The sequence below is a fragment of the Haliotis asinina genome, chromosome 11 (genome assembly GCF_037392515.1).
Source record: "Haliotis asinina isolate JCU_RB_2024 chromosome 11, JCU_Hal_asi_v2, whole genome shotgun sequence".
Lineage (NCBI taxonomy): Eukaryota > Metazoa > Mollusca > Gastropoda > Lepetellida > Haliotidae > Haliotis > Haliotis asinina.
The window spans coordinates 41435868-41498910 of NC_090290.1; the positions used below are offsets into that span (position 1 = coordinate 41435868).

At 39.9% G+C, this 63043-nt stretch overlaps 2 protein-coding genes and 1 long non-coding RNA gene across 3 annotated transcripts; 1 reads left to right on the top strand and 2 right to left on the bottom strand.

The window, feature by feature from the left end:
• Positions 1-2990: 2990 nt before the first annotated feature.
• On the top strand, positions 2991-5884 carry LOC137255937 (uncharacterized). Its single transcript, XR_010954539.1, has 3 exons — positions 2991-3015; positions 4352-4369; positions 5811-5884. It is a non-coding gene; the product is annotated as an uncharacterized lncRNA (long non-coding RNA).
• Positions 5885-36209: 30325 nt separating this feature from the next.
• LOC137255436 (uncharacterized) lies at positions 36210-38382 on the bottom strand. The gene is made up of 3 exons (XM_067792878.1): positions 38106-38382; positions 37085-37270; positions 36210-36409 (listed from the first exon to the last, which is right to left on the bottom strand). The coding sequence occupies exons 1-3, from the start codon at positions 38380-38382 to the stop codon at positions 36210-36212; spliced, it is 663 nt and encodes a 220-aa protein (XP_067648979.1).
• Positions 38383-42164: 3782 nt separating this feature from the next.
• LOC137256584 (coadhesin-like) lies at positions 42165-58336 on the bottom strand. The gene is made up of 10 exons (XM_067794460.1): positions 58087-58336; positions 52228-52416; positions 50420-50608; positions 49626-49814; positions 48886-49074; positions 48091-48279; positions 47351-47539; positions 45674-45862; positions 44203-44379; positions 42165-42373 (listed from the first exon to the last, which is right to left on the bottom strand). Exons 1-10 carry the CDS (start codon positions 58334-58336, stop codon positions 42165-42167), a joined length of 1959 nt encoding a protein of 652 aa, XP_067650561.1.
• Between the last annotated feature and the right edge of the window lie 4707 nt (positions 58337-63043).

A 63043-nucleotide genomic window follows, 5' to 3' on the forward strand; every position in this document is an offset into this window, starting at 1 on the left:
GTACGTTCAGGTTATTTAAAATTTGAATAATGTAATGAGAATATTGATTGCTGTATCCTCACAGGGGGTTCTAGTGTTGTAAAAGTACGTAATACTTACCAGATTTTGACTATGTATTCTTTTAATGAATGGCTAGATGTGTCTACATTGCTAACAGAAGGAATGGTGTCAGTTCTACTTAGATCCAAACAGGTAGTAACTTTCCATGGTCACAAGTATGGTGATCTACCGTTACTTATTGGCAGTCTATAGCCTTTTTCATATTGTATTGTTGTCTGTAGATAAATGTTTTAGATCTAAATACTAGATTTATGTATGCATCTGTGATAAACAGATTTTTATAATGTAGATTTAATTTACGGTAAGAAATTATATCCCGTGTTAGAATTGCTCATCAGCAGCCCATTCTTGTTAAAGGCGACTATTAATATCACGTGCTCAGGCTCGCTGACTTGGTTGACACATTTCATCGTATCCCAGACCGATGCTCATGGTCTCGCTGTTGATCAATGAATTGTTTATTTACAGACCACTGCCATATAGATGGAGTTCTGCTGATTGTGTGTAAACCTTAAGTCACTCACTGATAAGTGTGACTTATCCTGAATTATATACACCTGGAAATTAATCAAGCAACACCCCAATGTTTTCTATTGGAGCAACTTTGAAGTGTTCTGACAATCAAAATATGCCGGGTTGATATAGTTTGACACTTTTTTATTCAACAGACGATCTCTGACAAACAACTTAAAGGGAAAAAGTATCAAGACTTTGCTTTATTGCAACGAAATCCAAATTCTTAAAACTGTCTTAAATTCATGAAAAAATGGACACAATTTACTATTCATCCACAGACGTTGTTGTCAGGTGTATTAACACAAATGTCACATGGAAAGAAAGAACAGTCATCTGAGAGTCTGCACACCGACTTTCATCAATATCTAGTGTGTCCTCCCTGCGCACGCACCACCGATTCCAGACGCCTCCTCATTCCTTGGATGAGTCTCCGGATCTGATTCTGGGGGATCCTGTTCCACTCCTCATGCAGGGCAGCCGTCAATTCGTTGAGATTATGGACTGGTGGGTCTCTCTGCCTCACACGACGGCCAATAAAGTCCCACAAATGTTCAATGGGGTTGAGGTCAGGGCTCATGGCAGGCCATGGAATTCTGTCAATTGCATTTTGCCGCAAAAAATCATTTACAGCATGCGCCCTGTGAGGTCTAGCATTGTCGTCCATAAATATGGGTCTCGTTGCCAGAGGATGGTTCTCAAAATGAGGTACCACAGCCCTGTCAAGAACCTCCTGTTGGTAACGAACACCGTTAAGGTTGCCACGGATGGTAATGATATCCAACTTGCAGTTCATGGAAATGCACCCCCATACCATAACGGAACCTCCCCCAAAGGCCACAGTCTCCTGGATGTTCCGTGGAGCCATTGATGTGTTCCTCTGCCTCCAGACCCGAGTACGACCGTCCACCATGTGCAGCAAGAACCGGCTCTCATCTGAGAAATGGACCTTCCTCCAAGAGGCAATGTTCCAGTGCAAACGGTCATTACACCAGGCCAGTCGGGCTGCCTTATGGGCTGGAGACAGTCTGGGTCGCTTGATTGGCCTCCTTGCCCGGTATCCTGCAGCTTTCAGACGATTCCGAACAGTCCTGTTCGAGATGGGTCTCCCTGGAAGCCACTCCTGTCTCAACCGAGAGCTCGAGTCGAAGGACCTGCGCCGTACAAGTCTCAGTAAAGCTCTGTCCTCCCGGACTGTGGTCTTCCTGGGTCTTCCTGGTCTAGGCAGGTCTTTAACTTCATTAGTGGCCCGGTATTTTTTCAAAAGTTTTGAAATTATGGAATGATGTCGTCCGATTTGAGTCCCGATTTGTCTTAGAGACATACCAGCATTCCTCATGCCGATTATTTGCCAACGAGTGGCCTCTGATAATTTCCTACGTGCCATGACATTGAAATGAATGAAAAACCGAATGCAATCGACAACCTGCGCTTGTAAACACCCCAGGGAAAAAGTGCATTTTTCGAAAGTTGAGGTTAAAGCAATGCACGTGCGCTGTGCAAGCTTCACGCGCGTCATATCAACCCATGAAAAGCTCATGCTGTATGTCAATACATCAAAATTGAATAATCAATCATCAAAATTACTTCGTTAAACTTTGTTAAGTTTTTATGTGTCTTTGAATTTGGTGTTGCTTAATTAATTTCCATATGTATACATTCAGGTGAATTTTATATACAAGTGTTGAAGTAAAACATCGCCTCCATATTTCAGGTTGACGTCTACAAGGACAGGTTCTGCTTTCATAACTTTCGAGGAACAATCGAGCTTGTATTTTCTATGAACTCTTCAGACAACACTCCTTGACACGATGACATGAATCGACCAATACAGTAATCCTGATCACCGATCGCTTCTTACGGCAAGCGGTTGTGAAAGACCAATTCATTAACGGGAAGAAATAATGATTTCTTCTTCAACAAGTCTGGCATACAAAAATATATTGTGTTGCACTGTGGAGCGGCTGCAGTGTGTTACGAACAAACGCCAGGTGTTCTAAGTGACAGTAGGTTGTTTGTACACTCCATGGCGACCTGTATGGTGATATAACGAGCAAATAGACTCGACTTTTGACCAGATCAGAGGAACTTGTATGTGAGCGGTTTATGTGGTGACTTCCTACATCTGGACAAGTAAAATGAAGCAGCTGTCTCTTTTCTATCTGATTTATTTCTTTAACTGTAGCAAGTGTGGGAGCATTTGCAACACATTTGTGCTGACTAACAGATTGACCATGAAAATCCCAGAGAGCTTCATGTATCTACTGGTTAAATCCATAACAGCCATGAATGTAACTGATTGTGCATCTACATCCGCCCTCACCTGGAACTGTGCGTCCTTCTTTTACCAGGAGACAAGCAAGACATGTCGCATGTACAAAAGTAAAATGTCAGCTTTAGATTTGAAAACGGAATCAGGTTGGGTTGGATTTGAATTTCAAGGTAAGTTCCTGACATAATTTGCATGTGTCTACAAACCCCTGGTGTCGTCTCTATCTGATGGTAATTTAGATGCTATGTTTAACATATGTTCGAAATCACAACTATGGGCAACCGCTGGCCTAGTAGTGTAAACGTTCGGTTGCCAAGCCATAGGAGGTTATAGTGAGAACGGACCCCAGCAAAAACGGCCGAAACAGAAATCGTGAAAACGGCCACCGCTCACGAGAAAACGGCCACCGGTGTTAGAGAAAACTGCCCATAAGCTTAGAGAAAACGGACATTATAACAGAAAACCACACGTAGTTAATTTTATTCATCTCTCCTTCAATATTATAATAACAGTAATAACACATTTTCTTCTTTCTTCATTCCTCCTTCAATATTATAACAATATAACGATATAACACCCACACATTTTCTTCCTTCATTCAGTATTATAATCACTTTCTCACATTCTCTCTGCGTGAGAGCCAGTGTCGTTTAATCTTCAGCTAATCCGCTGATCAGTATAGACACTTCCTTAATAACGTCTTCTCCATCTCCAGTTATTCTTAACTGTAAAATCTACAGGCAATCACATCGGCTTGTTCATCGTAACTATAAAAACAACTAATCAATCTTCAAAGGTTACACCGACAAAAGGTTATCATTTAGGATCTCCTTTGATATTGTCCGTTTTCTCTAGACACAGAGGCCGTTTTCTCGTGAGCGGTGGCCGTATTATCTATTTTTCTGGGGTCCGTTTTTGCTGGGGTCCGTTTTCTCCGTATCCCATAGGACCGAGTTCGATACTTCAAATGTAACAGACCCGTGAAGGTCCCGGGGTAGAATAGGCCTTCAGCAACCCATGCTTGCCATAAAAGGCGACTATGCTGGTCGTAAGAGGCGACTAACGGGATCGGGTAGTCAGGCTCGCTGACTTGTTTGACACATGTCATCGGTTCCTAATTGCGCAGATCGATGCTCATGTTGTTGATCACTGGATTGTCTGGTCCAGACGCTATTATTTACAGACCGCCGCCATATAGCTTGAACATTGCTGAGTGTTGTGTAAAACTAAACTGACTCACTCACTCAAATGTAAAACGCTATGACAGAGCTGGAATAATGCTGAAAGCGTGGTACAACCACTGAATCTATGGGGTATGATGAACGCGTATGTATCTAATTTGAGGACAATGTATATAGTACCAAAGTTTTAACATGGTGTACCAAAAAATCAACTCATTTAATTCTTGCAAAATTAACAGACACCACTCCTAAACAATTTATTATCATTAACAGCAGATATTTTAAATAGCATGGTGCTGTAACTGATGCATATATTTTGTTTCAGGGCGGCCTGTGCCAGAAGGTACTGTATTCAAAAATCACATGTTGCTTTTGTTGAGTATTAATGGAAATAACCTTTCCGTCTGGTTGTGAAGTCATAGTTTTTGTCAATGGATAGCATGATGTCTGTCATAAAGTACAGTGAATGTTGACATGACAATGCATGAAATTGCCAAACACCTGTGGTTAAAACAAAGGGTAGGTTGAATGATTACATGACGATGCATAACACTGCCAAACATCTGTGATTATGAACAAAGGGTAGCTTGACTGTTTACATGATGATGCATAGCATTGCCAAACATCTGTGGTTATAAACAAAGGGTAGCTTGAATGTTGACATGACGATGCGTGGCACTGCCAAACATCTGTGGTTATGAACAAAGGACAGATGCGCCTCCCTGGAATCACGCTCTTACGATTTTAATAATGATTTACTTATATACAACCCATCAGAAAGGTACTGTGGTACTGCTTAAACGATAAGGGAACTGAAGTCTAGGGTTAGTCGGTAAAGGACCATTCATGAAACGAATTTTTCCATTCGGGGATACGAACTGCAAACCTTATGCACATTAATTGTAAATATCGTGCATGTGAACAGTTGCTTTTTGGTGAAAAGCATTGGTAAGATTTTGCCACTTCACTTTTTGTTTTCACCGAAATCATGATAATAATCTTTTCAACATTATGATCCTTATACAATCCATTTGTTCATGTGCAAACAGTACCTTTAAACAGAATGGAACATCGTGCAAAATCTTGTTTATAAAAGAGTTGGCTGAAGTAAGGGCTACCTTTACTCTAGTGCGTGTATATTGGTATTTTTGAGTTAAAGGCTCGTTGCGTGAGAGTGTTTAGGGTGGGTAAATCGACTGATGGTCAGTTTCATATACCCATATTTTAGTCGCACGTATTTTGTGCTGACATGTATTGGCGATTATAGGTAATTATTATTATTGGAAACCGAGGGTGATACATTTCTTGACAAGCAGTACTTCAGTCACCGAAATTTTAGTTGCAGTTAAAATGTTCTTTCCACTGTTACATTGTTGCAGTTACAATTTACTTCCCACAATTTCATACCTGACGAAATTAACACGTGTGTACAAGAATTAAATAGTCGGTTATTTCAGATTTCACTCATTATTTGCTGTTAAGTAATGTTCATGGGATTATAATAATTAGGAACCGATACTGCCAGAGTTGTATGATCCCCAAGGGCTTTGAAATTGCATTGTATTGCATTGTATACGTGCTCTATAGTAATATCGGTTTATGATTACATGAACGTTCATCCTATCTGTGATTTTCTAGTATTTGTAGTCTTTGTAGTCAACAGGTTTATATCTTCTAAATTTACTGATGTTGGGTTTGTTAATTGCATATTCTCGTTACGATGTGGCTGAAATATAGCTGACGCGACAATAAATATAAACTCACTCTCTCACCTTTTCTTACAGTGACTTCAGCTTGCGAATCCATGAATGGTTATACCTTCAACTCCGACGCCCACATGTGCTACAGAGTTCAGAAGACCCCAGTTGTCATATGGCAGGATGCTGTTGATACATGTAAATTGGAAGGTGGTATCATGGTCAAGCTGAACACAACAGGGAAGAAACTAATCCTTGAAAGCTACCTTTCACCAGGTAGAGTAACATCGAATGTCCCATTTAGATCCGGGTTACAACAGATCTTCAGCATAGTGAATCACAAATGCAAAGTTTGATTTTGAATCAAATGTGTTATACGTAATGTAACCTGGCTATGACATCAGCATTTATTTTACCTCATACATAGAAATCGTTTTCTGATTGGCTAACCAACCGAGGTATATTTCAATGTACCCCGCTGCCAATGGCAACTCATTCGGTACTTCGTTGTTGTACGTTTTTACCTCGACTAGCATTGATTCACTCATGATGCACGGAAATTACCTATATTTTGCGAATACAGGTCGATGGACGGGGGATGACTCTACATCTGTTTTTTTTTGTGTGTGTGTGTCGTTTTGCAAGATCAAGCGATAGTTACGAAAAGATTTGCAACGCATACCAATAAATTAATATGACAAAAGGGTCAACTATAGGACCTGTGAAAACTAAGATGGGAAATTACACCACGGGGACGTTACCCTGACAATACCTGCGCGAAAAACAACAAGATGCAACATTCGAATCGTCTGATTCACACGTTGACTTAACTGTACGATCCGATACCCATGCTTCAAACGGTTCAAAATTAACATTGCGGTGTTCGGTAAGTTATATTACTTTGTTCGCTGGTCCCTCGATGTTTGATTATGTTCAACACGCTCTTCGGTAACATACATATCCAGGGTAGACCAACCTATGCCCCCCCTCGTGACTAGTGGACACCTTATATTATAACACACACACACACACACACACACACACACACACACACACACACACACACACACACACACACAGAGCACACACACACACACAGAGCACACACACACACACACACACAAAGAAACAAACAAGAAAAACAAACACATATTTTATCTATCACATAAAATATGTGTGTGTGTGAATGTGAGCATGTTATGTGATTTATATATATTAGGACTAGCCATGGTAAACTGTACAGAAAAAGAAACTCAACTCCGGCCTTCTGTCAAGTTTTAATATGGTAAATATGAACATGAAAACCTACTTCTGTAAGATTTCAGGTTTTTTTTCGAAAATTGTGTTTCTTGTCCTGGTCAGTATATATGAGCAAATCGGTGCCTATAGGATTACTTCATGTAACTCGTATATGTACATGACCTTGTAACAGAGTGAGACGTAAGGAAAGTGAAACAAATAATTGTTGGTGTTCCTGCGCCATTACAATCACGTATAACTTTATTGCTGTCTTCCAGAGCATAACCAGTATTTTCTTGGAGCAACTGATACCATCGTTGACGGGGAATGGATATGGGAGTCGGATAATACACGTGTTACCTGGCTGGATAAAACGGGTTCTGACGACTGTATGAGAATGAAACTGGAATCTGACAATTCAGTCGTATACGATGACGACGAATGCGACGATATGAATGGTTTCTTTTGTGAAATTTTTGTGTAATGGGCCTGAACTGACAAGGAATGACAGTGTATCCATGGAGAATAATTAACTTCTCTTTGCATGTGTTTGTAATGGGTGCCATTGATAGGCATGAATCCCTTACCGATTTTGCGAACACTTGATATCATCAAATGCCTGAGTTTGGTTGGTGTGAATGTTTTTTTTTCATGCCGCACTGAGGAATTGTCCAACTGTATAGCGGCAATCTGTTTGAACGTGTCGTCATACATACGCCCATGTGGTTAATCTGTTCTGAACTTGAGCCGAGTTTTCTTTTGAACAAATTCTTCAGGAAATGAAATACGATGGAAGCTGTCAAAAAACCGGCAGCTGTCAAATCCGGCAAGTTGTCCGCACTGGCTTAGAATCTCAGTCCCGTCCCACTGGTACATTTGTCAACATTAAAGGAATCTGCAATTCAGCAGCTGTTATTTTCGGTTCTCGACATGAAATGAGCCGTCCGGGTATGTATTTAAACAGTAATCAGCGCTGTCTAATCCGGCGTGTGGCGAGGAGTCTGCTGGATGTGTATTGTCAGCAATGAATCCTCCGTTGAAACTATATAGTTCACTACAAACCGAAGATAATTTACCAATGGTTCAACATAAGTATAGTTGGGCATGCACTTTGTAAAAAAAAACTGTCACTCATGTTAAGTAAGCGTTTTCTATTGTCAGTGTGTGCAGTAATTGAGTGGAACTAGTGATACAACAATATGTGTGAGAGTGTCAAAACTGGTTCACGTCTAGTCACTACTAGTCGCAGCTACCAGTGTCAGCTCTATAATCTGGCTCGTTGTCTAAACCGGCTTCTTTATTCAGTTCTGCTGAGTGACTGTCTAAGCTTCCGCTGTATGTGATTAGTGAATCGACGGTGGTACATGAATAGATGACTAGTGAAAAAACAAAACAATTAACAGCTGGTGGAATGTAAAATAATCCATTCAGTCCATAGTAATATTGCCGATGTGACATTAAATATTAAATGACTCTCTCACCAATGGCAGGCAGAGACTTATGTCTTGTGTTTATGAAGCATTTCAAGACACAATCCAGAAGACTGTGTTTGCAGTATGGCTGTGAACAGTAAAGGTGATAACAACGTGGTTGTTGACAGTGATTTGTTAACAGTGAAGATGTTAAGACTGTGGCTGTTAACAGTGAATGTGTTAACACTGTGGTTGGTAACAGTGAATTTGTTAACAGGGTGGCTGTTAACAGTGAATTTGTTAACAGTGTGGTCATTAAGAGTGAAATTTAAGAACGTGGTTGTTAACAATGTGTCTGTTAACAATGTGTCTGTTAACAATTTGTCTGTTAACAATGTGTCTGTTACCGTTTAGCCGTACGATTTTATGACACCATTATTTATGTTCACCTTTGTAGTTTTCATTTCAGGAATATGTTTAGTCTATCTTGCTGACAAAGTCAGAATGTGCTCTACATCAAACGTGTATTACGTCAGCGTCAATCATTGTTGTTTTACAATAATTCATGTGCGTTCCGTCAGATTTCTTCATACGTTCTACACAACACGTTTATGCACACATGGTTTATCTATTTCCAAACGAAATCAATAAATCAGAGGCGCTTTTGTGAAATGAAATACGTTTGAAGTCTGTGTAAATTGGAGGATTCACGAAGCATTTGCTTGATTATGTCACAAACGAAGGATCACCAAGACATTTTCATGGAACCTTTTTTCATTTACCATTTGACAAACCTAACAAAGAGGTTGCTCAGCTACTGAATGGAACGTGAAAAGAAATATAACATTAGAGAGCGGCGCGGCACATCATGTTATATTCAGTGTCAGTTTCAAGGGTAACGTGTTTTCTTTACAAAGATGAATCTGTGAATACCATTTGTTCTTGGTATTGATTAGAATCAGTTAGTTCGGAACTGACGACGTACCGGAAAATAAGAATTTACTACGAACCATTCTGGAATCGAAAACGATTGTCATTGTGAGGAATAGCTCAATGATTGTTAATAGGCTTTGTCTTCTATAATGCCATTCTAGAAGTTCAGGGGATGAAAAATGAGGACAATTGTCAAAGATATACAACTTGTATTTTTTATTTCTGTATAGGCAATGTTTCGCGATAGATTCTAGTGTCGTTGTCAAGCATGTGGCAACACATCTGCACAACAACATTAATATTTATGTCGAATAGAGAAGTTGTGTATGTATAACAGTTGTCATTCGTCAAGATTCTCTGTTTACTCGGCAAACATTACAGTTTGGGAGTTGGGGTCATTGTTGCGAGATGTCTCATATCCCTGAAATAATGGGGACTAAAAATGGCGATATTTTGTATGAATGACTTGTAATTTATTCACGTAACAAGGTAGTCTCTCATTACACAGGTGAGTGAGTTTAATTTGACGCCGCTTAGCAATATTCCAGTAACAGCATGGCGATGGAAGCCAGAAATAATCTTCACACGTTTTAACCATGTGGGGAATCGAACCCGGGTCCTGGCGTGAGTAGCGAACACTTTAACCACTAGGCCACCCCACTGCCCCTTCACAGATGATGATGGATACTGAAAACACCATGTCGTATGTTATCCTACTTGATTTTCACCATTATATACTTAAATTTCAAAGCGAATACCCATGTGCATGGATTTCATTTCCGTGTAATTAATTTATCCGCTTCAGTTCATACTGCATAAGGAACAGTGAGTGAGTGGGTTAATATTTAACGTCACATTAGCAATCTTCCATCCCTCTCGTGACGAGAACAATTTGAATATGAACATACTATCATGACTATGAGTGTTGTATATCAAAAGAAAAATCTGGGAACATAAATATATATCCACGAGGGAAAGTAAAATATCTAGATTATCTCAGATATAAACTTAAAACGACCATGAAATCATAAAACAATATTTCTACAGAACAAAACAATAACAAAATTGCTTTCAGTCACCACAAGTGAAGACATACCACCATACAAGGGACCATGGGTACTAACTGTACCTTCGCTACCTGCAAGGACCCTAGCTGGGTTTACATCATCTCTTCAGTCACTGACAATAGTGAGGAATTATAGTCAACAATGAATGACAAATAGTCTGCGCTTAAACCAGTGGTAAATAGAATATACCTTGAATGATATGGATGTACAGCATGAATGACCGCATTAATTATACATACATTATTGTATGACCTAAGCCGATTTCTTACGTACCTGTGGGTGAGAAAACCACGTGAGGAAACAGGTATCAAAACATTCGTAACTACTCGTGTCATTCCGGCTAGCCGGATGGCGTCGCGTACCCTTCTCTTGGCCATGTTTACGAGTGGGTCTTGTCTAGGCGCAAACGGGCATGGAGATGAAAACATCTAGTGCCATTATCAAGGAAACTCTGAATTTCCAAACAGGGCTCTAGGACTTTCCTACATACCGTGCGCAAAACATTAATACGGTCAAATGCAAATATTGAAAGTTATTAATCCTTTTAGCTCAAAGTTTATGTTTAAATTGTGCTTGGTATCGTTTAGCGAAGTTTCAAAGTTCAACGGTTCCGCCATTTTCATGTTTTGGAATGCGTTTTACTACGCGCGATTTGATTGGCTTGGCACGATTCTTGGAAATAACGGTATACCAGATGGTTACGAGTCTTCTTGTAGGTCACGGAAACAGACGAGTCGTTACGAATGGTATCAACCATATGCCCAACCACATGATTAGCTACTCCATGGTGATGACCTAGGGTCAGGTCATGGCAGACAACGATCCTGATTAAAATTCATTGAAAAATTACTCGTGCTTCCGTCGAGCGCAAACTTGTTACCCGTGCCGAACACCTTTTGACCTACTTGCTATTTTCTCGGTTGTAATGTAAACGGGTATTTCAATATTATACACATTTACAATATGCACAACATATATATTTCTACTTCACTTCGTCATTTACAGATTCTGGCCATGACTTCAAGCAGGCTTGGTAAATCAGTGATACCTGGGACTATAGCCAGCGCTCTTTCCTTTGAATATACAACATGTACAACATCGACCCTTTTACTGGTCAGATGCGACATGTCTTGACAAAATACCTCATGTCGGTGCCTGTAAATTGTGAGAGCGATTTGCCTCGTGGTTTCATTGACGAACTGATGATAATTCACTGACAAACATTATGATTCTTGCAATGCATTTCCAGGACTCGTATTGCAATGAGATTATTCCTACAATTTCACACGAGGAGACGTGTCCTTTCAAGTCACTGCTAAAAATATTCGTCGGACGCAAACCTTGCAAATTTTATGTCACGTTAAGCATAGTGGAGTTATGCTCCCATATTCCGATTTGTAAACGACCTCAAAACCAAAATACTGCTCCCCGGTAAGATCAAAAGGTAGTACCGCATGATTTCTAAAGATAAAGTATATTGACCTACGTGTTGTTTAGTTGCTATAGCATTTTCATGAATGGATTAATACAAAATCATCTTTAGTACATCGATTTTCATGACACAACAATGTTTTTTCTTAATTACGGTATTGACTATAGGATACAAAATTAATCAAATATTTACCATTATACCATTATTGTCCAGCTAAAGATATTTGTTTGTAGTTATAATGACCTGTATGACCCTACCGGTCATTGCTATTGGAACTACAATACTAGAATGACACGAAGGAGGAAAATTTCTATATTTGATCAATCCATATTTGATCAATCCATATTTGATCAATCCATATTTGATCAGTTATATATACATAAAAGGACCTCGAGAAAAGACCCAGGCTAAAAACGTCAAGTGTTGATAGTGTATATTGTCAGTCCCTGTGTTGTGGCACGGTCAAAAGCATGACTTTTGTAATTAAAGTACGTCAACAAGACTAACGGGATCGGGTGGTCAGGCTTCCAGTTGCTCCAACATTGATTGCCTGATTCTGACTCAATTATATACAGACCGCGGATATACAGCGGGAATATTGCAGCATGAAACTAAACTCACTCACTGCACAAATAAACTGATGGACAAAAGAAACGCTGGCAACATTTTTTCTTATGAAATGAAAACGTAAGACAATATATGTAAGCGATTATGACTGTATATCAAAGAGATGGTAACTGACAACAGGTGTACACGCTCTAACAAAACTATGGTGGATATTTAAGAAATTATAATGAATTTTGTTCAAGCAGTTGGATTGTCCATAAGTCGATCACACCGAAATCACCCAAAATTAAGAAAATGTAAACAGTATGGAGTGTGTCCACCTCTAGCAGGAATGCACGCCCTGACACGACGTCTAACAGATGTACCCAGTCTCCTGACAGTTGCTGGGGTGATTTGACGCCACTCCTCTTGCAGGGCTTGCGTTAACGTCTGTCGGTCATGAGGACGTTGTTGACGTTGCTTAAGACGTCTCCCGAGGTGATCCCACAGATGTTCTATCGGATTCAAGTCGGGGGATCTGGCTGGCCTAGGAAGAACCTGGATGTTATTAGCGTTCAGAAAGTCCCTTGTAACACGTGCACTGTGTGGAGTGGCGTTATCCTGTTGAAACAGAGTTCTTGGATTATTCTGTATGAAGGGAAGCACGACTGGTCTCAATACCTGGTTGATATATCCTTGAGCATTTAGATTACCATTAATGACAACCAAATCAGTCTTCCTGTCACCACAAATACCACCCCATATCATCACACTGTCGCCACCATCGGGTTGCACCTCTTGAACACAACAACGTGACGTCCGTTCCCCTCCACGTCTGTACACGCGCACTCGGCCGTCAGCATTGAAGAGTTTGAATCTGCTTTCATCCGAAAAAACCACTCTGTCCCACTGTCGTCTTTGCCAGAGTTGCACAGTTCGAGCCCACCTCAATCGGTTCCGTCGATGTTGCAGGGTCCAGGTCATTCCTCTGAATGGTCGATATGCCCTCAGTCCATAATGGCGGAGACGTCGGGCCACGGTCTTCCTGCTGATGGGGTGTTGTAGTGCATCTCTTGCTGATGACGTAACAGTGAGGAATCTGTTACGAAGGTGAAGCAGACGTAAATAGCGGTCTTCATTTTGCGTTGTTACCAGCGGTCTTCCACTCCGTGGTCTGTCTGATGTCTGACCAGTCTGTCTGACACGTTGCACTAGTCTCTCTATCGTGGTTTTATGACAGCCCATGATTGTCGCAACCCTGGACTGGGTTGCACCCATCTCCAGCATTCCTATCGCTCTCTCGCGCTGTACAGATGTTAAACGTGGCATTCTTGTTCATCAAATCTAAACGGTCGAATGTCAGAGAAGAGTTTTAGTCATTATTTATACCCGATCTTTGCACGAAATTTTCGTAAAAGCACTTTTGAAATTATATGCAAAAACGCAGATTTCACCCAAAAATCATGCTGCACGTTCATTACATGTTATCAACCACGAAGGTTGGGTTTGCAAGAATGTTCCTATATTGCTGTAAACAATGTTTTTGAGTTTGAATCAGTTTTGCAACCAGGTTTGTGAAACCAGCGTTTCTTTTGTCCGTCAGTTTACATCAGACAATGAATTTAACCAGGCACAATGCTTAGACGGGAATTTAATTTGCTATGTATAAATACAGCAACTTCAGTATTTGCGATGTTGTGATCGATTTCGACTGAGATTTTCATCAGAGCCAAAGCATGCGGCGGCCATCACCAAAACCAGATAGAACCTTGGAAAACAGCGCAGGCAAGGCGTGACAAGAGCACAATCATCAGCATCAATCACAGGAAAGGATCCCAGGAATCAGCACGGCGTGTTAACGAGGATAGTGTCATCCAGTTTCCAAAATGCAAACACTAGATGTGCCGAAGTGTGATGCTCCAGCGAACATGACACGTAATCAATGAGCTCTGAGGTATACGTTATTTGGAGGTCTGTATCACAGGACTGGCCCTGTGAGTCACTGCCATCTGACAAAAGGCTTTCATTTTCATTTACATCAACACTTCAACACCAGCATAAAAGTATATGCTCTTCAGAACGAATCTACAATTTACACTCAGGGCTTGACATCTGAAAGGCAAGTGGTGTTCTGAGGCAGACGACTACGGTTCCTATCTCGAGGGCACTCAACTACTTACTTGCTTCTTTCACCACGCAACCAAGTGCAAAGTCGTTGCCTAATTATAGATTAGGCTTGTCCGCGAAGTTGTTTTTAGAAAGTGCGCTCACCATATGCATATATATAGCGTCCCCCCAAGAAAACTTTAAGAAACTTGACATGCGCTTTTGGAGTTTGCTTGCTGTTTGTACATAAATGATTCAAATATATTATAATTGCTCAGATACAGCAGGGAGCCTATATAGAAGGGGAGAAGAAACTCCTCGAAAAGCCGCTGAACGTATGTCTCGGGTCGTTACGTAACCAGTGTAGCCAATGTGATGGCAGCGTAGTATTTGTGATTAAGCCCGGTTTATTTTCAACAACTGATTAAGTTCGCTGAGTGTTGAAATCCTACATGTAGATAGGTTAACAATTTTGTCACTTCAGTCAAATAATTGGTATTAGTGTCCGTATTAGGACAGTAGATTTGCAGTAAAGTTTCAAGTCGGTATGTTATAGCTCACTGGCTTCTATTATCGATTCACTGCAAAGATAGACTAAATTGTACCGATAAAAACGTCTTTCACACATTCGTTTAATTTTTAGAAGGAAAAGATACCTTTGGTTGAAATATATTTGCAAGTAATAGTGACAGTTTTATGACTTAAAAAATGGTTAGGGTGTAATTGAGGTGTGTGAAAAATATGAAATTTCGCCGATCTGCCACTGAAATGCTACACGCCATTGTTTGAGTGTTTCTAGTTATTTCTTCAAAACATCTTTCACATATACCTGTAATTCATATGAGAGGAATATACTATCAGATGAAATGTGTTTGCAAGTAACAGTAATAGTTTCATAATCTAAGAAAGAATGATAGGGTGTATTTGAGGTGTGTGAAAAATATGACATATTGCCAATCTGATCGGATTCGCCATTGATGTTTGAGGGTTATAGTTCCATAACTTCTTTCTTTCTTGCTGATCTTATTATTTGACAAAACTGGAAAGGTGTTTTAGAACGCTTTGTGACAGTTTTGCACATCAAGGGCAGTGTGACAATGTCACTTAACATTTTGTTAATGTCCATTCCATTCCCCACATGCAATAAGATATCTGATTTAATTATTAATGTCAACAAAACTGTCTCAAAGTAGATTTTTAAAAAGGACGGCTGATGTTAACAAGTGTCCTCGCGATACTTTTGCGTTCTTTAACGTGTTTTGGGAGGGAAGGCCGCGGTGTATCATTTACTCTTTCATTCTTTCACATATGAAGTTCTTTCTTCTATTCTTTTTTTCTTTCTTTCATTCATTCACATAATTCTTGCTCTTAATTCTTACTATTATTCATTCATTCATTCATTCATTCATTCATTGTAAAATTCCGACTGATACAATAAACTGGCTGAAGTTCTGTTAAACACTATTGAAGTTGCGCTGGGAACGAGCCAAGTCAGCATGTGCGTTGAAGCATGACTAGGCACACGTTAATTAGTGCAAAGCAAGTGGTACAAGCAAGTGACCCATCCCTGTTGTAGAGTATCCCTGGTTACAGTAAAATCATCACTTCACTTTTTCCAAGACATTATTATCCAGAAGGTGTTTGGTAACACCGAGAGGGCTATCAAAACCATCATTTGTGATCACCTTGAGCATCCATAAGCTTGGAAGCGGTGACCCACAGAAGAAAAAGATGTTGCTACACCCTTGTCCCAAATCTTGCAATATCGAATGAAAATAATGATGGCTTGTTAAACAGCCTTATATTTTGTTGACAAAAACAAAACATACAACTAAATTCTGCAGAGTTGGTGAGGTTTTGCTGTTTACTTTAGCGTTAGTTTGAGTTATTTACAATTATTTGTTTTTGAGTTAGGGTGCAATTCATTGTGGAGATTTTGACTGTAGGATAATGACATTTTGCAGGGGACCATCATTATTATAAATTTCCAGTGACGTCTCTCTACTGTTCTCGTGAGACAATATTTCTTGTCATATCCCGATGCCCATCGATGAGGGGGCATTACTGTAATATCGTCGCTCTGCCGCGGGTTATTCTTCTATGTCGTCCTTCTACCCCCACACTTTGAATTAGTACTTGTTTTGAAGACTGATATGACTTTATCTTTCCACCTCTGTGTATGATTGTAAAATATGACATTATTGATGTTTTGCAAGATGTATAGTGCCTACACCCATTTGGAACCCGTATCCTTTCTCTTGCTAGCTTTGCTTTTTCACCCACTGGGCTACGAAGAATCGCGAATAACCGTGTGTTCCTCGCAAGACGCGTTGTGCAGGTAGCGTGTGCGTGTGAATAACAAATACTGAAATTACATCTAAAGTATATATTTTCAGTCGGTTTCTACGTTGGATAAATCATGGCCCGTGGGCATTACGAAGACGTAAGGCTGTTTTCCTCAGGAAACTGCTCGAGGGCCGAAACAATTAGCATTTAATTAAAGTATTTAATAATTAAGGCATTTAATACGGCCTTCGGGCATTTCCCTCGGGAAAACAGCCTTACTGCCCGAGGGTATTCCTGAAGGAAAACAGCCATACACCTTCGTAATGCCCACGGGCCATCCTTTATCGTATACTTAACCACCTCTTAGGACAAGCACAATTTGCTGAATACCAGCATTATGAACCACCTCTTAGAACAAGCACAATTTGCTGAATACCAGCATTATGAACCACCTCGTAGAACAAGCACAATTTGCTGAATACCAGCATTATCAACCACCTCTTCGAACAAGCATAATTTCCTAACCGACCAGTGAAGTTCCGGGTTAGAATAGGCCTTCAGCAAAACATATTTGCCATAAAAGGCGACTATGATTGTCGTAAGAGGAGACTGACGGGATCAGGAGGTCAGGCGGGTTGACTTAGTTGACACACGTCGTCTGTTCCCAATTGCTTAGATCGATGCTCATGTTGTTGATCACTGAATTGTCTGGCCCAGACTCGATTATTCGCAGACCAATGCCATATAGCTGGAATATTGCTGAGTGTGGCGTTAAGCTCAACTCACTCGCTCACCCCTATCCACATCCTTTGGCAACCACAGTTTGTTGGGTACATGCATTATTAACCACCTCTTGGGGCACACGTGATTTACTGGGTACATGTATTATTAACCACCTCATAGGACAAGCATAATTTACAAGGTACATGCATTATAAAATACGTCTTGTATAATACGTCATGTATAATTTGCTTGGGCAAGCATTCTAAAGCCCTTTGGGACAAGCAAAGCTTATTGGGGATCCGCATCCTTACCCCCTCTAAGGAACATTTAATGCTTGGGAAATCAATGTACGCGGCTCTTCACAGGGAACAAACCAGGTAAGCGTATCTATCTATCTATCTATCTATCTATCTATCTATCTATCTATCTATCTATCTATCTATCTATCTATCTATTCATAACATAGTTATGTCTTCCGAGAGATGAAATGCTTATCAAATTTCAGATCCACTACACTTTCGTATTTGTGAAGCGTATATCAATATCCTTGCATAAGGAGGGAGAAAACGTCATACTCAACGACACTGCAAACAGAACATTAATTCTAAATTTCTAGGCAAACATGTTCAAGTGTTCAATTTAAACATCAGTGCAGGTCCCATGTTGGTACATTCCAATATTGCTGACGCTAACATGGGCACAGAGTGTATGAGTAGAAGTTCATGAATTCCTGACAAATCCTAAATCACTGTTGGTTATATTTTGTTCTTTTAACAATGGCTTCAAAATCCTTGATCATTCTGTTCGCAACTGAACTGGTACAAACAATTCTTGGTGGAAATTTATGTTTTGATATGGTGCTGAAGGTCAAATTAACCAACGAAAAGCCTACTGAGTATTTATCAGTGAAACTACAGGTTACCGCAAGTCTAAACCACTGTGCATCAGCCTGTGCCCTGACCAGAACATGTGCTTCATTCTTTTACAAGAAGACCACTGGAGAGTGCCGCCTTTACAAGGCAAAGTTGTCGGCCTTAAACCTCCTGAGAGAAGAAAACTGGATTGGCTATGCTTTTGACGGTAACTGTATTATCATCTTTTTGTCACAGCTTTTCCTTGTTTGCAGGTTACCTTAAACAGTTTACATCAATAATAAGCACACCAGTGGTCAGTTAATGGGCTACGAAAGGACTTCACCTGGCCGTGCTTGTCAACGGTGTAACGCGGCAGGGTGGTCAGACCCACTATCTAATCTAATGAGTGAAAGATCCAACCCTTTCATATCTTTTGGCATGATTGATGTCACTTGATAGTTGTTTAGCGCCGCAATATTTCAGCAATATATGGCAGCGTTTTCTAAATGGTCACTTCTGGATTAGACAATCCAGTGATAAACACGATGAGGATCGATCCATGCAATTAGGGTACGATGACATGTGTTAGCGAGTCAGGCCACCCGATCCGCTAAATGCCTCTTGCAACAAGTGTGAGTTACTTATGAAATGTTCTTACCAAGAACACCATGGGCTAAGCTTGAAAGACGTTTGCCATTTAAACGATGATAGCTACGTTTTCCTTCATTTAAAAGAACTGATTTCTATTTTCAGGTCGCCCGGGACCAGAAGGTAATTTGACTTATTCACTTGCTTTAACATGAGGTGCATAATCACAAAAGGCAAATAGATGCCCTATGCAGAGTCGAAGGTAATTGCTTTTAGCTAGAGAATTCATTTATGAAACGTAAACTAAAAGCGGGTCTTCATAATGGCGTATAAATAGTGTGGATTGAAATGAAACTTCTATCCTTCTTACCTTCTAGGGGCGGTGGGGTATCCTAGTGGTTAAAGCGTTCGCTCGTCACGCCGAAGACCCGGGTCCGATTCCCCACATAGGTACAATGTGTGAGACCCATTTTCTGGTGTCCCCCGCCGTGATATTGCTGGAATATTGCTAAAAGCGGTGTAAAACCAAACTCACTCACTCACTCACTCTTACCTTTTACAACTTAAGCATTACGTAATACATACATCTGTCACAGGAAATAAACCCGTGAAGCTTCAGTTTAGAATTGGTCTTCAGTAGCCCAGCCGTGTCGTAAGAGGCGACTAACAGGAAAAGTTGGTTGGCTTGGTTGATGGTATCCCAGTTGTGTAGATCGATGCTCATGATGTTGATCTCTGGATTATCTGGTCCAGACTCGATTTTTTACGGACCGCTGCCATGTAAGCTGGAATAGTGTTGAGTGCGTCGTACATCGACCAAGCAGCCAATAAACCTGAGTGAGTGAGTTACTATTTAGCGTCACATCGGTAATATTTCAGCCATATCGTGACGAGAACAATCTAGCTTGTTTGAAAATCAATAGACTCGGAGTTAAAAACGTAAAAACCTGACACCGAAAGACAGTAAAAAGTACTAGACTATCACATCTATCTAAATTTAAAACTAGTAGGCTATCATAAAAGACATGGTGAGTGAGTGAGTGAGTTAATATTTTACGTCACATCTGCAATATTTCAGCCATATCGTGACGAGAGCGATTAGTTACAAAACAAATATTAAGTAATGGTACACTATAAAGATCTGTCAACGAAGGACAGTAAAACCAACTGGAATATCGCAGAGAATGTAAAACTAGCAATTAGATCTAAAACAGTTCAACTATAGAGAACAATACAATATAAAAATGGGATATAGATTGCCAACAACTGAAGGTAGATCATCACACTTGGGACCATGGGGACGTACATTATTTTTGCTACCTACATGGGCCCTAGCTGGATTTACACCATCCCTTCAGTCGTTGACTATGCTGAGAATTAGCCATACCTTAAAATGACAAAAATATTACCATTAAAAACCTGGTAACGTTAATTTACATAAAATGTTTCAGAACTTACGTACCCTCTCAGGAGGACAATAGTTTTAAATTACTTTAACCCCCTTTGAGGGTACAGCCACTAACAAAATGAGTTACTAATTCAAACTTCCAATTATAAAATATTTGTCTATTTACAAATCAGTTAACAGATCTAATTCTGTTAAAAATCCTATGATTAAATGAGAACTGGTACTGTCAAAAAGATCCTTCACTGTTGTTGAAGTGAAATAATTGTCCCTTGTGATGGAATATTCAACACAGTCTAGCAAGATATGATTGACTGTGATTCTTTCATCACAAGGGATACAAAACAGAGGATCCTCATCTTTTAGTATATATTCGTGCGTGTATCTTGTGTGGCCAGTGCGACATCGTCGCATGACTTCTTCAAATGTGGACTTGGCTTGTGGCGTTTGTGTCTGCAGTCAAAATAGAGTTGGAATTCTAGATAATATTGTTCTCGATCCAATGACAGTGGCCCAAGCTACCACCGTCCCTGGAACCATCTGTAAATAAGGGTTTGTAATTGCTATATTTAGTTTTTAATTGATTATATTCTTGTTTATATTGGGTTTTTTTAAAATGAAGTTAATGATAGGTCGGCTTGTGGCAAAACCAACTGCCAAAGAGAAGAAATAAGACGGGAGGGAGCTATGTTTTCCAACTCAATGCCAGCCGAATAAAGAAAGGTTTTAATTCTGTGCCCGAGAGGTGGAAAAGAGAAGACTTCTTGTCATACATATCCCCATAAAGTGGATTGAACACAGTTATATGCAGGGTTAGATTCATTAAAGTATGATTTAGTAGTGTATTGTAAGGATAATTTTATACAACGTTGTGTAAGAGATGGTTCATCGGCCTCAACGTAAAGACTGACAATAGGTGAAGTTCTAAAAGACCTAAGACAAAGTCTTAAACCTTCAAGAAGTCTAAGGTTGCCTTTACAGCCTCCACCATATATGATGGAGCCATAATCGAGTTTTGAACGGACCAGTCGATATGGGTGTAAGAAGGTACTTTCATCCCCTCCCCACTTTGAGTTGGAAACAACTTTCAACAAATCTAGTGCCTTGAGACAGTTAGCTTTAAGAGATTTAATGTGTGGTAAGAAGGTTAAATGCTTGATCCCCTCCCCACTTTGAGTTGGAAACAACTTTCAACAGGTCAAGAGCCTTCAGGCATTTAGTTTTAAGGAACTTAATATGAGGCAGAAATGTTAAGTGGGAGTCAAAGATTAGGTCCAAGAACTTGGCCTGCTTGACAACTTTGATAGGAGTGCTATTTAATGATAGTTCAGTCTCCTTATGCGGCTTATATTTTCTACAAAAATGTATTATACAATTTGTTTTAGATTTATAAAATTTAAGGCCGTTATCAAGATACCATTTATATATTTTATTTAAACACAACGGTAACTGCCGTCCAATAGTACGCATATTTTTACCACGACAGGAAAAAACATCCACAAAAAGTGATCCATCAATTGAATCATTTAAAACCAAAAAACCTCATGAGCTCCAGATGTATTGTGGAATGCTGCCGCAAACCAGGGGAACTAGTTGTATTAGGCATAAATCCAGTAATTTGCGTCTTTCTCGACCTACGGCTTTCAGTGGCGGTGGAGTAGCACATTGCTTAAAGTGTTCACTTGTCACGCCGAAAGCCTGGGTTCGAGTCCCAACATTACCCAATGTGTGAAGCTTAAATTAAGTTGTTCCCTGCCGTGACATTGCTGTAATATTGCTACATGCGGTGTACACGTCACTTCCAAACGTGAGTTACTGTCACCCATAAGATTTGATTCAACAATTTAACAACTTTCTTGACACTGTTGTCGGAATTTTGCTGACTGAAATAATATGATTTTTAGACGTGCATGTCACTATGTTGATAGTAGACTAGTGTCCAGGTCCTCATCAGATATAACGTGATTACTGTAATTGTATTGTCGTGGAAATATTCAAAATCCATGGTGAGCAAAATTGATTGATTGATTTTAGATAGTTAAACAGACCTAAACACACCTCAGTTTCTTGTCAAGAACATGTTTGAAATATTGACAGGGACAGTTATGACAATAGCCGTAGAAATGAACAAACAGTATTTATTGATATTTGAAGGCCCCTGTACACGAGTGTTTATCAGGCTGCATTCACGTGATTCATTGGTTCCACACTTTCTTCTTCGATTGTTGAATTGTAAAATACAATTACTGTTTGAAAGGAAATGTCACTAATTGCCTTGAACTGCAATTCGATGCTGATTTAAACTTTTTCAGCTAACATAAAACATTTACACTATTATAAACTGACGTACAAAAGAATGTTCACTGAGCAATTTATGAATAATTAATCATTTTAAGTTCTTGTGAGAAAAAAGCAAGATCTGATAGACTAGTTGCTACAAGTCCTCTGCTTCAGTGTTACAAAACTCGTAACTTTCGAAGGGAATGCAGTTGTTGAATCTCCGGTATCAATTAATCGATGGTAGAAACAAAAAACTATCGAAGCATCGGCACTAGTGTGACTTTTGATAATCTAGTAAATTCACTGCCGATGATAAATGTGCAGCGCAAATTACAGGAAGTGCGAGATTAGTTCACTCTGGTTTAGAGTTATTCGCCTCCGTTACTTCCTAAACACTTTTGATCTGGCTTTCTTTCAAGTGTCATGACCTAAACTCTGACCCTAATTTTATCTGTATTGTCGGGGGAATGGTCCAGGACCCTCAAGGCCTTGGACATGATGCCCACGCGTAAATTATTTTGTTTCATAAATGTAAAATTTGGACATGGTCTTTTTTAATCTACTAGTTATTGATCAACTAACTTGCTTGTAGTTGCATGCCAGAGCTTCTGGGTGTTCTTGAGATCAATGACACGTGGGCTAGTCCACTGTTGGTTTTCGCTCGTTCCACACATGGGTACACAATAGCCCATTCTGGTCTCTCACGCTGTGGAATATTACTAAAAGGGACGTAAAACTAAACTCACATACCGTCACTGGTCACAGTCTAAATTGCGACAAACCAATCCGGACTTAATTACTTTGATGAATGGTTGGCTTAAGATTAACTAGACTGGAATTTTTATTGTTGAAGTTCTGTCACATGCAAAAATATTAATAACTAAACAGGAACGATTTCTACAATTCTGTCATAAATCAATAAACAATCACTTAAATATATTCTTGCCTTGATATGTTTAACGCTTTAAGGAAGATAAATCTGCCCTATGCTTACACAAAGTGAGTAAAGTATAGTAATATATGTCACAAAGACCTCACAGCTTCATGAACAAACCTGTATCTCTGCAATAAAACGAATACCCGAATTGCAAAACATTAGAATAAACCAAATAATGGTTGAATAAAGAACAATATATTCATTTGAAAAGCTAGTGCTGACACAAAGCGAAAGCTATCTCATATTGAAAAAAATATATCTGTTCAAAATACAAACTTAGATCTGACACATACTCCAGAAGAGAACAATATACTTACAGCTTACCTTTGGAAAAAAAAACAACAGATGAAATAAGTAATTACATAACGCAAAACAATAGCGTAGTAATAATGAACTCCCACAAGCAAGAACTTTCTAGGGACAATTTGAAAACAATAACAGTATTACTCGTAACTACGATTAACATGTGAATTTAGACATAGAATGTAAGAACGAAAATTCTGTGACAGCATTGGTTACCCAAACCCATAAATGGACGCTTTAACGTAATGAAGTAAAAAAGTATTGGTGCCGGCAGTCCAAAACTGATCTTACAATATCAACAGTAGCAACACTTGACAGTACTTCCCCATAGTTACCCTAAAATAATACCGTATTAGGAATAACCCACGCAAATGATTAACTGAAGAGCTGTTTTCTCCCAAGCAAAATTAACACTTTCAAATTAGTCTGTTGAAAAATGCAATTCGATTCAATCCATTTAAGATAATTCTGGGTAGAAATCAATTACGGCGTTACGTGATTGTCAAATATATGATGATTTTCTATCGCCATTAATATATTGTTACATGACAAAAGGCATTACTATTAGGGGGCGGTGGAGTAGCCTAGTGGTTAAAGTGTTCGCTCGTCACGCCGAAGACCCGGGTTCGATTCCCCACATAGGTACAATGTGTGAGGCCCATTTTCTGGTGTCCCCCGCCGTGATATTGCTGGAATATTGCTAAAAGCGGCGTAAAACCAAACTCACTCACTCACTCATTACTATTAGCTAATTGTGATGCCTGATCATCACAATAAGTTTGCAATGCGAACAGAAGCAGAACAGTGTGAAATTAAAATACACTGGTGTGCATTTGTTTACATAACTGCTTAGTTTCTGACTTAGTGTTTTGACGAGTTGTCAAGATTTTACGGGCGCTTTCTGTCATTTTAAATTCCACTTGCAGCAAAGCAATAAGGTGAACTTAGATAAAAGTTCAGACAGGCAGACTCCGCGTGCACCAAATCCCCAAATTGGTTGAGGTCATTTGGTCACTTTTTTCATACCCCGTTGTTCACTATATTTGCACAAGTTAAATCAAATGAGCCAATGTTGACAGTCATACATGTAATGTATTCATTCTGTAAGTTGAATTTTGAGTTGTTATTATGCTAATCTGGAGTGAGCAATAAATAAAATACTGAACGATGTCCCGTGTATTTGTGAAACTTGTAAATGGCACTGGTATTGAATGGCTCTTTTCATAAAAAAACCTTTACTCGTTAAAATAAATATGGTATTGCACGGTAGATCGTTTAATTATTATTGTTTATTAAAGTCAGTCAAAATCACGAATACATTTAATCTGTACTGACTGGTAAAATGGCACATTGTCCTTCGCATGTGAACTGTTCAACTGAAAAAAATGGGTACGGACGGTAGAGGTCAAAATAGGAAATTGTTTATGTCAGTGATGCATCAGGTTTTGAAATTGCCTCCATGTTTATAATATATATTCTTTTAAAATCGTTACCGAGACCTTGACCTTGATCGAAAAACGTCTGAGCGAGAGTCGTTTCACGCTCTCACTACTTTGGTAAATAGGGCATCTTCGATTTTACCCAAACACCAAATGCTGGAGCACTTGGAATATTGTTGACATGACAGGAAAGATGATTATTGAAAGGCGGAAATCAGCCTCTTTTCATACATTAAAGATAAATATCTGACTTCCCTAAGGACGATTCGTGTTCAGAGGCGGTAGGTAATAAGGTACCACTCCTGCGGTAATACGGTCCTCTCATCTGTGTTATTATGACCGAGATGCTGGGGAGCATTGATGCAAAGACAATAGGTGCTATGAGACAATCGTCAGTTCAACTCACACAATTCACAACGTGAAGACTGATAACCCATAACTAAAGCTGCCTGACATTTTCTAGTATGATGAAATCAACCCGCTTCTCTAACCCAACAATTGATATTCTCCTATAAGCATTAACCCACCCTAAGACTTTTTGATAACCAGGAAAGGGGAATGTAAGAACCTGACACCTTATACATAGGATGAATAAAAGGGATAAATTGTCATTTCAAAAGGAAAAATCTAAAACGGATATATGTAACAGGATATGCAAGGATTGTATATGGGGATAGAGACGCTGTGAAAGTATGGTGAGTAGCATCAATCAATACATGCGCTCTTTAGTTTAGTTGTACCAATAACTGATCAACAGGGAAAGTCAATATGTCCAAGACATGTGCACTGAGTACATCAGTAAGACGTGTTGGCTTTCACCAACCACTGCCACGGTTAATTGCGCTCCTGCTGTTGATCACTGGACTGTCTGGTCAGACTCGATTATTTACAGACCGCTGTCATGCAGCTGAAATACTGTTTCATGTGACAATAACTCATTCGTCTACATCTCCTAACATTAAAATGTACTTCAGTTATGAGCAACTGGTGGTTGTTTCTGCAGGTAATCATTTTCAAAGAACCTGACAATCCCGTTCCTTTTAGTCGTCCCTTAGAAACACGGGTTGCTGAAAAACCGGACCCAACCCTACCTTCACAGTGTTTTAGCAGATGGAAACGTTAGTTGTTAGACGAAACGTAGTTCAGTTGAACAAAGGTGTATTCCTTCATAATCGGTCATCTGATTTCTCATTATCTTACATATGCATTCAATGCAAAATGATGAAAGAATTCCATATATACATAACATAATATTTCCGTTTTGACCATAAGGACTTATAAATCTTTACTGCCGACTGTGAAACATGTATATATTGAAACTGGGAGAAACCAAATGAATGAATTCAGAAAGAAACGAAAATCGGTCCAGTTTAAATGACGTCAGTGATGAATTTATGGAATTGCTCAGCATACCTATCGTTAGGAAACAGATACATATAAATATATTATGTACATCCTCAAACTCCTAAGTTTATATCATTGATGAAGAAAAAAAACATATTTAGACACTTTGTTCATATATCCACATATGAGAATATTCTCAGAGAGAATGTACGACTACTCACACATGAATAACTGGATTACTGGTCTATGGCGTTTCAGTATGAAATAAAGACTGATTGACTGAATGTATAACAGTTAGAGGTGGCCAATATGTGTTTATATTTTTCAATCCGTAAAAAATGTTCTATTCTTTCCAGCACCTCCACAGTGTAATACTGAATTGGGCTACAAATTCAGCGTCGAGGCTCACATGTGCTACAAGATCCATCTCTCAAAGAAGACCTGGATACAAGCGAGAGATACATGTATTGATGAGAACGCCGAGATGATAATGCTGAACACACACTACAAACGAAAGATCATTGAACAAATAGTTAAAACTGGTAAATGTTTCTAAGATAGTATTCCTAGAACGTCCGTCTGGACAGCGACCTCGTCATACCAAAAGACGTTAACATATGGTACATGTACTTGGTCCTTTTCTGGCTCTCGGCATCGGTCGGTACAGCATGGGCTGTTCGGCTCGGCGTCAGTATGATGTGTCTGAGCAGGGTATTCAGTCTTAACTTAACTTATCTTAGTGAGCTAGCAAAGTAGAACCAGCTTAAGTCTGGGCTGTACAATGACACACATACACAAACACGCACGTCACGTGAGCGAAATATGCTATGTACGACGTTAAACCATATTTGACCTCACCTCAGATTGTATTTTCATTTAGTGTCATTTTGGTGGGAAGGTCGTAAAATATAAAATTGCATTTAACTTACCTTTTTGAGAAGTGCAGCGTTAAGCACCTAGCAGCACATACGGACCGAACCTTTATGTTATATGCTTGGGAAAGGGTTACTCTTCGCTAACAATTCTCAACTTACGAATTTAAGATAGCAATAATCATTCAATCTGTAATCCTCAGTTTCAATACGTACCTGTGAGGATTAGGGTTAGAATTGGTCATTGGCCCATGATGTCGTAAGAGACGACTAATGGGATCGGGTGGTCAGACTGGCTAACTTGGCTGGCATATTCCATCGAATCCCAGAAGGTGGGAAGGAGTTCTTTGAAAGCATTACAGTTAGTTGGCTGATGACTTTCAATCGGTCACACATGAAACATGCACAACTCACAACTGAGGGACCGCAACGTTACTGAAGACGTCCTTGGAATCGTGAACGGCAGTGCCGGTCCACTCGCCGTTTACATGTAACATACCTTTGCATGTTATTCAGAGACGTGCAGGACATCGCTTCCGTGATGACTTCCTGGAGGAAGACGTGGTGGCATTTTCGCGCTGACATGGCCGTCTTGTGTGGCAAACTGGCAACTAAAGAGCGTACATGGTTCGTATTCTCACTGAGCAGCTCCAATAGGGGAGCATCACCACCATGGCCAACAATCAGACTTGTCAAATATTGATTATATCTCTGATGTCGTTGGGCGGCACGTAAGTCACTGTCACAACCCTTGTTATCAATGATCAACCCTTGTTATCAAGGATGACACGAAAAAAATGAATGATCGATGATGAGTACTAGCATATCATAGCAAAACTACCAAAGTCCATAAACGGTCAAACTGTTCTTTCTGTGCATCACCGAGTGAGTGAGTTAGTTTAGCTTTATGCCACAACATTCCAGCCATACGGCGTAGGCCGTTGAATAATCGAGCTTGGACCAGACAATGAGATGTGTCAACCAAGTCATCGAGCCTGACTATCCGATCCTGTTAGTTGTCTCTTACGAGAAGCATGGGATAAGAAAGGTCAATTCAAACCTGGACCCTCATGGATCTGTACTACTTAGTACACTAATTGTGTATGTCGTGTAATTGTTAACAACGTAATAACACGTAGACCAACACGTTTGTTAAGTTATTACAAGTACCATATTAAAGCACTGGCTTACGCAATGTCTTGTAAAGAAAAATATCATATACAGTTCACCCGGTTAAACATTCATCATCATGGATGACAACTTCTTGTTTATTGAGTTGCGCGACGTTTGATATAGATTCTTACATGGTTATCAAGCTAAAGGTGATTACATCCAAATAGTGAGAAGCATATATACATGGTATATCTTGTGACACAGAGTAGATTATCATTAACAACAGCATGTTTTGGAACAACAAGTGGTACATGATTGTGGGGAACTGAAAACAACAAAATGCACTAGTGGTGAAAGCCAATGAACAAAGGCGAATACGTAGTAACGACAGATACAGACAGGATGCTTTGACAGTCTATAGTTTGATTCATTCTTCATAGGTTTCATGGTCTTTGTTGTTCTTGGCGGCGGGTGTTAGCCTGCTTCATGTCACAACATACCATGTATATACGATACGACTAGATGTTTGTGCATGTCCAGTTAGTTCAACGATGTCCAGTTAGTTCAACGATGTCAAGGACGCTTTGTTTTTGCCTCGATCATTGGATGTCCATCACAACAGCACATAGTATTTTAAATCTCAACTCCCTGGGGATCACACAACCCTTGCAGCCTACCAGGCGCACCGAGTTCATGTGGCTTTCCCATCCTACGAGGTGTCCATTTACAGATGGGTGGATTGGGACACAAAGTCACAGTACTTTGTCCATGTTTACTGCACGTTGCTGTACCCGCAACTATGTGTTTGCACGTATTCTTGTGGCCATCATCTGGTTATCTTTCAACGGATTCGTGGGTTCTTTCAAGTGCACAGGGTTGTGTTCTGCACACTAGGGTTTGTGACAGCATTGAAAGAGTCTGCACAAAAAGTTGACTCCAAGGTAGTTTTACACCCGGTCACAGGTGGGCTCGCTCGAGGCACTTCCAAGCTCGCTGCATAAATAGCCTGGCGCCTTAGACAGCTTGCCCATCGCGCCCCCACCATCTGGCTGTAGTCATATTTAGCATGAATCTACATCGAAACGTCGCTTAACGCAATAAACGAGAAGTTGATATCCATAAAGTGATATGTTTGACTTCTAGAAAGCCGATCAAACAATTAGACATTCTGTACACGATGTTTCTTTATAGATGGCCTTAATGAGTACTTCCTTGGAGCAATGTATGAAGATGGCGCGTGGAGATGGGTGGCAGACAATTCCGTCATTTCTTGGGTTCCAGCGAGTCATCCTCTCGATATGTGCCTGGAACTGGAACCTACCCTGCGCTATGATGACACGCCATGTGATTACGAGCTGCAGAAGTTTGTCTGTGAAATAATGATCTAATTCCAGGTTTGATTAATGCGTTCGTAGTTTTATCATCATTAATTCATGAGAATTAAAGACAGTATTACTGCGTCTTTTCTCTAAATATGCATAGTATCACAGGGTTCGTCGAAGCATAAGGAAGAAATATTCTGCCATCTCAAAATTCCTTTTCACCCTTGAAATTATTTTCGTGTTTAAGATCTCAGCATTTCCGAGACGATCGGGGAAATATTACTTACACACTGACGTATCCTTACCTAACGTGAGCACCTGGTTCTGAATAGCAGCCCTCTCATTATCCCGGGTTTCCGTACACGTTGACTTAAGTCACAAGAGTCTGAATGATACTGTCATTCAGTCTCAGTGGCTACATTTAATAAACATATATTTGCACGCGTGTGCCTTAAACGATTTTTCCTTTGGCACGTGCTGATACGTAGTGCATGTGGGGCAGGGCAGGGCAGGGCACAATGGATGGGGGCAGATAGCCAGGGGGCAGTTGTCTGGGGGCAGTTGTCCGGGGGGCACTTGGGTGGCAGTTAGCCTGATACCGACAACCATCATCAGGGCACGTAGACTTTCTGCTCTGTTCTATATCTATCTGACCCCTGAAGATCCGGGTAGGCATTGATCTTCAGCAACCCATGCTTGTCGGCGACTGGCGAGATTAGTAGTCAGGCTCGCGGAGTTAGTTGACAATTCATTGACTTGAATTTACAGACCAACACCATATGGCTGGAATATGACGTTAAACAAGTGAAGCGTTAGACAAAAATATACATCCATTTACCCACTCGTCATCAATTATGCACTTGTATCTACCGTTACATTCATCTCAGTATATGTGGATGCATGCATGAAACACTGTGAGCCATAAGTAACTACTCTTGCCGCCAATTTCTAACTGTCTAATGAAGGTTGTGATCTGCATACAGAGGTAAAAATCAGCTCCGAAATCGACTCTTACAGGAAATTCAGAAGGGACAATTTGCTCCAATATTTACTGATCATTCGTGATTGCACTAACGATAAATCCATGGCTGCAGCGTCTACATACTTGTGATCTACCGTCGTTTTGTGTTTCATATAGTGCCATTGTACCCAATACATGTGCCATAAAATGTGATTCATTGATCGTGTGTGATCCTTTAAACCATATTTCCACAACTAAAGTCCGTGCGAATCTCTAAATGGCTGCATAAAAAATACATGTTTTTCGGGAACATTCTTTTTTTTTAAAGTGACGAGTGATGAACACATTTATATTTTGTTTTCTCTAAGAAATAGCACGTGTTAATGAGATATAGGTTCAGTCACACTCGTTCTTACAGATACTCATTCTTATTGTGGACAAATGGATCATCGGAACGCGGTCAAGACACAATTAGGTTATCTAAATGGCAATAAAAATTGTTACGCGCACAAATAAAAGTGACGCGCTGATGCCCGAGAAACATTTAACTTTTTTATGTAGCCTAAGATATTTCTGGATTAATCTGTTTCATACTGGAAATCATCTCACAAATGGGTCAGTATTACCGATTCGCATAAGGACGATGTGTCATTCTTTGCTTCTGTCAAGCAAAAAGGAATAATATATGTAATATTGACACATTCCTTGAGACTGAAGGAAATGTATGACATTAAAGGCACATACCTGGGCTATTTGCATGTCTTGAACATACTTCCTGATTTTTGGAAATATACTTAGTCTATTAGACACTCTTGAAATATCGCAGTTTTTGATTTACTCATAACTGAGCGTCATTGGAATTCATTGAAATCGTGAAGGAGCTAGAATATTTTATGACGTCTTGATTTCCGATCTACATTTACGTAAGATGTGTCTTAAATGGCAAGAATCGTTTGGTAATATTACTTTTGATTGGAATCAGATTTTTATCACTTATAGAAATGGTTTCAAAGATGTTAAACTAGTTGATTTCCTATACACGTTTTCAGTAATATGTCTACTAAAATGAAGTACTTAAAACGAAACTTGCTGACAATACTGTTTGCTGTTTTTGTAATGAGCTGAATGAGAATATTTGTCATGTTTACTAGGAATGTAGAGTAACACAAACATTCTGGAATGAATGTGAAGCCTGGATGAATGATCATACTTAGTATACACTTAAAATAACAAAATATCTGGTTTGGTTTGGAACATTATACAGACAGATTATTAAACCATATTATCCTTAGTGCAGAAACGTATACTAGTATTCATTCCTGTTGGATTAATGAATACTTCAAAAGTTCATGTTTATTTTGAGAGAAATGAGCGATGAAAGGATGTTTTGCATTATAGTATAATACAGGCGGGAGGCGATACGTGTGTTGGGGTGCAGGGATGCGCAACTCCTCCGTGCTTGAACGTTTATCAAATGGCCACTGAAACTACATTGAAAACGGTAGAAAATCAACTGTGCAAAATGATAACTTCGTCGATTAAACCCGTGATATCCGTTTAGACTTCCTCTTCAGCAACCCACTGTTGGTGTCAGGGGGACCTGGTTTGCTGGCTTAGTTCCTATTGTTTTTATGTCATTCTATCCCGTTCATAAGAATCGATGCTCATGGTGTAAACCACTGTGTTGTTTGGTCCAGACATGTTTGTGTCAAAGACTGGAACACTGCGTCAAAAAAGAAGGAAAACGTGTTATCCATGATAGCTGGAACATCTGACCAAAAGAGGAAAGCGGGTTGGACCTTTTGAGGAATACCAGCTTTTGCTATTTCATGAAGACCAGTTTGGAATATGGCTTTAAGCAAAACATAACAAGACCATCTTTTGAGACCACATTTATTATAGAAGTATACTGACAGTAAAGGATAACATATAGAACTTCATAGTAAGTTCAACAAACAGAAATTACATAATCATGCATATCTATGATTGCGTTTAGTGTCAATACACATCTACGAAAAACCCTCCACGATTCTGGAGCTACGGTTTTACATGTTGTAAGTTAATACATGCCCTAAAGGTTGGATGTTTGCGTTGCCGCTGCTGACTTGATACATTTTCATTTCTATTTCATAATATGAAAAACTCACACTAACTGTTTAGCATTTGGTACTTATGAAACAATGATTTAACATTACATTATACTAACTACAGAAGCACATTTACCTCTTTTCCAGCACTGAACAAGTTTCAGCTCGTTTTGTTGCCTAGGACAAATATATTTTTGCTAGGCAGCAGGTAAGAACAGCCACCACAAATTTCAGACAAAGCCAAACATGTTGCCATGGAAACTACAAAAAATACACATCACACACTGGCGTAACGGGAAAAACACATCTAGGGATGATGGTGAACATGGGAAACATGTGTACCAAGTTTGTTAATAATAATAAAATTGATATCTGGGTCTAAACCACAAAAGCCTCATCTACGGATGATATGTGTATCTAGTTTGATGAAGCTAGCAGGCATAGTTCAGGAGATGTGCTCCGAACAGGATGATATCCTCATCATCAGTCACAGTCAATGCCTGAGTTAGGTTTCCATGGGAACCGCCATTAAATAAATAAATAAATAAATAAATAAATAAATAAATAAATAAATAAATAAATCATGTCTGGGTCTAATCCCCAAAGGCACATCTGGGGATCACGGGGCCGAAATCCACAAAGACACATCTAGACACATCTCTTGAAGCTATCGCGATCTTATCGCGGAGAAAAATAATAAAAAAATAAACTGTTAGGAACGTCTACTCAAAGATCATGACCGTTAACGGACATTAGTCTGATATAAGGTATAATGTTAGAAACACGTCAGTTCAAATTGCGCAAGTGGCAGCGGCTGCTGTTGTTTATCTATTATCTGTGTTGCTCCCAGCATGCAATATGACGGCGGTTGTAGTTGCTCGCTTGAATGCATGTTTGACATATTTGTGTGTGTCTTCAAAGTAACATGCTAATGTGTGAACCTAAAAACATATGCTATCGGGCATATTTAAATCTATTTTTCCTACGGGCTAATTGTGCTTTTAAATAGACATGACTTACATTGGCAATCATCCGAGCATAATTAATGTACAAACTGTGATCAAGTTACGGTCTTGGTCGTGGTACTGATAGCACCAGAACAAGATTCACATTAAAGAGAATGTAAATCAACAATAAAGAGAATATAAATGGACACTCAGAAGAGTAAAGATAAGTTGTACCGCAAATAGATTATAGATGAACCAGGACCCAAATGAACGTGGATTTTACCTACCTGGCAATACATCACATGCCTTGCCTCATTCTCCAAAATAAACCTTACATGGCGTATATCAAATCCACCAGAGATCTACCCCCTCATAAATTTAATTATCACTCACTGGCATACTGGTGAGTGCAATTGAAAATCCCGAATGTTCACCCTATGCTGAGGTTAGGAAAATATTTACGCCTTCTTTCAGTCAGCATCATTTGAATGTTTACGACTGGTTATCACACACTGCCGATTTCGTACACACGTGTCTGTATGCAACCACGTATGAAAAAAAACAAAAACTTCTCACTAACAAGAAGCACAAAGAGAGATACACTGCTGGGTCCTGCAAAATGTACATGCAAAATCAAATCCAAGTCATGATTACACGATGACATTTAGAAAGTGGTCAAATGCAACATATGTCATATTTCAAATTTCACTTTCTTAGTAAAGTACAAATTCTAGTACTTTTTTCGGTTGTGGCTAGGCGGCTGACTTTGTGTGCTGACGATTAGGTGCCTGACTCTGAGGGTGCGGGTTCGAATCCCGGATGGGACTCAACCAAAAAAAAGTACTAGAATTTGTACCTTACTAAGAAAGTGACATCTCAAGTATGACATATGTTGCAAATCCAAGTCCTTCAGATTCATCTGCCCTGTGAGTTGTACAAGAGGTGAGTAATTCTTTTATGTCCAATTCTTTCAGATAAATCTCTCTGGGAAACTGAGGTACGCATAAACGAGTATACATTCTCTTGCACAATACGGCAAGTCATTTTTGAGAAATAAATACACTATCATTCTAACATTATAAGCATAAATAAGTCAGCTCATTTTTTAATGTTTTAATAGCTATGGCATTGAAACATTGTTGTTATGACAACCGGATCACCTGTGTCTCTGTGTACTACACCTGGAACCTTGTAAGTTGTTCCCTGGTCACGAGGGGACCATGGGTTGAGGTACCCTCAGTGTTTGTTTCTGTCCCCCTCGCAAACAATGTATTTATCGTACCGAATACCTATTTCTGAACTGTTTGAAGCATGAGTAACGGATCATACACTTCACCCAACCTGTGTGAATGAAACGATTCGAATCCTGCATCTTGCTGTTTTTCCCAGTAGGTATTGTCGTAGTAAAGTCGCTGCGATGTAATTCACCGTCTTAATATTAACAGGGACTACATTTAAACGTTTTGTCGACATTTCTTTACTGGAATGCGAGGCAATTGCTAGATATGGCGGACGACACAAGAAAAACAGATCTAGATTTCTCTGCCATCGATTTGCATTCGTAAAACATCGGTAAGTTCCATGCATCATGCGTGATGCAATGTTATTCGAGATAAATACCACGAAGTATCGAATGAGTTGCTATTGACAGCGGGGTGTATTGCAACACACCTTGCTTGTACACGGGATGCATTGAAAACAACAGAAGAGGGCTAAGCCAATCAGACGGCAACATTTACGTGTGAGGTAAGATAAATGTTTATGTTCCCCGGAACCTCTGACGATTTAGCAGACTACGCGCGGCTGTAATTTGGTTGATGTAACTAGGTTTTCATCTTAGGCGAACCTGCTGCAAGTAGGCGAACGTCTCTTAAGTCCAGCACTAGTGACTGACTGACCCCACTGGTTAGTGTATTTCCATGTGGTCATTTTCTAACTATATCACTCTCTTCAAATTGAGAAGTTGTAATTAATTTAAATCAAAACCATGCAAGATTATGGCCCGATACATATGTTCATCATTTAGAAACTTAATGATGAAACCCATGTCTACATTCAAATTTCAGAGGGGTAGGAACTTTCATGTATAGCTAGCCCTAGTGACTAGCAAAATTTTGAAAATATTTCGGACACTGGTTCAAAATACAGACGGAATCGAAGAGATATCACAGAAGGGCGCTGATAGATGTTACATCTTATAAAGAATATATCGAGCATGTAATTTGAACTATTGCCCTCTAACAATCTAAACATTAACGCTAACTCACCTCCTCACTTTGTCGCAACGTTCTTAAGGTACAATGTCACAGATATATTTTTGGTTTTCAACATTGCAACCAGTGTCATCAAATTGCAAATCTGGTTCCATTTCCAGACATTTCGAATATCCACTCTTTGTAAACTCCGGAAAGATTGAGTTGTCAACAACCCACCTCCATACTCCGTCTTCTGTCCAGTCTGTCGCGCCAAGAAAGTATTCATTGGCTCCATCTGAATGAGAAAAATACCATTAACGTGGTCGGAAAAAACGGAGACAACTATTTCTTGAAATATGTTTTGGCATTTGTTAAAGGTGATATCGGATTTACCTGCTTCACAATCTTTCACCAACTGTAGTTTTTCGGGTTTGCTTGGCAATATATATCTTAACATTTTAAGGTGTTCGGGTACTGTTTTTTACGTATCGGAGCAATTCACTGTTGTACCTTTCTGTTACATTACTTGACGCTTTTCGGGAACGCCAGATTGGTTGTCCTTAATAGTGCATCTTGATGGCTGGTTGGCTGGTTGTTCAGCGCAACACCCACCAATATTTCAGCTATCTGGCGGTGGTATGTGAACAAGCGAATATTGACCTGACCATTGAGCAGCATCTTTGACATCGATCTACGAAAATGAGATACGATGACATGTTAACCAACTCAGCGAGCCTGTCAATCATACCCCTTTAGTCGCCTCTTACGACAAGCATGGGTTGCCAAAGACACATTCTCAGCTGGGTCTTCATGGATAAAGATGACTCTAAACATGTGTATTCTTCAGTGGTCCTGCGAACTCAAATGAAGTATGCCTCGAAGTCACGTTCATGCTAGTTTAGTAACAGATTGTAGAGAAATTTTTTTTTCAAATGTTAACGAGGTTTTGATATTGTGGACATCTATGTACCTGCTCCAACGATGTCCCGCACCAACTGTCGCTTTTCCGGAGAATCAAGCTTCGCCAATTCTCCTCCCTCGCTTTGGCATATTTCACGAGCTTTCGTCCATTTGGTCAAGTCTTTGGAGTGCACTTTGTAGAGGAAGTGCGCAGATGAGTTGTAGATGTAGCCCAGTGCAGCAGCTGTCACACCAACTAGAAGATGAAAATGCATAAACATTTTGTGTCAGATTTTAGCAGGGCTCGTATTTTGCCCGAGACAACAAAGGTTATTTTGTGTGTTAGAGTATACATTTGCGGATATCACTTTCACCAAATAGGGCAGCATTTTAATTTTCTGTGTCTCTCATCGCCCGATCGACCCTTTTAATCATAATGAAAAATAAAAACAAATAACAAAAAAACTAAAAAAACAACACTTTTATCAATCCAACACCACCAATTCGAACATTAAAAGTGCCGCAATCAGTCGTTGCCACAGTTCCATGGAAACTGTAATTAGAATTACAAGAAAGGAGAATCAAGAACATTCTTTCAGATAAATGTAAGAAATCAATTCCCATTCCCCCTAATCAATATTCCAGCAATGTCGGCAGGGGACACCAGAATTGGGTTTCACAAACTGTACGTGTGTGGGGAATCGAACCCGTGACGAGCTGACACTTTAGCCACTAGATTGCGCCCACCGGTACGAACCACACAATACAGTCAGTTTGGCCATGGACAGCGTTGTAAACACCCCACAAATTCAGCCAGACAACTGGTCTGGTAACTCTCAATAGTTACCAGAACGGTTGGAATGTTGCTAGTCCAGACATTTCTGGATTAAGAAAAACAATAAGACGGTAAATAAGAGGAAAGAAATTGGTTGATATTTTCAAACCAAGCCTTTAGTCTTTATACTTCAAGTCAGATGCGTCCAAGATGCCACTTTTTAAAACTGCCCGTCCGGTCGCTAAACAGCCCGTTCCGGACGGTCGGACAGGCGGGAGTTTGCAGTGCTGCCATCGACCAAAATGTCGGTACTCACCATGGTTGGCGTAGATGGAGGTGTTCGCCTGTGTTACCAGAGAAAGCATCTCCGGAAATACTGAATGACAGACACAAGTCCCCGTAGTCACGTCATAGCTTGCAGAAATAGCTTTCTTTCCATCACAAAAGACAATGCACTCTTCCACACAACTGAGAGGTGCACTGGAGAGGACGTGGTCGATGCCCTTCATTCCGCTTTCAGCAAGGTAGTATGTTTTCGTACTTATGACGTGAACTATGAACGAAATAAAACAATAGATGGATACCCAAAGCATGTTTAACAGTTTTCAAGTTCACGCTCGCAAACAACTCTCTGTGTGTGTGTGTGTGTTAAGGAGCAGACCCCCACTGTTTCATTTTAACTGAAGTCAAGATGGTTGTCTCACATTGATTATGTGTTGTTGACGTGTTGTAAAAACATCCACACAACAAACGCATACTAAATGTACGTATTAAAAGTGAACTAGACACCTATAAACATGCTTCATCAAGCACGTTGTCTGGACGTTGGGTGCGAAACATTTTCGCCTGAGAAAAAACACAAACGTCATTAATACTACTCTTTACATCATCTCCAGTAAGTAATTCCATCACACACGCTTGACAATCACAGGAGACGAAATGCTCTTTCATGTCTTTGTATTTAGGGCTTGCGTTGTCCAACTTTAGAATGCAGTTAGGCCAGATTTGTTTTAGCGGTTGGTCCGTATGAGTAACAGAGTTATGTGCTCTTGTCGGGGAATGGATTATCATGGCAATCATTGTCAGCTCTGTTTTTGAGCCTATGAGATTTACCGAAAAGTAAGTTACTTGGAAATTAAGTCGATGTTCATCCAAATCCAGCGCCTTTGACAAACCAGTTGAAATTTCTCACTTGAATATTAGCAGTCGTAAAGACAAAACCTATATGCTGGTATCAGATTTTGAAGATTAGGATATATATGTTATTTGTATAACAGAGACCTGACTACATAGCGGTATATCTAATAATGACACTACACTCCCAGGATTCAATATCTTCCGTGAAGACAGTCCGAGTCGCCGTGTGGGTTTTGCAATTTGCGTTACGAGTTATTTTGACGTTGAACACATTAGATTTAACATATTGGAAGCTATGTGGATAAAATGTAAACTGAAAATATATAAATAGTTGGTACAGTGTATAGAGCTGATAAAAGTGGAACATATTGGCACATGATTAAGCATGCAATAAGTGAAGCTGAAGTCTGAATAAAATTGTTGTAAGCGACTTTAATATCAACATGCTGAAAGATAGTAGATTCAAATGTGATCAGTTGCGACTGTTATGACCCAAACGTCTGGCACATTAAGGGATCTCATATTTGGTTCTAACGTTTACAGTATCTTACTTCACGGATCCTTATTCAATTTCATTTCAATAAAAATATGTTTATAGCAGAATGTAATTCCGCGCTATGATGCACTTGGATATTTTTATGAAGCGCTACGGTTTGTAATCATGGTAAATTTAGGCTATTTTCTTTCAGTTGTTCAGTTTTACCCTGATGCTTGGGTGACTCCAAACGCCGAATCGGGGTACCTTATGAACAATAAAACATCTGAAATACAGAACGTCAGGGTTTGAGATTGATTCATCAGAGCATAAAAGGGTTGGGGGAGGGGTGTGTGTGTGTGTGTGGGGGGGGGGGGGGGGGATATGTCATCTCCTGATGACTCTTGTTCAGTCGTGACGCTACATCGGCTGGGTTATGATGAAAAGGCTGAATTCGCAAAACATAAGCGTAAGCTGCTTTTCTTTCATTCAGAAGACCATGCTTATTTCAATGGTTTGTCATTTAATGATGATAAATAATATAATAAATTTCATAATGTCAATTTGAAAACCCACTATCGTTTATAATTAAGGGTAATACTGGCCAGTCATTCTTGGGAAATGTTCCAGATAAAGCGGAAACTGCCGATTCCAAATGTTTGGTACAATTTACATGGCCGTGTTTGACCAATGTCGCTTTATTTCATAGTTCACTTCATAGTTGTTTTTTTTCATAATACCGTTATTCCTATTCTTGTCGACTACCCACCACCAACACCGCTGCTGATTTTCTATATTAGCAGGGGACACTGTGGTCCATTGACCAATGGCTGGGATTAAACGTGTCAGCGACCCTGACCCTAATCCCGTTAGTCGCTTCTTACGACACGCACGGCTTGCTGAGGACAACTTCTATCTAACTGGATCATCTATGGTGTCCCTTGGTTCAAAGGTTATTCTTAAACACATATTAATACCATAGGGATCGGGTGACACATGTCACAGTATCTGAATTACTGAACATGATGCTCATGATCTTGATCACTTGATTGTGAGGTCAAGACTGGAGTATTTATTGGGCACAGCCGTATTGCTGGAATGTTGCTGAGTGTGGCGTCCATTGCAGCTAAGACGTACAGCGCTTCCCCTTAAAGTATCTCCGCAAACAGCAGAGGGTTATCGTCAGCGTACATTGTCTGCGTTAGAAGTTGTGGCTCTTTTGCATAGACTCGGTAAAGCATGAAAAGGTCATTCATTGAAGTGGATCAATGGATGACACGTCGCATCAGTGACTGATTGAAGAAAGGTTTATTAACGCATCTGCTTTATTTCCGCCATGTCGACATGGCGGTACTGTACAAACACACATCTGACCATCATGAACACAAGGTCCCTCCCTACAAATTTTTATTATGTACATTAATATATACAATTTCAAACATGGGCTGTTTCAATCTTTACAAGTTAATTTAAGAAATTACTTTAAGCCAAAATGTAACACAAAACCACAAGCATTTAGTTATACACATACACGAGAGAAAGATCTTCATGTAGAATATGCACAATCATAATATGGACAACAAATTCAGAAAACACTGAATGTGCGTCTTCAGTAAATTGTGTTGAGCTGGTGATGGGTAAACAAGGAACATATACCAAAGATATGAAAGTTCGAAGCTACCTATAAAGTTCAACACGTTACAAAAACAAGAAAAATATCATCCTCTGTGAAAAAAGAGTGCCTTTGTTTAAGCGAGAGAACTCGTCAAAACTCAACAAATGTGTGCTGCAGATGACAGACCACCGATGAACCATATTTAGAGTGTATAACGTCTTTGGGTCTTTTGAATATATACATGTGTATACTATATATTATTCACAGCAATCATATACTGTAAATCATGAAAATATTTCGTCACGAACGTGATGCGAGTGTGAGGGTCTAGTTTTAAATGCTCCACGTCATAAATGTGTCATGATGATGTGTTAAGAGTACAAACGCATTTTGCGAACTAATATAATTACTCGCTTTAATTTAATTATTTACAGTAGATATTTTTCAAACATTTTTTGAGTCCATTTCATCATGTGAGATTGAAACTGCCAATAGTCGGACAGCTGACTCAATATTTAAGTGAGTGACTGAGTTAGTTTAAGTTTACGCAGCACTCAGCTATATTCCAGCTATATGGCGGCGGCCTGTAAATAGTCGATTCTTGATCTTTGATCAACAGCATGAGCATTGATCCGCGCAACTGGGAACCAACGACGTGTCAACCAAGTCAGGGAGCCTGACCACCTGGTCCCGTCGTAATCTACGACAAACATGGTTTACTGAATCGAACACGGGTCTTCGGCTTGACGAGCGAGCGCTTTAACCACTAGGCTTCCCAACCGGCTGGTAACCATTGTAACTCGTACGACATGTTTCCAAGTGTTTTACTTAAGGACAATATTCATTGGCTGAATGGTTGTTGTTTTACGCCGCTCACAGCATTATTCCAGCCAGTCGAGTCTCGACCCACCAATCTACGGAATTCTGGACAATATTCACGTGCCTTTGCATGTGTTTTTGAAGGTCCTCACGGCCTGGTCAGGATCACCAATAATTGGCAGTGAGTTATAAAAACATGCTTTTGCCATAATCGGACTCGTACAGTGGACAGTCTCATTACAAGGAAGAGAAATGTGTACTGTTTAAATAAAATGTTTTGTCTTCTTTACGCATTTGGTAGGAAGGGCTTGTTTTATGTTAGTTTCCCTTTACGTCAGTATAATTTCACACACAAACCGCTGTACGTTATTACAAGAGTCATCATCCAAGATGTCTTTGTCGATTTCCAAACACATTTTGGAAGAAACAGACATTGAAAACCCAGAGATTGAAGTTCCATCTACCCACTTCCACGAGCCAAGAGTTGATGTTTGTTGTCCTCCTATGAAGTAGTCTACATCAGAATGTCCGATGATGTCTACAAACAAATACGAATAGTTGATTAATATAATGACGTATGAAGAACACAAAATGATACCGGACTGATGTAGAATTTTCTAAACTGTTCATTTCTTCGATTACACAATATCATTTAGGAAGTGGTCAAATGTAACATATGTCATATTTGGGATCACACTTTCTTAGTAAAGTACAAATTCTAGTACTGTTTGAGGGCTTGAATGCCATCCGGGATTCGAAGAGAGAGAGAGTTTAGTTTTACGCCGCACTCAGTAATATTCCAGCTATATGACGGCGGTCTTCACATAATCGAGTCTGGACCAGACAAACCTGTGGTCAACAACATGAGCATCGATCTGCGCTATTGGGAACCGATGACATGTGTCAAGCAAGTCAGCGAGCCTGACCACCCGATCCCATTAGTCGCCTCTTACGACAAGAATAGTCGCCTTATATGGCAAGCATGGGTTGCTGAAGGTCTATTCTACCCCGGGACCTTCACGGGTCGGAAGTACTACAATTTGTACTTTACTAAGAAAGTGTAATCCCAAATATGATATGTGATATATTCATTTCTCCGCCGATTTCGTTCAAATTTAAAATATATGTAACAAAATATGTAAATAAGCATTATACGATTGCAAAAGTCTATATTTTTATTTTCCAGTGAGATGCTTGGGTGCGTTGAGGGACTGTATTAAATAAGTATCTGTGCTTTGCCAATCAGAATAAATTCTGATATCGGGGAGAAAACAAACAAACAAACCAAGATCATTAACCATTGATAAGCTTAATCAATGATAAAGACTCACTGAACTGAGCATGTCGTTTCAGACGAGCAAGAGTTAAGTGATGAAGTTACGTATATAACGTCAGTAGCACGTAATTAAAACTTTTGGTTATCCCGTAACCGCATAGGTCGGTGCTCATCATGTCAACCACTGGATTGTATGGTCCAGGCTCGATTATATACAGACCAACTTTCGGTTACCCACCTAGAGAGTTGTCATTGCATGTAGCAACAAAGAAAATACTCAAAACGGTATCACTCATTTTGTGATAACAAAATTTGCATTATAAAATTCTTTTCATAAAAAATAGAATAAAATAAAAGCCGCCTAGAAAAAATCCTGATATTCGACGACGTCCTTCGGGTACTGACCACACGACGAACTGGTGGGCAAGACAATCCGCTGACACATTGTCGTATTCAGTAATTAAGTTTGATTTTACGACCCTTGTGGCAATATTACAGCAATAGAACAGCGGGGGACACTGAAATAGGCTAACCACAAGGTAACCACGTTGGAAATCGAACCCGGGCCTTCGGCGTGACGAACGAACGCTTTAACCACTGGGCTACCTCACCGCCCCTCGTATTTAGTGTTCACGTTGGACATCAAAACTTGGACAAGTGCAGAAATTCTACTGAAACATATGGTATACGTTCAAAACTATTTTCATTTTGGACACGACACGCTGTTGGATGACCTTGCCGTACTTTTAACGTCTATATAATCGAGACTGGACCAAACAAAATGAACTTAGATGTACACACCTAGGATACGATGACATGTGTCAACCGAGTCAGCGAGCCCGACTACCCGATCCCGTTAGACGCCTTTTACGACTAGAAGCGGTTCTGCTGGAGACCAGTTTTAACCCGGAACATGAACCAGTTCAGTGATTGTTATCACAAGCATCGAGCTGCTATGTTCATAGGATACGATGGTGTGCCAACGTAGTCAGCTAGAATAACCACTTAATCGCATCTTACAGCAAGTACGCAGTTGCTTGAGACGTTTTCATTGGTATAATAGTAATATTATGCAGAAAATGTGTCATTACCAAATATCGCCTTGCGAATAAATGTCTCCTTGGCGCTTGTCTGAAGGGCAATGAGATCGCCTCCTTCACCTTGACAGTAGGACCGAGCATCGTTCCAGTTTAGAGTAACCGTTGTTATCTTGTAGCATACGTTGACAGAGGTTTCATGAATGTAGCCATTGTTTGTTGGACACGTCACTGAAATTGTAGAGGGTATATAGGGATGACATTGGTGTTGACCGCGTTGGCATTAACGGTACAGGATGGATCGAAACGTTGGCAATGAATGGTTCCATGAGTCAAATTCTTTACATTTTGGAAAACCTATTATGAGTGATTGACTATGGTTATACGGTGCTCTGGGGAATATTCCAGCAACGTCACGACCACCAGAAATGTCCTTCACGCATTGTAGCCTTATGGGAAATCGAACCCGGGTCTTTAGTGTGACAAGCGAATGCTTCAACCACTAGGCTACCCATCCATGCCCTAATATAGTATTAGTACACACATTATCATGTAAAAGTTCTCGAATCAAACAAATGTATTAGTTGGGACTACAGATTGTAGTAGTTTGTGGAGTGTGTGTGTGTGTGTGCGTGTGCGTGTGTGTGCGTGTGCGCGTGTGTGTGTGCGTGTGTGTGCGTGTGTGTGCGTGTGCGTGCGTGTGCGTGCGTGTGTGTGCGTGCGCGTGTGCGTGTGCGTGTGTGTGTGTGTTTTGAGCACAACGCACGTGGTCGACACTTAGGCTATGTGTATAATTATGACTTTTTTCTGAGCATATGTTCAGCCACAGCAACACAACTGTTTGATATTTTAGTAAATCGAAAAATTAGTAAACAAATCGATTCTGAACCAGACAATCCAGTTACTGTCACATGCGATACGATGACAGAGCATGTGTTGAGGAACCATTATGACATCGTTATGATATCAGGTGTTCGGTGATAGGTGACCGTATCCACCGGTGTCACCCGTCATAAACACGCGTTATTTGTTCACCTGAGATAATTCTGGACGGTGTGCTGCAAGCCAAAATTGGGAATTGGTAATGAACATAATTTTTATCACTGATTTGGGAAATTTCCTCCATATGTAGGATCCAATCTGAAGGAGCTCATGAAATATCACTATTTCTTTTTCAAAGTATATCTTTCGGGCTCGACTGACTGAAACCTTAAAGTCGGCATAAAATCTCAGTCCCATTTTTTCACTTTTATATTTATCAGCTCTCCAATCCGGTACGTTGTCTAAAATGGATATTTCTTCAGTCCCGATGAATGCCGTTTTAGAAAGCTAATTAACTGTGCACCTTTCACGCACATCGGTAATTTACCCTTGTAGACTAATCATAAATTGGGGTGCCTTAGACGACTAGTCTATCGATGTCAAATCACTAAACTTTGAAATCTGCCAACACCGTAATTGCCTACTAAATAGAGCTGTTTTTTGAAAAAGGATTTTTAGTCAAATACTCAAACGTGACTCGAACCTGGACAAACTGCAGTGTTACAAGACACTGCTGTATCTCTGGTGGGCGATCCACTACAGGTAGCTCCTCCGTTAGATGGAACAGGGCTGGTACAGCTTCTGGCCTCGTGTCTGGTCTTTGTCCCTCCTCCACAGCTCACAGAACAGGGATCCTCTGAGGACGTGGTCCAGCCGGTCCAACCGCCATCAACTGCATGAATGAAACCGTTCTTCATGGCTATTGCTGTTTACAAACCAATGCTAATTTAGGGTACACGTGAAGGGAACTGTGATTATGGGGACAAAGTTAGCCAGGCAGGCTTTTTCAAGTTGTGGTTCCAACTCTGCAGATTAATCTTCCGAATTATTCCACCATGACTTTAAAACCTATCTCGTCAACCAACTACACTGATTATTTCAAGTTACACTTCGCGAAGCAGCATTGAGCAACCACTGGTTGGAGATTAGGTGTTATTATTTTTTTATTTACAGATTAAATATAGTATTCAGCAGAGAGGGTTCGAGTTATCCTGGCATAGTCAGAGCTGGTAGGGTTTTTTTTCAGCTCATGGAGTAAGAAGCATCTTCTTTCAGGCTGACGTACCAGGACAGCATCCATGATGCCTAGTGATGCACGGAAAACAACTATTTGGCCGTAGATGTGTTTTGGTAATACCGAATGTCGATACCACGCCATGTATACATTGGATAAGTGGAACGGCTAATCGTTATAGATGACTACTTCCGGTCACTTCCAAGCTGCACAGTACACGTGTATGCTATAAAAATATATCTGGTGGAATTACTAGACCGTATTCTAATGGCCGCACTGGTCATTTCAAAATTTGTTTCAAATTACATGCACAAAACATATCACACCCGCTGTTTGCAAACAGCATACCCTGTATATACACCCAGATCGGGTGGCGGTGTAGACCATTTCCAACAATTATTTGAGTGTAAGAACATTTGGCAACATAAAACTGTTTAAAAAACTATTCCACAAAACTATTTAATGACCATTGCATATTTGTGATATTGATATGAATTACAATCCAGATGCGTTTCTACATTATCCATCATAATTGGCCTATAATCAGTCAATATTCCTGTTCTGAAATAATTTGGTAGTTATTGCTCCACTGGAAGCATGTATATAGTTGTGATGCTGTGCGTGACAGGATTCTCCGCTTGATTACTTAAACGAAGAAGACAGTGATGTATAATTCCAAGTTCGAATAGTGGTAGTCAAGCCTAAAGTACGTCTTTATTGATACACAGTCTTGTGGGGTTTCTGTGGGTAGTTGTCAATAAACACTATTAAATACCCATACGAAATCCTGTTTGTTACAGGATGTTCTGTAGCCTTCTATCGTGAGTACCGAGTTTAGTTTTACGCCGCGTTTACCAATATTCCAGCAATGTAATGGCGTGGGACACCCGAAATGGGCTTGACGGATTTACGGATATGGGGACTCGAACTCTGGTCTTTGATGTGACGAGGAAAGGCTTTAACCACAAGGCTATCCCACCGACTCAAAACTGTAATAGTTTTTATGTATCAAGTGCACTATTTTCTACCCTGTGAGGTTACATTCGAACCAGATTCGCAGCGAGAAGTAAACTTTGTATAATTCGTGTACAAATTACATTAAACTTATACACGTATGACATGTTAATAAGTTATTGAATAACTCACCTGGACAGGGTGTGGTATTGCAAGATTGACTGAGATTATCTGTGGATGAACCTGGGCAAGATGAACCGCCATGAGCAGGTGAAGGGTTCGTACATGTCCTGACCCGACTGAGTGACTGTTGCCCTCCTCCACAGGTCACTGAGCAAGGTCCAGTCGACGCCACGGTCCATGTCGCCCAGGCACCGTCAACTAAACAGAAACAGTGTGATAACGTTGATAAATTTTCAGTTTGTAGAAAAGAATATTAAGTTTCGCTGACTGAAGGCAAAATGGTTTGCATGCTTATTCGCCAACGTTTTGTACTTATCAGCGTTGGACCATGACAAACTGCCAAATAAATATCCGGTCATGTCGGAAGATCATAGGCTCAAACAGAGTTAACAAATTACCAGTATAGTATTGTCTTAGTGGCAGCAAAACAAATCTGTGCTTTGTGGAAGCCTCATATTCAAAACGTCCGCTCGACACACTGAAGAACTAGGCACAGATTTTCAAAGCTCTCTCAGCGCTAAGATGGTTATAAGTGCTATATATTAACATTAACCTAAGACATTCTTCGAGAAAATCTAGGCCCTGAATTCGATTTCCCACATGGTTCCAATGTGTAAAGCCCATTTTGTTGTCCGCCACCATAATATTACTAAAAGCGGAGTAAAACCATACTCATTCATGTATACCTCGATCATATAAAGGACAGTTTCTCATTCACCGAAAATGTCTACTTGACTTTTATATCTCACCTGGGCAGGGTGTGGTATTGCAAGATTGACTGAGATTATCTGTGGATGAACCTGGGCAAGATGTACCGCCATGAGCAGGTGAAGGATTGGTACATGTCCGGACCCGACTGAGTGACTGCTTCCCTCCCCCACAGGTCACTGAGCAAGGTCCAGTGGATGCCACGGCCCATGTCGCCCAGGCGCCGTCAACTGAAGAAAAACGAGTTTCCGGGAAATAACGTTGATAGTTTCCAGTTTGTCAAAAGAAAATAAAGTTTCGTTGACTAAAGGCAAATTGTTCTACATGTTTATGCACAAACGCTTTGAACTTGACAGAGTTTAACGGCCATCCACCCGAGCACCCACCTAACAAGCATCAAGTCGAGTTAAGTGGAAGGTCATACGCCCAAACACTGTCAACAATTTACAAACTTTTGCGTTGCCATCGTGGTAGTTGCCATAGCAACAAAGTAACATACATTAAAAAGTGAGGTTCTTTAAATATTCATATTCTTGAAGGTGACGAAACAGATTTTATGGATGATCAACTTCTTTATTTTCACAATAGCTATTGTGAAAATAAAGAAGTTGATCATCCATAAAATTTGTTTCGTCACTTTCAGCTCAGCAACTTCTTTATTCATCTTCTTAATCTACTTCAAAAATAATATTCTTTCTTCATGCATACCAAGATCGCATAAAGGGCAGTTTCTCATACATATATACAGTCGACCGATACTGGCAACGTGATTGCAGTGCAAAACGAATATAATGATTAACAAGAACAATTTCGTTACAATTTTAATAATAACTCACCTGGACAGGGTGTGGTGTTGCATCGTTGACTGGGATTATCTGTGGATGAACCTGGGCAAGGTGAACCGCCATGAGCAGGTGAAGGGTTCGTACATGTCCTGACCCGACTGAGTGACTGCTGACCTCCTCCACAGGTCACTGAGCAAGGTCCAGTCGACGCCACGGTCCATGTCGCCCAGGCACCGTCAACTAAACAGAAACAGTGTGATAACGTTGATAAATTTTCAGTTTGTAGAAAAGAATATTAAGTTTCGCTGACTGAAGGCAAAATGGTTTGCATGCTTATTCGCCAACGTTTTGTACTTATCAGCGTTGGACCATGACAAACTGCCAAATAAATATCCGGTCATGTCGGAAGATCATAGGCTCAAACAGAGTTAACAAATTACCAGTATAGTATTGTCTTAGTGGCAGCAAAACAAATCTGTGCTTTGTGGAAGCCTCATATTCAAAACGTCCGCTCGACACACTGAAGAACTGGGCACAGATTTTCAAAGCTCTCTCAGCGCTAAGATGGTTATAAGTGCTATATATTAACATTAACCTAAGACATTCTTCGAGAAAATCTAGGCCCTGAATTCGATTTCCCACATGGTTCCAATGTGTAAAGCCCATTTTGTTGTCCGCCACCATAATATTACTAAAAGCGGAGTAAAACCATACTCATTGATGTATACCTCGATCATATAAAGGACAGTTTCTCATTCACCGAAAATATCTACTTGACTTTTATATCTCACCTGGGCAGGGTGTGGTATTGCAAGATTGACTGAGATTATCTGTGGATGAACCTGGGCAAGATGTACCGCCATGAGCAGGTGAAGGATTGGTACATGTCCGGACCCGACTGAGTGACTGCTTCCCTCCCCCACAGGTCACTGAGCAAGGTCCAGTGGATGCCACGGCCCATGTCGCCCAGGCGCCGTCAACTGAAGAGAAACGAGTTTCCGGGAAATAACGTTGATAGTTTCCAGTTTGTCAAAAGAAAATAAAGTTTCGTTGACTAAAGGCAAATTGTTCTACATGTTTATGCACAAACGCTTTGAACTTGACAGAGTTTAACGGCCATCCACCCGAGCACCCACCTAACAAGCATCAAGTCGAGTTAAGTGGAAGGTCATAGCCCAAACACTGTCAACAATTTACAAACTTTTGCGTTGCCATCGTGGTAGTTGCCATAGCAACAAAGTAACATACATTAAAGAGTGAGGTTCTTTAAATATTCATATTCTTGAAGGTGACGAAACAGATTTTATGGATGATCAACTTCTTTATTTTCACAATAGCTATTGTGAAAATAAAGAAATTGATCATCCATAAAATTTGTTTCGTCACTTTCAGCTCAGCAACTTCTTTATTCATCTTCTTAATCTACTTCAAAAATAATATTCTTTCTTCATGCATACCAAGATCGCATAAAGGGCAGTTTCTCATACATATATACAGTCGACCGATACTGGCAACGTGATTGCAGTGCAAAACGAATATAATGATTAACAAGAAAAATTTCGTTACAATTTTAATAATAACTCACCTGGACAGGGTGTGGTGTTGCATCGTTGACTGGGATTATCTGTGGATGAACCTGGGCAAGGTGAACCGCCATGAGCAGGTGAAGGGTTGGTACATGTCCTAACCCGACTGAGTGACTGCTGACCTCCCCCACAGGTCACTGAGCAAGGTCCAGTCGACGTCACGGTCCATGTCGCCCAGGCACCGTCAACTGAAGAGAAAAATATATCCGAGGAGAGATGTTTTTGATCTTTGTATATTAAAATTTTGTTGCTTGGACCAAAGGATAAACGATTTGCATGCTTTCTAAAAAAATGTCAGAGTCAAGATTTTCCACTTACGACAAATTAATAGACAAGGAATACGGTTTCACATTCACACGATAATAGAAAAGTTGGATGGATCCATTAAAGCACCACAAACACAAACAGAACATATGTCTGTGGGTATATACTCGACTCAATCTTGCACCTTCGGTCAGTTTCTTGCTCATGAGGCTCATTGGTTGCTTTGTTGTTTTTAACACCACACTCAGCAATGTTACAGCTATATGGCGTCGCTCTGTAAATAATTGAATCTGGACCAGACAATCAGGCATCAACAATCTACTCAATTGGCATATGATAACATGTGTCACGCAAGTCAGCGAACCTGACCATCCGATCTAGTTAGGTGCATCTTTTGACAAGCATGGGTTACTGAGGACCAGTTCTAACCCGGATCTACACAGGTTTCTCCAAGAGGCTCTTGAGAGGATACACAACGGGTGGAACGTTCGTTACTTTGCTTCTCCACAATTTTATTATCATGGTACTGATGGAACTCACTCACTCAGTTATTACTCGTCTTAAATAATGTTCTAAAAGTGTACAACTGGCCTTTTACTCATTCTGAGCTGATGTGGATCCATCTGAGGTGAATCCAAAACCACCAGAGGCCTAGACGTGAAAGCGTTCGGTCGTCACGCTGAAGACCTGGGTTTGATTCCTCACATGGATAAAATGTGTAAATCTCGTTTCAGGTCTCCCCGCCGTGATATTGCGGGAATATTGCTAAAAGCGGAGTTAAACTAAAGTCACCCACTCAAAATATAAACACACAAACGGTGAATACCGTTTATTATACTCTTTTGATAAGGTTACATAAGATTGTTAACCTTATAAAATTGCCATTTGTAGTTGGTGGTAAGAACTATAATTGTAACAAATGTCCATTTATAAAATGACCCCTAATTACACGAAAACAGTTTTCACACCACCTCGATGGCTGAGTGGGTTTGATGGCTAACTTCGTGTGCTTACGATTGGAGTCCTGACGAGATTATCCCGGACAGGATTCAACCCGGAAGGTACTATAATTTGTACTTTACTGAGAAAGGATAATTTCAAAGAGCGCAGAAGTCACATTTATCTCACATAAACAGCGCTGGTTTAAAGCAATTGCCCCCAACGGCTGACGGGATGATGTAAATCCGGGTATGGTTCATGCACGTAGCAAAAGTCCTCATGGTCCCTGCTATAGTGATCTGTCATGAGTTGCTGGTGATATACAGGGGAAGCTGTCAAAAGCGGCATCTGCCCAATCTGGCATTTTAGACAGCTTCCACTGTACAGTCCGTTTTTCACTTTTGTTGCACTAAAGTATAAGTTTTAAATTACACGCTACTTTTTCATCTCTGTCTGTGATACGCCTGTAGGTTTACCGTTCACCGTCAACAGCTTTTGGGTATTTTTTTGATAATTTTTTTTTCACGTCATGAAATGGCTGACCGACGTGACGATACATTTGTAATGACTGATTCGCTCCCCACTCTCCATCACTCCTACCTACCTGCACAAGCCACAGTGTTACATGCCTGTGTCTGACTATCTGTTGACAGCCCGGGACACGGGGTTCCACCATGGCCTGGGAGCGGGTTACTGCAGGTCCTGTCCCGAATAACTGTCTGCTGACCACCTCCACAGGACAATGTACATGTACCAGCTGATGTCACTGACCACTCGGACCAACCGCCATTCACTGAAAATTGATGAATCGTAATGCACTCATTCGCGGACGCCATTGGTGATAGTCTGCCATACAACAAATGTACCCAATGTAGTCCGTGCAAGTCTAGATTGTGTTGCAAGTCTAGATTACCACTGCTTCAGGCTGAAAATGGAGAACGTCTCTGGGCTCTTTTTTTATTATATTTCGTATTAATTAATAACCTTTTTTTCTGTAACATTTTCATTCCAGGGACTATGTGTCAGTCTACATTGGTGAGGATATCTATCACGCTTAGATCACACCTGCTTAGTATGTTATTCAATGGCCAAATCAACATTCTGCAAAGTCGGTCAGCTGGACTGTGTTTTTGTGCTGAGATTTTTAAATCCAACCCTCACTTCGTGACCAGCGCCATATATGTTCAAGATCCTCACAACTGTAATGACGCTGATAGGTGTTTCTATCTATCGATTGTCACTGTGCACCATAAATATTTCTTCAGGTTAAAGCCGATTAACCGTCATTACATACACAGAAAAAAATAGTGATGGTGCAAATATAATTTCTTAGCATGGAAACTATATATGATAATAATGCAACAGAAATCGATATATGTTATGTATTGATGTTTAAACGTCATCTCGCCCCTAAGACATTGGCGGAACAAATATTTTTTTCCCTGGCTTGCATCCCATATTAATGCGAGACATTGGCATGCATTCAGTTGCAGTAGTAATCACAGCATCCTCAAATTTAGCTCATTCACTCGCCAGCTGTCGGACAGTTGTTGGGCGGTAGGGGTAAGCCCGTGGTTAAAGCGTCTGTTTGTGACGTCATACAGAAGCCCATGGTTCGATTCCCCATGAGTGTGCAATGAGTTACTGAGTCAAAACTTAACATACCCTCGGCAATATTTCGGCCGAATAATGACGAGAAAAGTGTTTCAGAAACAATATAATAACTGTTGTTATTCATTGAAGGACTGTAAAGAGTATCACAAATGGTACGTAAACCTAGAATGTAAATATAAAACTACTATATATACGAGTGAGTGCGTTATAATTTAACGTCACATCGGCAAGATTTCAGCCATATCGTGACGACAACAAACATGATTATAAAGAATAATATTATGTATATATTATAAAACCCGTCGTCAAAGTACGAATTTAAAGCTAGCATAGGAAGTTAAAACTAACAGCACAATTTGGACAATACATATTATAAAAACAGGACATAGATCACCAACAACTGAAGGTAGATCACCATACTAGTGACCAAGGTATTATAATACGAAGACAACAGAGTATAAAAACAGGTGATAGGTATCTCACCATAACATGAACCATGTGGACTTACTGTACCTCTGGTAAATGCAATTTACCCAAGTTGGATTTACACCATCGCTTTAACCTACATCATGTCTGAATTTTATCCCCACATGTAACGCATTTTGTTATAAAGTAGGACGTCGAGGATGGTAAATAACCATTTTTTTAACTTTTAACAAACTGCCAAGAAGATATCCGAGTGAGTGAGGTTGATTTTACGCCGTTATTAGTTATGTACAAGCAATATCACGGAGGGGGAACTCGGGTTCGGCATGATGAGCGAAAGCCTGGACCAAGTGACTACTCCTAACGAGTACGATATGTAACTAGTGGCAACAAAAACACTAACACAAACCCCATGGATCAAGGTGCCAGCCTTTTTCATCAGCGTTGAATAAATACTCCGTATCATTAAATATCACATAGACTGAATTTAGGAATATCAGTGCTAAAGTATATATTAGACACTTCCAGTCTGTTGCACTTCATAGCACGAATGCTTGGAATTCTTACTATTGCGTTGCAAGGACTCGTACAATACAACATTAATGTTTGATATGAGAGACATGAAACGTTTGTCCTGATAATGAGGGGATCTGTTCACAGAAATTTAATGTTATGCATCCATTGATTATCTTTTCACGACGTATTGGATTTTTCAAATCGTAGCCATAATAATACCTGGAAGACAATACCTCAAACATACATTTTGTTTGACTCATTTTAAGGTGTGTTTTTAACAGTGAATAATTTACATGTTTCTGTTCCGCAAACAACTGTAGAACGCAATAGCTTATTATGTGAAGCATGGGATATGAAATTCAATGGTCCATAAAGATTGGTTCGGATTCGCACGGTAGCAGTACGAGAATGATTTTTGCGCTGATTAACCAACAAATATCCAGTTCTTAAATGTGACGCCTGAATTATTTATGTTTATAAAACAAATATTATAATATAATTATAATATTATAATATTCTCCAAAGTCATGTCGGCAAGTCACTCGTCCTGATAAGAGTCTCATGTAAACGTTCTCTTAACTTAGTGATAATACTATTGTGTTATGAAATCGATGTAATACCTTACTAGTGAAGATCCGGGTTCGAATTGATCTTCAGTAATCAATGTTTGTCGTAAGATACGACTAACGGGATCGGGTGGTCAGACTCGATGGCTTGGATGACAAATGTCATAGTATGTCAGTTGTGAGGATCGAAGCTCATGCTGATGATCACTGGATTGTTTGACCCTGTTCGATTGTTTACTGACCGTCCCCAATGAGGCGTTAAACAGCAATGGGAACAAGCAAACAAAAACCCCAACAGAAAACAAAACGATTCTATAACTATTATATCTGACTTGGGATGGAATTTACAGACATCCATGTTAGATACAACCATACAGTACTCACAGTGTAGACCTCGGTCACTTGTATTTTTTATCAAAATAGAATTTTAAAATCGAACATGACAAGGAGACAAAGTCATCAATATCCACAGCGACGACAAAACATACTTCAGCAATATGTCTAATAGTTATTATTACAATATGTCATTGTTTTGGTGTACATATGACAGAGTGGATGGAGAGTAATGTAAGGTTTTACAGTTCTGTTCCCGAAAAGAACACTACCCCCAAATTTAGTCGCGATCGAACTTGTTGCCATGGAAACGAAAAACATAATTTATTCAGAAATCCAAACCTACCAAAAGGCACCACTATACCACCAGACGTATATGGTACGTTTGTTAAAAAATAGTAAACGGTTTTCAAATTCTGCTCCGGAAAAGAGCACAACCTCCAATTTCAAAGTCAAACTTCTTGTCATGGAAACAGCAAAAATTAAATTTGTATCTGGGTCTAACCCATTAGAGGCACACCTAAAGGTTTATGCTTAACATGTGTACCAAGTTTGGTTAAGCTACCACAAATGGTTTAAGAGATATGCTTCGGACAAAGTGTGCAAACGCACGGAAACCTGTTTCTTCGTTCTTGCGGGGGATAATTACTAATTTTAACCGGTTTTAAAACATATAACCTGTCTGCACTGAAACCGTGGTATAATGACAGCCATCGAAGCATGAACAGCGTACAAACATTTAATATGTTCGAAAGAAAATGAAGATGTTCAGTGCAGCGTTGGCGAATATTGACTCCAACCTAACAACTCCTGAACATGATATTGTATTCTCAAAGCAAACTATGTGACGTCGCAGTATGATGAAAAATGTCAAATTACTTTCAAGTTCTACGTTGTTTCTATGACATCCTGTTTGTAATTGCTGTATGTGTGTATAAATAACTGCAGTAATCGCGACTTTCGCATTTTGTAACTGTACATCGTAATATAAATATACACACGAGCATATGTGCAAGAGCTGGGTGCCATATTGGTATATCAATGGCGTAGGTTCCCAAAGGCTTTGTTTTCGGGTGTTAGGCAGTCATTTTTGTCTTTCCGTTGTGAATGCAAGACGGGAATACGTACTGCACAAAGGTCAACACAGATGGCTAGTCCCTGTGAATTGAAGTGATACAACGTGCTACTGTCGACCGTGGAGTGTACATCAAGAGCACCTTAGAGCCTAATTCTGATTTCGTGTGCGTACATGACATTCATAAATCAAACGGATGTACAGAGTAGACAGCCTGTTCTATATGGTGAGTGAGTGAGTTTAATTTTACGTCGCACTAACAATATTCCAGCTATATGGCCTGGTCTGTAAGCAGTCGAGTCTGGGTCTCACAATTCAAAGATCAACAGCATGAACATCGAACTGGGTAACTGGGAGACTCGGGTTCAATTTTCTAATAGGGTTAGAAATGTGAAGTCCATTTTTGGTGTTCCCGCCGTAATATTGCTAGAATAGAATATTGTAGGGTAGTTTAGACCCTTTGCTCGTCACGGCGATCGATAATCCGGATTCGATTCCCTACTTGGTTGTCTAAAGTTCATGTTGGGTGTCACTCTGGATACTGCTGGAATAGTGATTAAAACGGTATAGAAACTAATCCCTCGCTCTCAATATGACACCGACGTATTGTTACAAAAACGTGATTCCATTATGACTTTCAAAAACATTAAATATTTTTTGTCCCGAAACGGTTGTGTAGCAAAACTAACCAGAAAATAATGTAAGCTGATTTAGTCCCTCCTCATTACTACAGCTAATTTATTTTGTTTTACAGAATAGATAAATATGCAGCAGAGAGGGTTTGGCTGATCCTAGCACAGTCAGGTCGGTAAGGCTCATAATCAGCTCAGGGCCCTCACCGCCTCTACAAGTCAAGACAGCGAATTGGACTTCTCACAGGAAACACCACCTAGTCGAACCCACCAAGAACTTTCCCCAACACTACAGCCTTCTGTATTACCCTTCTGTATTACCCAGCTCTGCTCCGGTGGAGGACCTGGACACTCTCCTGATCTGCGTCAAGAGGTCAGGAGGTACCAAACCAAGGGCATCGAGAGCAATGGGGATCCAATGTACAACAAGCATGGGTAACTGAAGACCACCAATTCTAATCCGAATCGTCTCGGGTGAAGCTGATGAACTTTTTTTATTACAACAGTATTTCGATGATTTTGTTTGTACTCGCCTTGTTTTAGTGAACTACTCATCTTATCTGTTTATTCCGAAAAATAACATAAGCTACATTTAACCACTTTCTAAGGATCATTGTGTAATTAGGAGATAAACGTCATGCATTGATAAACGGGAATGAATTTGGAACCGACGGCGTCAGCCGCAGGTGTCAAATGAAATATTCCCGTGCTTCAAATACAGAGTAACACCCGGAAATTGGCCAACACATATTGTTTATCGATATTGTAAACAAAAAAGTAAACCAAAGGATTTTACTGTCTGCACTCGTTTATATCGAGTGCGAGTACTTCAGTGAAGTGTCATCAGCTGGCCGTTTCAGCTGGTTACCATTGTAGCATCTGGAGTTACTCATTTGTCACGTCATTCTAACTGTACGTCACAATATGCTTTGAATGACGTCACCACTGTTGATGCCACAACAAACACTTGTTTGCGAGGTTTCTACCTTTCAATACGCAGCGAATAGTCTTGCGGGTTCCGGAAATCTAATACCATTTGATCATATTTCTCAACCAATCAGATTACAGAACACAGCGATTTTTGGTTTACAACCACTATTGATATTATCATTTCTGTTGGCAGGTAAAAGGACTGTTTTATACAGTAGTGTATTTGACACTGGACACTTCATAAAATATGACATACAATCAGCATTATAACAATTATATATGAACATCGCTATATAGCTGGAATATTGCTGAGTGGGGCGTAAAACTAAAACCCATTTATGAACATTTATGAACAGACTGTAATCTCTCACCTTTGTGGACGTAGTAATAACCAACGTCATCTTGAGCAATCAGTCCCGTTGTGCTTGTTAACACCTGTGACATGTGATAGCAAAGTTTGTTGTGTTCATTGGTAACATAAAAGAAGGACTGACAGTTAGGGTCTAAAACACAATCCTTGGCGCAATACGATTTACTAGGAACAATTAGGGAAGTCGGGAGATCCTTTGGCAAGAAATTTGTGAAAGCTAAACTAGTAAATATTTGAAAAACGCCTTCCATGTCCTTATCATGAATATCACGGTTTAGGGTCCTGAGACAATTGTGGATAAAAATTACACATCAGACTAGCTTTCTCATAGATCCGTCGAAAACATCACCGAATCGTCTGCCTAGGGTGTCCCGCACTTGTAGCAGTGAATTAATAACGATGTGTCCAACTGCATCGCGATATCTCGATCTTTTGAAGATCTAAACCTGTACTCTTGTTCCTTCTTCAGGAAGATTGTTGTATGGTACTATTCGTCCTTCGAAACTGTTCACCAAAATAGTCCTGCACCAAAGAACACAGAGCCACACAATCAGCGTGCTGCTAGTGACATATCAATCTGCACCAGCAGAACTCTAAAACTTTTTTCTCTTAATCACCTTTTACATCTGCCACAAGCAAGTTGTCACAGTTGGTCCTCCTTAAACTAACCTCCAGTTCAATTTATCCACGTTATAATATTTTCTGAAGTATCTTAAAACACCCTTTCAACTGACAGCTTTCCATGTATATCCCATCCGTCAGAACATAACATAATATTGACGTTCATGCCAGACACACAGTTAACACTGACGGGCATGTCGCGCAAAGTCAGCTTCAACCGTGCTAGGTCTTAACACAATCAATGAGACTATAAATTCGTATTGGTGTATTGGAACCCTCGCTGCACCGTGGCGATTAAGATACTTATTGATTCGCTTTACCTATGAGTTAGTAACAGTAGCAAAGCCATTATCACTAAAGGGCATTTCTGTATTTCCAGGAAGAAAGCTATAGATGTGAGAATGATTACGATAGAGCTTATGTTTATTGATGTTCTTAAGAAAAGTTCATTGGTATGAAGTAGTACCCCATGTACTAATGAATACCAATAAATCTGAGTCAAATAGTACAGTAAAAGGTGGTAGGATTTACATTTTTGTGTTCGGAGTCGATTTACCCAGTTGAGGTATCCGGCCATATAACATGGTGCCCCTTTTTAAAAAATGAGTCTTTTGTATCAAGAGTTGCTGAAAGGCCAATATTTCAGGAAAAGTCAGTTAAGTATCTATCCTACATTTTATTGACATACGTTTCCTAGTTGCGCTAGTTCTATGGTTTTGAAGGCATAAATTGTATTTGATTGATCTTAGGACGAATAAATGTGCAATGGTTTGTATACAGACTTTGACATGCGGCGTCGGGAAAGGCTGTATATACAAAAGCTCAAAGCTCAAGTGCCACTCAAACTGTCAAGGAGCTTCACAGTGTGGCACGTCCACGTGTTATCGGACGATTGGAGGAACCGTCACACTGCCACAAGATGTCGTCGGTATCAAGTGCGGCAGCGATTGGGTAAATGTTTCTTTATCGGATGAAGTTTCTTTGGACTTGCGCAGCAGATACGGGCACAGACAGATTAAACGTTTTCAGGATGTCAAAGGCTCTATGTCACACCACACTTCTCTACAAATACATAATGCACTTCTCAAAATAATACTAGCTATCAACCCTCTTGGAAGCTACAAAGTAATGTATTTCAAAGAAAATTTCAGGTAAGTCGTAAGCTGTAGTAAGACATATATATATTTTATCAGTCCTGTAAAATCAGTACGCTTTTTGGTATATGTAGCATAGACCGAAATATTATCGAAAATGTGTAACATTGTGCCTTTAAGGGTCGTTTTGGGGATAGTTGAGCGCTAGCACTTTGTCATTGGACGTTTAGTTCGGGTATGGGTTGAATGAGTTTAGAGCAGTATATCAGCCATTCCGTGACTCGAAATAAAAAAAAAATACGATAAATAACAGGTTTTAAAATCTGATGACGAAGGATACTAAAAACAGCTTGTATCAAAAATTAAAACCAGCGTGTGTCTCTAAAATGTGTAGAGACACATTTCCTGTGTGTATGTTCTGTAAATTGTATTATTAATTAAGTAATAATTATTACTGGGTCACAACGTTTATTGTTTTGAATAATGATTATAATGGGTCACATTTCGTATCATAAATGTTCATTTATCGGCAGGCCTTGAAGGAAGTGCTTTAGAGTTACCTCCCCTTGGTCTTTATGTGTTGATTACTTGCATACTTCCGGGAGACTTCTAGAGTATTCCACGTTAGTGGCGATGGTCGTATGAGGTCGAACTTTCAGGAAATGACTGAATGTATATTATATAAAGGCTAGTTGCCGTGTTGTCGGACGAGGAAATACACACAGATTACTGGAGTATATATCATCAATATACGTCAACTCCTGATCTACATGACCGCTGCCTGACCGCTCGCCGTCTTACATTCTGCATATCTCTTTCTCTCTCACATCAAGACTTCGGTGAGTTGACATTATATGTGTGACCCATTACTGTAGATTTGACTCATTTGCATTGTTTATGAAACCTCCTTTGTGAATCTGTATATTTTTGCCTTTGTTGTGCTCAATACAATATTGAAAATGACACACTTCTCAGTGTTATATTTTGCCGAACTCGGAACGTGAGATTGATGAGCGAACGCTGTAACCACGTGACTACCCACCATCCCAGGGTGTGCTTAGAAGCAATTTGATGGGATGGTAATGAGTTTCACTGTTCATGGTAAACGACGTGATGGACAGAAGAATATTTTTGCTAGTCATCTTACAATGTCTATGGCCATGTGATGCGATAAAACTTAGTACAATATAAAATGTATCTCTGGTTATAAAATGTCACTGGTTATGGCATATGTTTATTGAATATCCTGAGTCCTTTTTAAACAGTATTGAGCATGTGCAACCACAAGCCGTTTAATTCACCATGTGAGCATACACACTTGAGTTGTGTAGGTCCAACATTAACCATGTCCATACCGTTTCAACATTTAAATTTAAGGACTGATTTTGAATCGAAAAACTGCTGTGCAAAGTGTATATATCCAAAAAGAAAAACAAAAAATACATTTAAAAAATGACGTGTGTCGGGTGATTGGTTATTTTATGCATATGTATCGACAGTAGCCCATCGAAAGAAGGAATCGTCGAAACAAACATCATTTACAAGAAAAAAGAGAACAGCTTCAACAGTCAGCCTGTAACGAACGGGAACAACTGCAGCAGGAAGGTGGGTCTCTCATGATCAAATAAGATGTTGAGTAACCGCAAGCATTGGCTTCCTGAGAATACTACAGACTTAAAAAACCCAAACAGTTGTCTATCAGCGAAAATAAAACACACGTCGGCTTGCTGTTATGCTGGTTCATCCTTACTTACTTCTAGTATCGAGAGGTGTTTGGGGGAGATCGTGAAAATTGCAAAAAGTTCTTCTGCACAGAGACCTTATTCCCTTGTATTTACATTGAATTCTCGGACAAGCAGCCTGATGGGCGTGGTATGTTATTATAACATTTATTGGGAAATGGATGCCGTAACAAATGCCTTTATGATAATCTGAATGTTTGAATTACAATGAACAGTTACGAAAGTTGTCATTGTCTTTTTCTTGCTACTACGGGCCACTAAACCCCTGCGGTACTGGCTAGCTAATCTCGAAACGTTCGTAGCCATACGAACGTCTTAAGCCCATTCTTAACACATTGGCTACGATCAAAGTTGAGATACTTATTTCTACGAACGTTTCGAGAAGAAGGGCCCTGCTTCGCCTGTACGCATCCTAGGATCAGAGTGTCCGATGCGCCTTGTTTCACATCGAGCCATTGAAACGTTAATACATGTTCATCAACCACTGCTTTTCCGCACTTTCGCTAGATCGTTAGACGTCAGCGCTATACCCACAATAAACGCACACGCGTGGGCTTTGTCAACATTTTGTCCAATAATCAATGCAAAATATGTCATACTGATGGTATCTCAAGGATTTCATAATGGAAGAATGTTGTACCAAAACATATTTATTGCCACCGTTCACTGACCGATGGGGAACATACAGACACAAGAAGTCGGTTGCGTGCACAGTTTTGTCAGTTCTGAAATAAACCAAGAGTAGGTCGACCATGAAAATTCAATGAATGAGTGTCACACTGCAGTAGATGTATTGTGTTTGTTAAGCAGTGAAAGAAAAATGAAAACGAAATCGTATAAGAACAAATCCAAAATTATAATCACACGATGAACGAGATCATTAATACATTCCATTACAACGTGTATTTACAAATAATAATAATAATAATAATAATGACCTCCCTGAACGACTACTTGATTTACTCAAGTCTTTAATGAGTTGCTGGTCGACTCAACTTGAGATGTACTCGCAAGGAGAGGTGCAGACTTCGGAATCTATTCCAATCAGAAGGGGAATTTTCCAGGGGGAGTCCTTTAGTCCTTTGCTTTTTTGTCTGTCTCTAAATCCTTTGAGTTTCCTGCTCAATAGGGAGGAAGGGTACCATCCCGGACCTCCTCAGCACAGATCCCCAACACCTCTTACTCATCTCCTCTACATGGATGACATCGAGCTCCTTGCCAAAGGAGATACCAATTTGAAAGAACAGGTTCTCCTTGTCGAGTCCTTCTCTAATGATATTGGCATGACATTTGGACTCGACAAATGTAATACTCTTCATCTGAAACGTGGCAAGGTAACTAATGATGGATCGGTCAAGTTACAAGGGGGAGGAGTTATTGAGCATCTTGTGGAAGATCAGGTCTACACCTATCTTGGAATGCAAGTTCGAGACAAGCTCCAGAATGCCCTGATTCAAGATAAACTTCGGGCCGAGTATAAATCTCGTTTAAAGAAAATCTG

Bases quoted from the DNA above. Each gene is read 5' to 3' on its own strand.
- LOC137255436 (XM_067792878.1), bottom strand. From the start codon at position 38,382: ATGCTTTGGGTATCCATCTATTGTTTTATTTCGTTCATAGTTCACGTC. The intron at 37,271-38,105 runs GTGAGTACCGAC...TTCATCTTCTAG, and splicing joins CTCCATCTACGCCAACCATG to TTGGTGTGACAGCTGCTGCA. The intron at 36,410-37,084 runs GTACATAGATGT...TTTCTCATTCAG, and splicing joins GCGGGACATCGTTGGAGCAG to ATGGAGCCAATGAATACTTT.
- LOC137256584 (XM_067794460.1), bottom strand. From the start codon at position 58,336: ATGGAAGGCGTTTTTCAAATATTTACTAGTTTAGCTTTCACAAATTTC. The intron at 49,815-50,419 runs GTGAGTTATTAT...GTTTCTCTTCAG, and splicing joins CAACACCACACCCTGTCCAG to TTGACGGCGCCTGGGCGACA. The intron at 42,374-44,202 runs GTAATGACACAT...ATTTGTTTGTAG, and splicing joins TATTCGCAAGGCGATATTTG to ACATCATCGGACATTCTGAT.